The sequence below is a fragment of the Akebia trifoliata genome, chromosome 5, assembly GCF_017979445.1.
Source record: "Akebia trifoliata isolate Shusen 1 chromosome 5, ASM1797944v1, whole genome shotgun sequence".
NCBI lineage: Eukaryota > Viridiplantae > Streptophyta > Magnoliopsida > Ranunculales > Lardizabalaceae > Akebia > Akebia trifoliata.
Window position 1 is genome coordinate 24,930,244 of NC_141379.1, and position 69,544 is coordinate 24,999,787.

Below are 69,544 nucleotides of genomic sequence, written 5' to 3' on the forward strand. Positions count from 1 at the left end.
TTTTATACTCGATTGTAAATTTCATTTTTCGGGAACATTTGGTTCTATAGCCAAGTTGAGAACTATTTAATGTGTTCTATTAGAGAAAAGTTCAGATAATTTGGCATGAGGGTATTAAGATGTAGAGAGGTGTATACATAAGAAGATGCACAAGGAAAGAAGCTCCTACACTATATAGAAATGTTACATGGTGCAAAGTGAACGATCACCCAACACTTCATGCCATTTTATGGTGACTTTGGACTAAACTCATGCATACTTATAGCTAGATACAAAATGCTTACATGTATATTATTCTACTCGACGTAAAAGATATAACCCAATCATATTCCTTTCTATGATATTCAAGTCCTGTATATAAGTTCCTAATTAGGCACCACGAGGATTCATGATCAACGAAATAATAAGATTCTAACTGATAACACAATTTATCCAATCCACTGAAGAATTAAGGATTAATAAGATTTCATTTTCAAACAAGAGGTGTCCACATTTTATCCTTATATAAATGTCAAATTTCACTAAGATTCAGGCACATACAAAGGTCACAGATACACATGTGATGCTGATGCATATAGTTACAATGTGAAAAATATTAGAAAACAAAACAACAAATCAGAAAAAAAAAAAAGGACTAATAATGGAAGATCTGAAAGTTTAAATCACTATTGGTATGTACAATTAGACCACCAAAAGACCTGATTCAGCTGAGGGATATATTGGAAGCACATTGCTAACTTGAAAACCTGAAGCTCGCGAACCCTGAAAAATGAACACATTTGCTTGTTTAGTTAAGGCTTAATGAGTTCAAAAATCCAAAATCTTCTAAGCTTGAAGTGAACACCCATTAATTTGTCCTTAAATTATAGTAAGAAAATTCAAAAAAGGCATCTTCGCTATCTATGACTAACTTCCATTCATCAAACCTCCTAAAATTGTTATTTCTTGACCTAGAACTTCCTGAAATCCAATGCACCATACGGCAGCACCATCCTTTAAGCAAAGAAAATTCCCAATTTCAGTCAAGGCTTCTCTCTACGTAAATATAATCTACTTTTAGAAATATGGGAGAGTTAAAATTTTAAAAAGGGAGCAAGTTGAGCAACTCACAGCATAACCCTGTTGTAGAAGGTAGTCGTCCTCAGCAACTCACAACTCAACTCACAGCAAGTTGAGCAAGTCCAATATACCATGTTAGTTTAAATTCCTAGGTAGTTGTATTTTCCTTCTTTTGTTTTGATTTTAGACTCGGCTGATTTTCTCATCCACTAGGATTTTGTTTGTAATCCTTCTTTAGTTGTTTTTAATTAATTTTTGTATCTAGAAAAAAAAAATCATGAATTATTCAAAAAGCAACTAATATTTGGTATTTACTTCAATCTTCATACAATTGCTATCAACCAAATTAAACATTTGAGGTTCGAATGAATGTTGAATGAAATCCTATATATCCATAGAAGTGATTCGTCATATTTTGATTCCTATATATCCATACAAGTGGGTAAAATGTGCGATACAAGATGGGCCCTGTTTGGTTCACAGCATATAGTTTCTTGTTAAGGATTGCATGTAAAAAAGAACAACTAAACTAAAAATCAGAATTCTAACTTGAACAAAATTCAATTTCCAAGTACATTCGAAGCGTACCTACCACAAGAATTTCAACAGTGAATTCAGTGTAACAGAAAACTGAGAGCATGGCAGAGATACCAAAGACAACAAAGGAGAGAACAGTGGCGGGGCCAGCCACAAGATTGTAGTATCTGCAAGACGTAAAAGAAGAATAACTTAAATTTTAAATTAAGTAGTATTACAAGGAAAATTACACTAATTAGTAGATCTGTATATAGAAATGAATTCAAAGAATTGGATCAAAAGACATCCAACTCATAAATACCAACTGGCTACTCTCCCAAGTAGAAAATCACATAGATGTATACATCAAGTTTTCACCTCAAAAATCAACTATAGATCTCAACTTTCAGCAATTTTCAGCTAGAGGCATACATATGAAACTCATATAGAAAAGTAAACAATAATTAGTCAACCGCCATCAAAACTATGTTGTTTAAATGTTACAACCATATTGAAACATCCTTAAATCAAAAAACATATAATGTTCAAACTTTAAAAATACTAAAACTAAAAGTTAATATGGATCCATATCACCGTAAACTCAATCAACCAAATTGATAGCATCTGCAAAAAAAAAAAAATTGTAAGAAGGATATGCACAATAAAATATAACAACTGTATTATTTACCTTTAAGGGATAGTAACTAATCTTTTACGTAAATCAAGGCATCCACAACTTCAGGACTCAACGAAAAACGAGATTCAGTGATTATTCTACCACCACTATTGAATGCTGATTCTGATGTTACAGTAGATACTGAAACCACCAAGATGTCACGAGTCATCCTTGCAAGTGTAGGAAACTTTGGATCAATACTTTTTTACCAAAGTAATATATCAAAACTCTTTTCATCTTCGCCCAGTGGAAATAAACCTTCATCTAAATATTTATCCAACTCTTTCTTTTGAACTTGCTTTAAATTTTGATGACGTTTTTGGATAAATTTCTTGAATTCTTCTTGCATCCTTGACTTTCCAGTATTAGAACTTCCATCACCAACTGCATCCAAACTACAACCAATCGAACCACTAGCTAAATCAATACAAGAATCATCTGAAATGACATACTTGGAGTATAATTCATTCATTAATTTCTTCACTTTATTGATATGCATGTCAGCATCTTCCCCATAAATTCTAGAAAATACAAACTCAATGAACTCCATTTTACAACATGGATCAAAAATCACACCAATGCTCATCAACAAGTTGTTGGTACTCCAATATTTGTCAAATTTTTCAATCATTTTGAAGGCCATTTGATGCACATAATCATGCTCAGAGACAAGCCACTGAATGATGTTATCATAAACATCACATACATCTTTGAAATATAAGTTAGCCGTTGGATATTTGACTCCTGAGAAGTGAAGAGTAGTATCATAAAATACTCTCAAACAATCACAAATAACTCTCCCTACTTCCCATTCTTCTGAAAATGGTTAACATTTGTAATCAGGAGCCAACTTTACTAATCGTTCAAATGATGAACGTAGGGTTAAAACATTATCAAGCGTCAAATAGGTAAAATTCCATCTGTTTGGCACATCCTTGGACACTCCTTTTCCAGTCAACCTAGTATGGGCCAATGCACTTGCAAATTTTTGACCTCTAAATGCAGAAGATTTCACGAACTTTACACTTTCTCGAATCTTATTCAAAATTTCATCGATCTCTTTTAGCCCATCTTGAACAATTAAATTTAGAATGTGAACACTGCATTTTATATGAAATAAGTCACCATTAAGTGCTAACATCCCTTTGGAGCATAATCAATCTTTCAGATTTCTTGCCATTACATCATTATTAGATGCATTATCGACTATGATTGAAAATATCTTTTTATCAAGATTCCAATCTAATACTTTAGATTTGATAAATCCACTCAAAGCTTCCCCAGAATGTGAAACTTGAATTAATTCAAAAGATATGATTTTCTTATTCAATCTCCAATCAGTGTCTATGTAATGGCAAGTCAGGCAAGAATAATTGAGTTCTTGATGATTAGATGTCCATAGATCTATTATCAGATTATATCGAGAAGGTAGTTGATCAAGTAAGTCTTGTAACCCAATTTTTCTCTCGTTATAAACTTTCAGTAAATCAGCCCGTCTTGTATTTCTAGAATAGAACTTAACTATGGGATTAACGCCATTGACGAATAACTGAAAATACTCGTGCTCACCAACACTGAAGGAATCATCATGCTTCGTAATCATCTTCGCAAAATTCATTCTACTTTTTTCAGGATTATACTTCCAATTTGTCAATTTTGTGGGTTCTTTACTAGATTTTGTAACAGACAACAATTGTTGTTTGACATCTTTATTTGATCTTCTCATACATGTCTTTGTATGATTCATCAAATATGTAGTTCCTTTTGAACTAGAACAGTCAAATGCCCTCTTGCAATATACACAAATTACTTGAATGCTCCCATCCCCCAATTTCTTTTCATCAAATTCTAACCATATTTTTTACCTCCTTTTTCGACTTTTAGTTTCTAAGGATGTTTCATCTATAGTATCGGTTAATGGAACCATGTCATTTGTATGTTCATCATCATTACAATCATCACCAATCACAGAAGAAGGGGCAGATGCAACACTAGGAGTTGTATTAGCTAATGGATCAGATTGAGACATTTTCTTTATAACCTACAAAATACCAATAACATGTATATCCTACTTAACTATTTGGATTACTAATTGAATTATCAAACAAAAGATAATAATATTCAACAAAATGGACAAAAACTCAAAAATAAAATACCCCCACCCAATCATCTTCACAAAAAACTCAATTTTACTTATTAGGTGGCTTGTGGCTATCATCTCTAAATTATAAATTACTGTAATGGAACTTAACTGCTAGATTAATCCCAACTTTTTTGAACTCTTAAAGACTAAGAAAAATAAATAATTGGTGTTCTAATTTTTAAACATAAGCTTATTCCTACTAAATTATATATAAATTTTGCTCAAATGCCTCCCAGACCGAGATGACTCTCCAGAGTTGGTCTCGTCTGAGATTTAAAACCACACATCAAACAGACAAGACAATTAGGAATTTAAAAAACCCTTGTTCTCAATTGGGTGTGCTTGCATTGCCATGGAGCATTTCTCAATTGGGTTGGATTATGGGGCCACTTGTTCCCATTTGCTTTGCTTTTGTTACCTATTACAATGTTGTTCTCCTCTGACCCTATGATTGCTACCGTTCTCCAGACCCAATTAATGGAAGAAGAAACTATTTTAACTATATATACATGGATGCTGTGAGGGCATTTCTAGGTACAAAAATTACTTTTTCTTTTATTTTATCTGCCACACTAATTTTTATTTATTATACACCAATTCATGAATTCTATCGAACATTCAAACATCATATTAGGACACACACACACACACACACACACACACAAAAGATTCTAAACTAGAAATCAGATGGTCAAAGAAAAAATGGTACTATGACAATCTTCAATTTATTCTTCTCTTACTCATAAGTCATAACCAGTCCTCTTAGAGCTCTTAAACTTTGTCAAAAATGAATAAAAGAACAAACGAGAGACATTTTCAAAGATATTTTTAAGAACATTTCTAAGAACAAACTCAAAAAATCTATAACAAATTCAGGAATTAAAAAAAATGCAATTAAGTAGTAGAAATGCAGAATCCACAGATGAAGTTTATTTAAGAAGTAAAACACTAACCAGAATCCATAGACTATAATCGTTAAGAGCTTCTGAGAGAAAGAGACTCCGACGTCGATTCGGCCTGTCAATGGACGTCGATGCCGAAGGTGAGCCGCTGAGAAAGATTCTGACGGTAACTATTGTTATCGGTTGAAGACAATGAGGGCTGTCTGGTTGAAAACGATGAGGGTTGAAGGGGTTGAAGACAATGAGGGCTGTCAGATTGAAGATGATGATGGTCGAAGACGATGACGATGAGGGTCGAAGACGATGAGGGCTGTCGGCTACTGGAGGGCTGAGTTCTGTTTGACAGAACTTCTATAGTTCCACTTCTAACCTAAAATAAAAATTAAAATAAAATTTATTTATTAGTATTTTCGAATTGGATATTATTGAATTCGAATTCACCTATATCCGAAACGCTATCGGATATTGAAAACTATTCGAATCCGAATTCGATATTCGAAAATTTCGGATAATATCCGATTTTTCAAATTTGAATTCGGATTTTGGCTATCCATTAACAGGCCTAGCATCTGGGAATAGTAATGTGAAAATTTTGAACTTCGTACCGTGTCTAGTTCTTGAGGGGGTGAATAGGATAATTAATTTTTTTTTCAATTTATCTAATTTTAACTTAGATTGATAATTTGACTATGCGTTCTAAGTCATTCACCTAACCTCGATTTTGCACTTATGTCTCTAAGATGCATTTAATGAAAATACACTTAAAATTTAATCATGTCATTCAATGGCACATTCATATATGATTTACCTATTCGGCATTCATGGCATGACATTCAAAACATTCAAGTATAAATTGTAAAATTATAAAAGCATGCATGAGACATAAGACATTTAATGGATCGACAATGTCCTTACATCCATTCTCACGACAAATCTCTAGTTTGCAATGCAATAGTTGTTCACGTAAAATCTAAATATTTATAGCATGTCATACATAACATAATATTCATTCATAACATGCATTCATCTAAGTGTAAATTAATAGATGCATTTCCACAAACATGAGACTAGCATTTTATAGTGGTTCGACAACATGCCTACATCCACTCTCAAGGTTCCTACCTAGATACTTGTGGTTCACTATCAAAGAGGTTTATGATTCACCTCGAACCTTTTACATGAATTTTAATACTTAGGCTAAATTTTAAAATCTTAAGATTGAGATAACGCATCATCTCAAAATTGTAAGTTTTGTTCCTCGAAAACTTCTATTCTCATCAAGAATCTTTTCTAACAAGAGCTTGATTTTTTAAGACTAAACAAAGTAACCTCATACATAAATTTGAAAATGAAAATCCAAAATAACAAGGACTCACTCAATGCTTAATGTTGTCAATAGCGATCTTGAGTTCTTCGAGTCCTTGAGCTTACAAGTGTGTCTCGACGGTTGAAACTTTCAATTAAACTTTCATGTTCGTCGACTCCTTGTAATCACTCCTTCCATTTTCTCCCTTTACTCTTTGCTCCATGAATGTACCAATGTGTGTGCAAAGAAAAGATTTAATGGTGGAAGTGGAATCAAGCGAGAGGTCTACATAGGTTGAGGGTAAGCTCACCTAATGCTAAGCTCTCATGGAGGTTGCTTGGGTTGAGGGTGAAAAAATAAAAAAACCTAAGCTACAAAGGCTGGGGAGTCGCTGCCATTTGGAATTGGCACATCCACTACGACCTCACCATTCCTTGGAGTAGCCGGGTCGATAGAAAGATCACCTTCAGCATTAGTTGCACCTAAAACCACCATAAAAGGGGTCTCTTGGACGATAACTTGAACGGGAACAAGAAAGGCCTTGTTAGCAAATGTTTTCTCGACTTTGGCAACTCGAGCCTTGATTTTATTCAAAGTCTTCTCCCATCAAGCGTCCAAGGCATTGACCTCCTTTTGGACAATAGCAATGTGATCGACTAAAGTTTTTTTTTACCCCCCTTCTTCTCAACAATAATCCCCACTAGCCTAAACTGGGTTGAATCCCTTTCTTACTTCAGAATATAGGCCTCCTTGACAGCCTCTTCGACCCGAAGCTATTGATTCAACATCTCAAACTTCGAAGTCTCGATATCGATCTTGGACTGCTTCAACTGAGTCTAAAGGATATCTCTTTCCTTCAGCAACTTCAGACCGACTGCCTCAGTTTTTTCCTTCGTCATGAAGCATTGTCTCCAGATTGACCGAGCCTGGTGAATCCATGTTGAAGCTACAATAAGAGAATAATAAATAATTAGTAATTGCTTAGAGAAATGAAAACAGATAAATAATGAAAATTGGAAAAGAGCTTACCACCACCAAAGATCGAAAAACGTCATTAGTAAATCCCGTAAGGTTGTCAGAGCAGTTATACCCTGTGATGGCCAGATTTCTTGGGAGGCAGGCAACCTTCATCATCGCCCTCGTGATCCAAGAATTGTTGAAGGCAGAGTGATGGTCGGTGACTTTTAAGGTCACTGACCCTTGGGATCACAATCTAAGGGGTCTCAAAACCCCTTGAGCCCAACCCTTCACCAGAAGGGGAGCAGACGAAGAGGAAGCATAGGCCAGGGTCCCTTCCTTTTCCGTAGGAGGAGTAGCCTCTGTAGGGAGGGATGAGAATGAACCACCCTTCTTGAGCCACTTAAAGGGTCGTGACGACATCTCCTAGGTAACACCATCGGTGGTAGCAGTGGAAGAAGGGGTCGAACACGTCTTCTGAACATCCGACTCAATGTTGGAGTCATTAGTAGGAGCGCAGAATTTAATGAAGCCCATGTCGTCGAGGTCTTCTTCTTCCTTGCGAATTCATTGGAAAGGACTTAGAGATCTTCTTCTTACCGCCTCGTCAACCTCAATAGACAAAAAGTCAGTGGCCCTATTGTAAAAGGTGTGGTCAGCAAAAAGATTGGCGATAATAACTGAGTCCTAAACTCTTTTGTCGTTGCTCAGATCTAAAAGAAGTAATAGGAAAATAAATTAACAAAAAGATGCAAAATAATAAAAATAAAAAATAAACAGAGGTCGGGAAACTCACTAGATCGGTTGAAGGTGCTGAAGGAGAGAAAAGAACATTCATTCCCGATTGCACACTCTCATTCCCTAACTCTTTTGATCGAAAAAAAGAACCAATCCTTATCCGAGTTAGGTAGAACAAACATGGGGGTTTTCCCTTTCTTCTTTGTTAGGTAAAAGAAGCACTTCCTCCTAGGGCACCTCTTGAGGGTGAAGTGAGACAAAATATTTAACAAGCCGAGCTTTTCACCCTCATTTAGCCGAGCATTGATTTGCTCGACAGTGTGCATAAGTCGGTAGAAGTTGCCATTCATCTGACCTAGGGCCCTCCGATAATAATTAAGACCTCCCAAAGTAGTCGACTAAGCAAAACTCGGAGGTTAGCTTTAAATTGTCCCTAGAGTACCACGGTGGTATCTTGAGGAAAATATTGCGAAAAAGAGGACTCCTCAGTATAGGAAGTCCCAACTTCGTCAAGGATACCATAGGCATCCCTAATCACATCCATGGGAAGGCTAAAAAGGGAATAAGACTTCCCCTTAGTCATGGAGGAAGGAAAAGAAAAAATAGAAGAAAAGAGAAAGAGAAACCTCCAAATAAAATGTAATGCCCTTACCTAACATAGAATAACGATCGAGAAGGGACAGGAGTGTCATTCAACCTCTTTTCTAGCTTGGATGTAAACAAAGACGATAACCAATAAAGAAGCAAAAGAAAATAAGGAAGATAATGAAATGGATCGTGAAAGAAAAAAGGAATGGAAGGAGTTTAAGGGTATTTATAAACCCAAGGAGATCAAGATTCGTGATTCAAAATGAACGAATGGGATGGCGTAAGAGAACGAGCCAATAATGAGTAGCCTCCGCACTGAATGAATGCAACGGTTGAGGCGACCAGTACAAATACGCGTGCCAAAAAGTCAATCAAGTGAGGCCACATGGAAAAAATAATAAATGCACCAATGTCGGGTTTCGCATTCGGCGCAATCGCCAAATCACCACAGTAAATGCCTGTTATGGCATCGTTCGAAGTCTCGAGGACGAATCGGCAAGACAATTAAAGCCCACTAATAAAAAGAAGGCTGTCGCATGTAATAAATGATTATAACAGATCTCGAGGATTCGGATTAAATTCGAACTCCCAAAAGGGGTATTGTGGATAATCATTATAGTAATAACTCGAGATTATGATACGTGGCATGAATACAAATCAAATCCCAAGAATATGAAAAGATGTGTGTGGACATGGGATTTTCATCATTTTTTGAAACATCCCTCCACTTTGGGGTGTTTTGGAGTCGCCACCATTCACTTTCAGAAATGGGTGTGAATGGTCACCCGAATTTTTATTTTTTGAAAAATATATCATTTTGACATTTGATGACTCTCGTATGGATAGAGCACGTTTGGTCCAACCTTTGATTCAAGGTAATGGGGTCCATTTATAGAGTAGGGAAGGTGTTAGGCACCCTACTCCATCCACCCTAGGTGGTAACCTCGGATTCAGTCTTTTTTAAATAAAAAGAAAAAGAAAATCGAAAAGATTATATGTGTGCCCTTAAGTGTGAGGGGCTTTCGATATTGGTTCAAACCATTGAGGACACCCTTATTAAAAAGGGGCCCTTTGGTGATTTAAATCATTTTGATGTGTGCAAATGTGAAGAGAAAGGGGTGACTAGAAGAGGGGAGTTGAGGGATATTCTTTTGTCCAATCCACCTTGATCTATTATTGATCTTCTTTGATCTTCAAAGATGTGCTTCTTTTTCTTTTCTTGGTTTGCTTGAGAGAAAGTTAAGAGTAGTAAGGTGAGTTGAGGATTGAGAGTAGTGAGAAGAGAGTTATCTTTTTTTAAAGGATTTTTTATCAAATTTTCATTAGGGATTGAGAGTTAAAAATGAGGGGATTTTTATAGAATTTGAGAGTTATTTTGAGGGGTAGAATTGGGTGAAATGATGAGAAGTGGTAGAATGGTGTGGGGTTTAAGAGATGGGTATGTGTAAATTGACGAGGTTTGAAGGGTATTTATATAAGAAAGTTAAATATGTGAGTTTTGACCCAAATGGTTTGGATCCTACCCAACCCATTTGGGTGGAGTGTTTGGTGAGGTGAGATGATGGGTATTTAAGATGGTGGTTGTCATTAAGTGGTGTTTAGTTTAAGAGAATGGAGGATTTAAGGGGGTGGTTGATGATATTTTGGGAGGGTAAGGGAGATAATGTCATGTGTCAAAGTGGGTGGAAATAAAGGGTTGAGATGAGTTGATGGGAAAGGATGAGTGTTTGATTTGAGAGGATGGGTGTAGGTTTAGATTGTAGATGTAGGTTTTGTAGGGAATGATGAGGGTAGATTAGGGGAAGGTGATGGTTGGTTAGTAGGGAGCGATGGTAGTAGGTTAGGGGGAGGTGAAGGTTGTAAGTGTTTGATTTGAGAGAATTAATAGAATAGGTTAGGGGGAGGTGAAGGTTGTAAGTGTTTGATTTGAGAGAATTAATAGAATAGGTTAAGGGAGAGGGTAGGTTGGAGGTGTAGGTAGATGATATTTAGAGGTAATGGGATAGGTAATTGTTTAGAAAAGGTGATAGGAGTTGGTGGTTTGATGAGGGAGGTGAGATTGGGTGATGACATGTGTCATATTGGGTGATTGGTTGTGATGTTGGGGTTTGGTAATGTGTTGGGTGGGCTTGGGTTTGATTAGAATAAAAATGGGTTGAGAGATATAAAGGAGTAGGTAAGTTTTTGGTCCGTGGGCCACATAAGAAGCCTTGGGCCATTTATTGAAAAATGAATGACAAAATTCATTGGATTTTTGTAGGTTTAGACCTCGAAGCCCATTCTAATTTTTGCGATTTTTGGGGTGTTTTACGTCGAAGGCCCAATCAAATTTGGGTGTCTACAATGTGCAAGTATCCGAGTCCAAGAGATATACTCTAACGAATTTGAGAGATATCGAAGAGACAAATCTTGGGTCGGAACACATAATTAAAGAAATGGAGAGTAAAATCGAACCCCGAAATACACAAGATCAATGAAACATAAAACTAGAGATTTTCCTAGATTTAAGGAAGTCGTTACTAAATATAATTCCATAAATCTAGATCTAGGAAATACATTTCAACTAATATACCGAATTTTAAGAGAGACAATATCAAAGAAAATAAAAAAAAGATCATGGAGAAATATCTATAAGTTAGAAGGGAGCAACACATAAATGGTATGTTTTTCTAGGATAGAGGGGAAACTCTACACATTTTAATACTTATTTTTTGACTAGATCGTCAAAGAAGTTGTGTTGCAGCCCCCCTCTCAATAGCTCAGGACAATCAAAATCAATGTAAGAGTTACAAATTTCGAGGTAGTGTAAGAAATTGCATATACACCTAATATTACTTGTCTATTTTAGAAAAAGGAAAAAAAAAATGAGCCATTACAAGTCAAATGTTTTATAATAGATCTAATAGATTACTACTTAGTGGCAAACTGAGGTTCTTGGAGGATTGAAAATAATGGAAAATTTAGAGAAATGAAACATTTTCTTTCAAATAAAACGTATCATCTACAATCCTACCCTTATCTTAATCAAAAGAAATTGAAAATTAAAAAATATTAATTTAAGGAGAACATGTCAGTCCTATGTTTAAGGAAAATGTTGAAATGCCTTCATCGCGTACTATGTTCAACACTGAGATGATGTGGTGATACATAGAGATTTGTAGATTTCTTTATTCGTATCTCGATAAAAAAATTGTGGTTATTTGTTCACTATCACATCAATTTAGTTTGAACATAATGTCCACCGAAGGCAATGTAGGATGGCTCTATGTTTAAAGATACCCAAATCAATAATTAAACAAGAGCAACGCATCAAAATGAAGTAGGAAGGCTATAAAGACTGAGGTCAAGAAGGCATATCACCATTTTGAAACCATAGTAGTATCTCAATTATTCACAAATTCAAAGGGGGTTAGTATCTTTAAATTACAATCTTTTTGCACATTATTTGACCAACCTCAATTAGTCAATCACTTAAGACTTGGTCAAAGGGGTTAAGTCAGCAAATTTTATCATTCCTTGTGGGGACATTAAATATTTATAAAAATGAAGGGGTGAATCAAAATTAATCAAATAAAAAAAAAATTACAGACTGAAAAGAAGTTGGTTGAGGTTGATAGGTTTGAGACTCGGAAGTTGAAAACTCCGCCTACTTTCGATACACTCGAGAGGACACACATTCCTCTCTCTCTATGTATCTTTCTCTCTCTAAAACTAAATAAAATCCCTCCAATTCTTCTTCAGCAACTCCACATTCACAGATCCAAAATACCTAAAAATGTCGAATTTGCTCCACATTGGCACCTCCTTCATCCCTTCTTCTTCCTCATTAAACCTCCTCAGAAACTCTAATCCCTCTTCTCTCCCCCCAATTCGCAGAACCAATAAAACCCTAATTCAATCCAAGATCCGTGAAATCTTCATGCCTGCACTCAGCTCCACCATGACAGAAGGCAAGATCGTTTCATGGGTGAAATCTGAAGGAGACAAGCTCTCCAAAGGTGAGAGTGTCGTTGTTGTCGAATCTGATAAGGCCGACATGGATGTTGAAACCTTCTACGATGGTTACTTAGCTGCAATCATGGTGGAAGAAGGTGGCGTTGCTGCTGTTGGATCCGCAATTGCTCTCCTTGCTGAAACTGAGGATGAGATCACTGAAGCGAGATCCAAAGCTTCCGATTCTTCGAATTCTAGCTCTTCTGGTTCTTCTTCGGTTGAATCGGTTACAGAACCAAGCATAGAAACCCTAGAATCGAAACCACCACCACCACCAACACCTTCTGTTGTTTCTGCTTCTTCGGTTCATCCAGCTTCTGAAGGGGGGAAACGTGTCGTTGCATCGCCTTATGCGAAGAAACTCGCTAAGGAATTGAAGGTTGATTTGGGTTTGGTGGTGGGGAGTGGACCGATGGGGAGAATTGTTGCCAAAGATGTTGAGGCTGCTGCTGAAGCTGTTGTTTTGTCCAGCAGCACTGATACTGAGAGCCCAAAGAAACCTAGCGTCACTTCAGCCCCAGCCCCCGCCCCAAGCATTGGATTGGGTAGTGTTGTTCCGTTTACAACAATGCAGGGTGCGGTTAGTAGGAACATGGTTGAGAGCCTTACAGTGCCGACGTTTAGAGTTGGATATACAATTACTACTGATGCCCTCGACAATCTATACAAAAAGGTCAGATTTTTTCACTTGGATTTGATGGTCTCTTTAATGGGTAGTCATCAATTCTTAAATGAGTTTGTTGCAATTTCAGATTAAGTCGAAGGGAGTCACGATGACGGCATTGCTCGCAAAGGCAACTGCGCTGGCTTTGGTTAAACACCCAGTCGTGAATTCTAGTTGTAGAGACGGTAAGAGCTTTACATACAACAGTAGCATTAACATTGCAGTTGCTGTAGCTATCGATGGTGGGTTGATTACTCCAGTTCTTCAGGATGCTGACAAGGTTCTCGTTGCCCCTGTATTTCCACAAGATTTTGGTTGACTGTATGTAATTGTGAAAAGTTTGACTCATATTGAAATGTCTTGTATGGTTATCCTAGGTTGACATCTACTCATTATCGAGGAAATGGAAAGAATTAGTTGATAAGGCTCGGGCAAAGCAGCTGCAACCCCATGAATACAACACAGGTATTTTTCGTTGTATTCCTGCCCCATTTTAGCTGAAAATGATGTCTCCTTCTGTAATATACTATCTGGATTATCTGTTTTTTATCCAAGAAATTTGATGTTGTTTTCTTGCTTTAGGACTTTGCTTGAAACCCTATTTTATAAACTTTTAGTTTTTCACTTGCACCATGGAGGTAATTCTATCCTTGTATTCTTAATATTAGAATTTTGCTAAGTTATATAATTTTCCTTGGAAATAATATGGGGCCTTAGATCTATTAACTATTAATAGTACATTCAATATCTACATAACAAGTACACTCATTTATTTAAAGGAATTTCAGTCTTGAGCATTGTGTTAGGAACATGTTTAACTTGTGACCAGTATTGTGATTTTTTTTATTTTTTGATAGACAAGCAGGTTAATGGTTAGTTAGTTAGTAGGTGAATGTTGACTGTAAACCAACCAACTTAGCAAGCTGGCATCTTTCAAATCTTATTAGAAAATTTTAGTCTACCATTTTCTTGTTATGGTTATTGTTCATACTTATTTAATTTGTATGCATATCATAATTAAAGAAAAAGTAAAAAAATTCAAAACATGTCTATGACATGTTAGGATTTGCCAACCTTAATATTTGCAATTAGGCATAGTTGATGATGATATATGAGCAAGAATTCTGTATCATATATTTCATTATGCATAAAATAAATGCATTATGTGCTACCATTTACCATGCACAATGGTATCTAAATTACCAAGTCTAACATTTTATTCATACGACATCATAGTAATCCATTACATTATTCTTATTGTTTCCTTGCAATGATATTCTCTCTTATTGTAATTACTCTATTCATCAAATTGAAATGGTGTTTCAAAATATTAATCATACTATTTTGTTGAGTAAGCCACATTTGGTCTTGAGCTAATATATTTTTTAACAAATGGATGCATTACTTGCCCATATTGAAAAGGATGCCCCTTGTTGTATGTGTTTTTAGATGATGTAGTGAATGTTAATTAGAGTAGAGATGCAGTTAAAGTACAGGTATCGTGGAATATATTGGTAAATGATAACAAATGGTTTCAAAATAAGTTAAAGCATTTTGGAAGGGATCTTAGAACCCCAGACAAAGGGAGCTAGGAAATCTGAATTTGGGGAGGAATGGAAAGCTAGATAGAAGGAATTCACCGGGATCTATTCCTGTCCTTTTTCTCTGGTCTGTATCAAACATCCCACTTTAGGGTTCTATAAAAAGAAATCACAATGTTGATTTACACCTTCTATATCCTATTCTCCATGTATCTCATTGCTTCAGCAGCAAACAGAAAAGGAAGAATAGGAGCATATTATTTTAGAGGGTTATTTGTTATGATTTCATGTTTAGGTGAGAGTTGATTCATCCCTTTTCTCGGTATACTATTTTATTATTCAAAAAAGAGAGAGAGTTTTGGTCATCTGCAATTTAGACAGATGATAGCATTATTAGCAGGTTGATAGTTCTAACAAAGCGTGGATGTAAAATTGGGATATTGAGGGCATGTATGACTAAACTTTAAATTAGCATAAAACATGATTTTAAATGTAACTAAATAGAGGAATGGGATTTGTTCAGCCAACCCCAGATAGTTGGCGTAAGGCTTCAATGATGAATCAAGTCTCATGTTATGATGGACTTGTGTGATACTACATGTGGCTATAAACTTCCAGTTAACTTATTATTATTGTCTGCATAGCTTGGATCTGAGTTTATGGAGTCAGGTAGTTCTATAACTGACTTGTGTCCCTGCCTTTCCCTGCCTTTTAGTTTGTGGGGACTATTCTCTAGTGTCTGGCTTTCCATTCTATTCAGTATAAACTCATGCTTAAGTTGGATTCAGGATCAATCTTATTTGATGTTTGCTCCTGATGCATGCTTGTGGGTTTTGCAGGTACATTCACACTTTCAAACCTCGGTATGTTCGGCGTGGATCGATTTGATGCAATTCTGCCTCCTGGAACTGTAAGTGATCAAAATTTGGACTGCTACTTTTCAAGATCCCTGCAAGTCAAGTGCAAAAATTGGGGAACTGATTTTATTGAGTAGAAACCTTACTGTCCTATTTGGGTCGAATTGATATAGGGAGCAATCATGGCTGTTGGAGCGTCCGAGCCTTCCATAGTTGCTACGAAGGATGGTCGGATTGGTGTCAAAAGCCAAATGCAGGTAAGAATGATCTCACAATCACAACAATGTGGACATGGGAGAGAAGAGGCTACTTCGGTTATTTTCTTACTTGAAAAACTGCAATGTGAACTCTGCAGGTGAATGTTACAGCAGATCATCGTGTCATATATGGTGCTGATCTGGCTTCATTCCTTCAAACTCTTGCGAAGATTATTGAGGATCCCAAAGATCTGACCTTCTAATCTCTGTGATCAAATGTCAAGGGAACATCTTGAGTTTCCTAATGTTGAGATTACACCACCAGTCGATTCACCTGCTATGGTTGAATTTCTGATACCAATGTTCAACATTAATAAAGCACAACCGCATTTTTCATAGGGTTCAGGAACTAATTGCCAACTGTTCATTTTCAAGTTCTTGCAGGAACAGAGGAACTGTGTTTTGAAGAGCAATGAGTTGTTTAGTTCTATTTTTATTCTTCAAACATCTGTGGCATTTAAACTGGTTCTAATTTGTCTTTTCTGAGTGACTGGTTCATGGTTAAGTTGAATAAATTTGTTTCACTTTTTGTTAGATAGGAGCATAGAGATTTTGCTTTGACTCTCAGATTCAAGACAAACCTAAATAATACACCTAAAGCATATAGACATTAAGAGTGCAGAAAGTTAAGCCCTTATCTCTGCAACCACCGTACGTGGCAGCTCACTTTGTTGGTCTTTCACTCTGTTACCCCAACAAGCTTTTAATAGAATGAACATTTGGTTCATCAAGCTGGGTGTCGACCACGCTTGATGGGCCAGTCTCTTCCCTTTCTCTTTAAAAAAAATAGTTGACAAGGCTTGAAATTCTGGTCCAGATGAGTGAAGACTAATACTGATGGATTGAAATTCTGGTCCAAGGTAGCTCTACCGTGTCAAAATAAGCCATGTTGAATCTAATTTCCAGACCAATCTCCTTGTGAGAAGAAAATTTGACAAAAAGCAAGCGTTACAAAGGCCATTGTTTTGGGGATTTCGATTTCGCAAGTCACATATATCCCCCACTTAAAATGTCCAATTCTTGAACTTGAGCTTGATTTGGAGCCCGGAAACACCCTAACTGAAGCTTAGAGGGGAAGTCAGACTTGTCTGGTTTATCTATGGTTGTGTACTAAGAGCAAAACACGATACCATCCAAAAGAAATTCCCGACATAAATCCCAAACGTTGGGGATACTCATACTTTAGATCGTCAAAAGAAAAATAAAAAAAAAAACCACTTGCCCATTAGAATATTGACTTTCAATACTGCAAAACAAGTAAAATAATTGAGATGGCTTGAATATGTACAGCAAAGGCCAAGAATTACGTTGGCAACAGGAATCCTGTTTCTTGAGAGGATAGATGATGATGAGTATGAATCATGCAACAAAGGTAAAAGGAAAATCCTTTAAACATTTTTTCTTCTTTTTAGAAAGAATTAATCCTTCAAACATAGAGAGATTATGTTGGAAAATTGATGTTTATTTCAATCAATAATAATAATAGAAACCAAGATTGTTGTATATATCTATATCTACAATAAAGAGAGAGTGGCTCAAATATCTTTACATATACGGTGAATATGATAAAGACTAACCAACTCCTATTGGACTTATAACAGTCGAGAATAAGCAAAAAACCAGTCCTTGTTCAGAACTGATACTTTCTGAGCTTATATTGCATTATGCAACATCCTTAGCACATTCGTCATCTTTGGCCTCGCTTCGGGTGAGACATTAACACAACCCAGAGCAATCTTAAGGACTGACAGCATCTGACTTCGAAGCTCAAATGATGTATCACTAACACTAGGATCAAGAATCTGATCCCACATCTCCCGCTTAATTGAATTAGCCAATACCCATTTGGCCAACTCAGTCCCCTCACTTACTGCTGGCCTTCCAGTCAACAATTCCAGCAAGATTACGCCAAAGCTGTAAACGTTTCCTGGCATCGTCACTCTCATTGTGTATGCATACTCTGCAAACCATAAAAGAAATGAGCTTTTAGGTTTAGAGAATTGAAAAGTTAGTCTCTAGTTCATAATTCAAAGTTTCATTTTGTTCCATAATGTTTCGGCTGGAGCATTCAGCATTTTTTATATATTGAAAGGAAACATTGCTATATGTTCAGAACTTGGAATATATCGGACTGACACAAAACATTTCAAATCTAATGTTTATATACTAAATTAAGAATTAAACAAATTTTATAAAACTTCTAAGACTCATGTTAATTAAATAAAAATAACATTTTCAACATTATACATATACATCAAATGCACTGTTTTGAGGTACTATTTTTATTTTGGAATGTTCCGATATATTTCTAAGGTGTGTCCTGTTGAAAAAGTTTGATTTTTAATTCCAACTTTCATTATAAACACTTGAACAACAATTTTCTATATTTATAAATGACTAAAATTAATTTTTACTGATTTAAATCCTATGCTTCAGAATGTTTCGATACTACATTCAAAATGTTTCTGAATGTTTCATTTTTTTTTTAAACTTAACAAAGAAAGGAAACTTTAAACCTCCAAGTATATCCATAACTCAAAAATAAGAGCTTTTGTCGTAAAACAGGTTTAGATTGATTCACCTGGAGGAAAGTACCCAACAGAACCAGCAACCGTCGAAAGGTTCCCAGTGCTCTTAGTAGGATCGATCACCTTACAAAGTTCCATATCACCAATCAGAGGCTCCTTAAGGGACTTAAGTACGATGCTTTTAGTTGAAAGGTCGAGGAGGAGAACTGGCCCAGTGTTGCATCCATGAAGATAAGCGAGTCCCTGAGCTACTCCAACAGCTATACTATAACGGCTTGTCCAATCCAACGCAGTTCCCAAGCTTCCATGAAGACCATCGAAGAGAGTACCCTTTTCGGCATACTCGTAGAAGATATAAGCATTATCGACAGTCAAAATATAGGCCAACGGGATCATAATGTTTGAGTTACTCAGCCTACCTAAGACCTCTAGCTCTTGTCCGAACCTCTCATGGCTTCCGAGTTGGAAAATCTTGTCACTCCAATTAAGCTTCTTAACATAATAATATGTTCCACAAGGCATGACAGCCTTGTAATAGGTTGAAAACTTGCTCTTGAAGATGATGTTGGTTGGTTTACTAACCGCTTCCATTGCCGTGTCGAAATCGATACACGATTTGTGGATGCTATTTGTAGTTATAAGATGCCCATTGATAACTTGAGGGACAGAGATTTGCTCTTCTATAAGTAGGTTCTCAACGTTAACCCGATAAAATCTTCTCGAAACCATTAAGAAAATCCCTCCTACAATCATAACAGCAAGAACCGCACCCGCAACCGCAATAAGAATTTCCATGGTGACTGAATTTCTCTTCTTTGATGAAGTAGGAGTATGAGAGATTGTTGTGTTGATGAGATCCTTATTTCCGGAGGTTTGAACGTCGACAAATTTTTTGAACGTCGGGAGAATTCCGGAGAGGCTATTATTCGAAAGCCACAAGTGTGTTAGGCTTCCCATTTGAGTCAGAAAAGTCGGGACCTTGCCTGTAAATCTATTGTTTGAGAGATCTAAAACCTCTAATTCCGACAGCCCACTGAGGGTAACTGGGATTGGTCCATCAAAGCAGTTGTAACTGAGGTTGAGTGCAATCTGCAAGCGAAGTGGCATCCTTGGAATCCAACCGCTTAGATTGTTTTTTCCGAGTTGGAGTTCCAAGAGCAAGTTCAAGTTACTAATCGAATCGGGTATTGAACCATTGAGTTTATTGTCTTGCAGATTGAGGTTCGTAAGCTTCTGTAAACTTGAAATCGAAGATGGGATTGAACCCGTAAGCGAATTGAGGCTGATATTCAGTGTAGACAAGTTCACTAACTGCGAAATTTGATCAGGAATTTCTCCAGTGAGACTGTTGGATTGGAGTTTCATAACTTGAAGCTGTCGAAGATTGACCAATTCTTTAGGCAACGAACCAGTAAGCTTGTTTTGAGCGAGATTTAACAGAGCCAAACTCTGGCAATTTCCCAATTCCACGGGAATTTGGCCGCTCAAGCTATTGTTATCGAGCTCAAAATAAGTCAATTTTAAGAGTGTTCCGACGGCTGCAGAGGGGATTGTTCCATTGAGTCGGTTGTTTCCCAACCTCAACCGAAACAAACTTGGAGACATGTTAGTGGGGATTGGTCCTTCAAGTGAATTGTTAGTTAAATCAACAGACTGCAAATTTCGAGGTGATAGAAGATCATCGGGGATCAACCCACTAAGACTATTGTAACTAAGATCCAAAATCCTCACATATTGTGTAAGTCCTTTAGGAATGGTACCCGAAAATTTGTTTTCATACGCGGCAAGTCGGATCAAGGTCTTGATCCTAGACAGACTGTCAGGGATTCCTCCATTTAGAGAATTGGAAGAAAGGAGGAGTGTTTCTAACTTTGAAAGGTCTCCTATAAGATTGGGAACAGGCCCGAAAAGTCGATTATTACTAAGATCGATCAGAGTTAGATTTCGATTACCCATGAGTTTTTCAGGAATTTGACCCTCAAACATATTCTTAGAGAGCTGCAATTCCTCCAAAACTATGGATTTACCGAAGTTGAGAGGAACAGACCCACTGAAGCTATTGGAACTTAGGTTCAAGCTTCTGATTCCAACCAACCCATCAAATTGTAAATCAATATTTCCCCACAAAGAATTCCCAGACAAGTCCAAAGACTCTAACCCAACAAAACCATGAAAAGTAGGCAAAGGACCAGACAACCTGTTTCTACTAAAATTCAACATTTTTAACCCTCTAATCCCACCACAATCAGTGATGAACCCATCAGGAATGGATGTAAGAAGATTATTAGAGAGATCAAGAGACTCTAATGAATTAATCTGACACAAATCTTTGATGGAATCAGAGGCAGAGATGCCAAACCCAGAGAGAGAAAGATGGGTTATGGAGTTGTTGTTGGGTGTGCAAGTTACTCCTTTCCATGAACATATGTTTGGGACTGTGGTGTTCCAAGTGTTGTTCTTCACAAGTGTGGAAAATTTGATAATGGTGTTTCTTTGGTTTGGACTGAGTTGAGACAAGACCAAAGGAGTGAAGAACATGAACATGAACATGATCAAGAAGGTGAGGGAGGAACCATGTACATACCTGCTCATTTTAGAATTTTGGAGCTTATCCTACGCCCTTCTTTTAAATCTTTTTTTTTTTTTTTTTTTTTTAAATTCCTGACAAGAAGAAGGTTAGAAAGAAGAAGAAGAAGAAGAGCTTTGGCAAGTGAAGGGAAGAGTCGTTTGTGGGTTTTAAGAGATGGGGTGTGGGGTCTTAGAGTTTGTGAACTTGTGTTTTGGGTGGGAGTTGGTGTTGTTGACTGGGCCAAAGACTTTGACTGACACATACACACACTAATTCTTCCTCTCCTTCTCCTACTTCTTTGACTTTGACTGTCTGCATTAACCCCCTCTGCACTCTTAAAATATATAAATTTGAGTGTTTAAAATATACCCCTGCATTTTTTGTTATTATTAGAGATACAACCTTGTCTTATCAAACTGTTGATATCACCCTGGACCTAGATCTTCTTAGGGAGTCTACCATAAATGACCTAAATACCCTCATTTTTAATCTCTAGTTGAAAACCCCTTGATTCTCTTGAAACTAGCCATCTTCAACTTTATGCTAAAAGGCTTTTTACCCATGCTTCTAGCCTTCAGATTTTATCCTCTTCATACATAAAAAACGAGATAAATTTCTTGGAGAATTAGAAAGAAGATTTTTTGGGTAGAAAAATATAGACTTTCTACAAGGCATTAAAGATGATGGATGGAAGACTAATAGTTTTCTTAAAGATTAATAGCTTCAAAATGAAAGATTTTGAGGGTGAACTTGTCTTTAATCTTAAAATTCCATATCATTCAACCTTCAAACCTCAAGAACAAAATAAGATTTTTGGAGGAGAATGATGGTTTCTCAAGATTTTTGAAAAATGTTCCAAAATAAAACATTGAAGAAGTTGAATTAGTTGGAAATAGTTTACTCTAAAAGTTAGTTAACAGCTTGAAGAAATATTTTCTACCAGAAAAATCAAGGGGTTTTGATTGAAAGTCAAAGATAAAGGGCATTTAAGTAATTTATTTAATCTCTCAAAGAAGATCGAGGTCAAAAGAAGCTCGTCATCATCACTTTGAAAATACAGGGTGTATCTCTAATATTTACCAAAGTCTTAGGGAGCTTGTTCGAAATCTCCCTAAAAGAAAAATGAAAATTCTTCTTCGTAGGACCCACCAAGACCTTTAGAAGTCTTTGTGTGCATGGTTCCTCGTCTTTGCTGAGAAAAACGTTTAAAGTTTTGGGCCCACACAAAATAAGGTCTTTGTCCAGTATGATTGACTTTGGAGCTTATGATCTTTTTATCCAATAAGTATCATAATATGGAAATTCTCCATAAGAAGACTCGTGTCAACTTCTCATTGGTTAAGGTGAAACTTGGGTAGTGTGCATCTTATTATTATTCAATATTGGAACGACACGTATATCTTTGCCGAGCAACGATAGGTCTATACATAATGCATAAATTGCTGATTAGGACCACCTAAAAAACCCCAAATGCCAACTTTTTTAGATGGACGAAGTTACCCTTAGTTTTGGCCTCATTTACTAGGCAATGGAATGTGAGATCTAGGGCCTTGTTTGGGAATGTTGTTAGATGCCTATTCACTAATTCCTTCCCCAAATATTTTGACACCCAGAAAGATCGAAATTAGGGAAAATTACTTAAAGGACCCTTGTGGAATGGTTTCTTTCTAAATAATTTCTAAGTTTTGCACGATTCCTTAATAGGACATTTAGTAATTTTTTTTCTTTCTAAATGGTCTCTCATATTGTTGAGTTCATAAATTTTACCGTCGAACTTGATGTTATTTTATTTAGTATTGAGTTTAAAAATTTTACTATCGAACTCACCATTATTTATTGTCGAGTTCACTAATTATTAAATAAAAAGTGGTGAACTAGACAATGGTAAAATCCACTCATTTTCATTTTTTGAGTTTTTTCGACTAAAATACATGGAAAAATCTATTAAAAACTTGAGATAACAACTTGTTTAGATGATTTCAACCCAAAAGAACCATTTTTGATTGATTTTCATCCAAAAACTAAGAGAAAAAAGTGAAAAACACCTAGTTTTTTTTACATACATCTTCAAAATATTGGGAAAAAAAAAAATTTCCTTAAAAATAGCTTCTTCTTTCTTAAATCCTTTATGACAAAAAGTTTCCAAAACTTGATTGAGATGTCAAAAATCTAATTTTTAGATGAAAATGATGGGTTTGAATAGTTAGGGTATTCAATCATGAGAAATGTGAGAGATGAGGTCCGGGGACCATTTAGAAAGAAAAAATTTACTAAACGTCTTGTCAAGCAACTGCTGAAAACTTACGAACTATTTAGAAAGGTGCCCTTCCGTAAGGGTCCTTTAAATAATTTCCCCAAGAAATTATATATTACCTCAGGTTTATCATTTTTCCTCATTCAAAATAATTAATAATTGTGCCCTATTTATTTGATTTAAGAGTCATGCCCCTCCCTTTCTATATAATTCGGTGTTTAAAGAAAATTTCAAAATTATTTCCATTGTGAATAAAGATAATTACGATTTTAATATTTAATCTATTCCCATGATTCTTAATCTTGGCATTGCAATGAAATGTTTGTAAATTTTTTTTATGAGAATTCCACTATAGTAGTCGAAAACAATTATTTTTGTCGTTGGAACCCCAAGCAATTGTTTGAAGTAAAGAAAAATTCTCAAAAAATCTAGATTTTGGCTAAACCAAAGAACTCTCTCGATTTTAATGAAAAACAATATGTCAAAGGTAGGTTCGAATGAGTTTAACTTTCTTTCTTTTCTCTTTTTTTATTTTTTATTTTTTTAAGAAATAATCGATAATATATTATGACATACTATAGTATTATATAACTCTACGAATATGAGGTGTGATGCTACCATATCATAGATTGTGGCTTCATTTCCTTACTATAATAAACCCATTACAGTCGATGATACAAAGAGCAAATGATTTTAACATTCATTAAAAAAAATTGATGATACAATATAATAGCATGTGCTAAAGTAGTGTACTAATACAAGGAATATTATATCATAAATTGTCTCTTCGATATCTTCATGATAGTAACGAAGCATTATCATATCATAATATGTCGCTACCATATCATAACAAGACACTTCAATATGGTAGTCATTACTACAATAATGCAACGATTTGTTATAATATTATAGACACCTCATTCCAGCATTAGAATATCTTTGAAACCTCTAGCATAGCAAAATTAATCTACTTTCAGAATCATTGGAGACTCCTAAAGCAACCCAACAATGCCAATACCCTTCTTATGAAGTTGTTTCTTTACATTAGGGCATTGGATTCACTAATAAATGATCATTACATTATATTAGCAATCGCTCAATTATCGAAGCTATCCGCCACCATGCAGTTAACAACTTAAGCAATGTTGACCTTATTTTGTTGTTTCTTCTTTGCATAGAAATCATCCTTTCATTAATCAAGTGATTACTCCTTTATTAAAACAATCATTTTAGTATAGATGTGATTTGGTTGTATGTATTCACTAACTTATGCAAAATGACTCAATCTTTTGATATTGTTTATTATATAAAAGAGCACATTTTACTATGAAATGGAACTTTCAAAAAAAAATTAGGAACAATTGAGAACAAAGAAAAGAGAAGCAAAATCCACTCATATATAAAAAACACACATATTTTTATGTGGTTCCCTCAAGATTGAGGTACATCCACGAATCACATCAATTACATTATGAAAAGAAAACTCACAATTACAAATTACAACCTTTCATCAAAGAAAGATAAATATATATCTCATGAAAACATAACTAGGATTTTACATAATACTAGTAAAATTATGAAAATATCCTTAAAAAAATTTCTTTATCAACAATACCTCCTTATTGACCAATACCATCAAACTCCACAAACCACAATAAGGGATCCTTGTATTATGAAAACGCGTATTGAAAAAATGCATTATTTAGCTTGGCACCCTGTTTGATAACAAAAGTACAATAATTTTTTCAAAGATGTACTTTTGTATTGACTCCACATCACAATGTCCACATTTAACATAAAAATCAGTCGATACAATTAAATAGGTGGGTACTTACAAGTTGTTTAATTATGGTCATATTGCTAATATATGCTAAATTTAAGATGACTTACTTCAACAAATGACTTATTTCTCTTCTACGACACATATTGTGTTCTAAACTATATTTGATGGGCCCCAATAGTAAAATAAAATAAAAATGTAATTGTATGCACAAATTAAGAAAAAATATAATAAAAATTATACGTAACATCAAAATTAAATTAAAAACTACAATTTTATTTTAATAAAATAATTATAAAATAACAATAATACATCATAACAATCTGCAAATGATCCACTTATCCTTTCTTCTACAAGTGCACTTATTTTCAAAATTTTATTGTCTATATTAATATTATCTACCTCATTAACTCATATAAATGAATTGTGCAGTTTTGCAATAAAGAAGCGTCGACTTTAGTATTTGTAGACCAGTAATTTACAACTATTTTATTAAATGACATAATTTATTGTCCAACCATGATGAGCACCTATAAGATATCTTGCCATTAGTCGTATTTATCGTATTTTGTGTTTATTGTTACAGTCAACTACGCGAACAACACGGAAATGTATCATATTTCGTTAAAAGTACTGTCATTGGCACATCGATGACATTTAAATTTAGACAAATTAGAACACACAACATTGAATTGGAATTTAAATTAAACAAATAAACATATATAAATGCATCAAAAATACTAGTTTCTGATCTAATCAACACGTTCAAGTAGCAATGACAACTAATAGTTTGTTGGTCTATCATGTTTCTTAAGTATCTTGTTCATAAGTATTTTTCTTAGCTTTCAATCATTTAACTTTACTCTCTCTCTCTCTCTCTCTCTCTCCAAATATTAGTATTGCATAATTATAATGTAATCATCATTATCTACACGGTGTATTCTCTTCTTCAATGTAGTCTTTAGCACCATGTCAACACATTCCTATGCTAAGGTTTCTTTTCTGATAAAATTATGTAGTGTTGTACTTGCAATGACAACATCCCATTGTGTAGGTAATCCGTGTACAAGCATTTGTTTCAAGTCAGGCAATCATGCCTTCAAACAATCAAAATGTCCCTCAATAACAATGCGCGGTAAAAAATGCAAATGATTGGATGATTCTTTCATCTTCTTGTAATTATTATGAAACATCTTGGATATGGTAATGTATGATCCAACATATTGTTGAGAACTATTAATTAGTGGGTATCGAGTGCCAATCACATTATATTTGCCTATATACCATAACATATTCAAATAAAAATAACGCATCTTAATAACTAACAATAAATTGCATTAAAATTTTCATATACAACTTTAAAGGTGGGTGTGAAAATTTTGGTGAAGGGTTGTTGACTGTCTCAATTGCTACATTGAGTTATTTGCCGTCCCCTCCCAACAAGCATACATTTGTCTAAAAATCATATGTAATATTGGTCATGTAGTTGTTACATTCTAGGTTAACCCTTCTCTTCCTCGATACAAGACTTGTTTATATAATGTGATAAATGGGTCAATATGTTTGCATTATGTAGATTTCCAAACTGCATGAATGTTTCACATAGTGCGTATTGTTCGAAGAATCCTAATATTGAAGGAAAACGGGTAGAAAAGAAAAAGTGGGGAATTGGAAAGTAGGCAATTGAACGACTATTTTGCAAAAATAAAAAGTATTTAATTGGAATTCGTCAAACACTCTATTTTTATAAAATGGACCCAAACAATGGGCACTTCTTCCTTATTATAGAATGGATCAATTATATAATCTATATCCCACACACAAAACAATGGTCTTCACCACATAAAATGGTAAAATTGAATGATTATTTTGGATTATAATGTGCACATAATCAAGAATAGACAATCAAGAAGGCAATCAAAGTCATGGTTATCAAATGAACCCCCTAACGATTTGTGGCCATGTGGCAGAGCAGATCTCAAGAAAAGATGTCCGAGTCCATTCTCAATTATCTATAAACGGAGACAATTTTCATTGAGTCTAAGATCAAATAACAGACCAATATAGAAATATGAAAAAAATAATTCTTGATGGAAGTTACCCTTTTCATGCACCAATGAAATAGTATTTTTGATAAACACCGTAGGTGTATTCATGTTCATTCATTAAGACAAGAAAAATTAAAGAGTCATTGCCGTATTGAATGGGTCCATTTTTTTTATTAGTGTGAATTGTCCAAGATTCAAGTTGACTAGTCTGGTATTTAGAAAATATTTTTCAAATTTATAAAAATGATTGAGGCAAACTAATTTTGTGTTCTGGTGTAAATACTAATTTTTATTAATTTAAATGTTCATTATCTATATAAAATATAGACTTTTGAACCAAAAATATATTAATCCACCTTATAATGAGGGGAAAAAAACTTATAAATACTTAATAAATATAATATTAAATAAATTTAAAATGATTTAAATGATTTTAAAACTATATAACACTCTTTAATGTTTGCCCGGTGGCATATTCATTTCGAGCTGGAAACTTGCCAAGAGACAAAACAGGTTGGAGAAACATTTTTCCTTAATAAATAATAATAATAATAATAATAATATTTAGAGTTTTTAGAAACATGCCCTTATTAAATTGGTGATATTAGATTTAACAGCTTTTTAAAACACAAGATTAAGTTTACCCTTTGACCGTAATTGAATTTTCTTGACGATCTAACGGTAAAATTTTAATTTTTTTTCCTTCAAATTTTGATTCAGTAAGTTAAGTATTTGAAGAACATTTTGAAAATTAAAAAAAAAAAAAAAAATTCTCAATGTTGAGTTACAATCAAGGGGGTAAATCTAATATCACCAATTTAATAGGAGTATTTATAAAATAATAATAATAATATAATATAATTATAATAATAGAATATTCCATCTATCAATCAAGTTTACAGCTGAGGAGTCTTCCGGGTAGGAACCTTTGGTGGTTGGTTTGGGCCCACTTGCATAATACACGACATGGATGTGCCAATGCGTGTCGGTGGTGTTCTCAATCCTTATTCAAATGTTTGATAATAATATGGTTCAATAGCTTCTGATAAATATATTAATTATATTATATATTATTTTATAATTTCTACTTTTTCATAATAGATCAATCGTATATACATGCAAAATACAAGATTTATGATCTTAAATACGATTTGATATGATGTGGACCCTTAGATTGGATTTTGTATCCAAATTTTGTCATATTCGACATAAACTGGATCCAACAAGAGCCCAATCCAGTAATTTTTGTCAGAGTGGGTCCTTGATCGTGAAATGTGTTAAAAGTGATCTAGAGTTGTTTGATATTATCTTACATCCTAGAGCACAGAATCATCACACTTCTTATCTATATCTCCTCTCCTAGGTGGTGGATACAGCGTCCTCAGACAATAAAGCGAGATACGCGCACTACACGGCTGGAGCTTTATTTCACACGTAATTCTGTAGTAGTGGTATTTCGTACGTGGCAAGTTTCTATTGGACTAAAAAACATACTATCTGCTTTATTGGCTTTCTTGGGACTCAAGATAAAACTTCACCCAATGAAAGTTGAACTCAAAGGAAGAGTAGGTTTAACTATATAACTCCGCTAGTATAGGATCATTTTTCTTTTTCAGATAAATATACTTTCTCCTGCAACTCGTCCTCTCTGTAGCGCCGTTAGATCTTAAAAAAGCACTTTTTCGAGGCGAACTTTCGATATAGACCGTAGATTTGATTTTCTTTGTGTTCTCAGAAGAAAACAACAATGGTGGAGGAAGAAGAAGTATAGAATCGTCTTTCCATGGATCTAGCGCAACAGTGACGGTCAAGATTTTGTGACTTCCGTTGACTGTTAGGGTTTCATCAGTAATGGCGACGACTGAGGATACTCAAAGTTGGATGCTTTCTTACAAGGGCATGTCTTCAGATAACATCAAAGGTTTGATTTTGGCACTCTCGTCAAGCATCTTCATTGGTGCTAGCTTCATTGTCAAGAAGAAAGGATTGAAGAAGGCTGGGGCTTCTGGAACTAGGGCAGGTAAAAACAATTTTTAATATTTTTTTAGGGTTTTTCGATGAGTTTATGGAACTGTAATTTGTGTAGATAATATGTTTGTAAATTGTAATTTGAATTTGCCCATATGAAGATCGAACGGAAATGTTGGAATTAATGGGTTTCTGATCCAATAAATTTTTTTAATAGTTTGATTGTTGCGATTTGCTTATTAAACAGGAAAGTAAGAAGATTTGGATAATTCTACTAATTAGTTAAATTTATGTTTTTTCTGTGTGGACTTGGTTGGTAGGATTTTCCCAATCTTAGGGTTTTTCATTAGTCGTTAGTTACTTAGATCGGCATTGTAATCCGTACAGCAAATGTGTTTGTTAATTTTGCTTTCTCGAGCTCACGTTGCAACTTTCAGTAATTTGAATTTTCCCGTGCGAGGATCGAACGCAAATGTTGGAGATTTGATTGTTAGTCGTTTGCTGAAACCCCCCCCCCCCCCCCCCCAAAACAAAAACAAAAAAAAAAAAAAAAAAAAAAAAAAATTTGGAAATTTGATTGTTAATGGTTTGTAAATTTTGCTTCCTTGAGTTGTCATTGCCACTTTCAGTAATTTGAATTTGCCCATATGATGATTGAACACAAATGTTGGAAATTTGATTGTTAATGCTTTGATTTTGGTGATTTACTTACCATGAAGAGAAGTAGGAAGGTTTGGTTAATTCTACTGGCTAGTTAAATTTACCTTTTCTGTGTGGACGTGATTGGTAGGTCAATTTTGACTATTGCAGTAGTGGAGAGGCAGTCAAAGTAATCTCTCATTCACTAATAATTGGAGTAGATCTGTTTGCTATTGGTAACATGGTTGGAAGCATTGTTGGCTGAGACCTTTTGTTCCCGTAAGGTATCAAGTATTGTACTAGAAAATTGATTCAAATGTCTGAAAACTTAAATCTATCTTGTAAAGACTTCTATTATTTCAATAAGAAACATATTTTCTTTTTTTAATCATATCTTCGTATCTTTTTTCCAATGGATTGCTTTGTCTTGTTCCGACTTTCTCAGCTCAATGAGTACAATGAGTATATCTGTAGGTTAGATAATGCTACTAGGTTAGCTAGCTCATAGTTTTAACTATTAAGTATGTGTAGTACTTTCATACATTTTAGGTTAAATTCCTGCTAATGCACATGGATTTACTCGAAAACGTTATTAATTTTTATTTTTTTCATTCATGGGTTAATGTTGGTGAGTGGTGACTACTGCTTCTAATGTATCATGGTTCCTTCTTGATTCATTTTTTACTGTTAGTTTACATTATTTCCAAAATGTTCTTAAGTTTCCATATTCCATGATGCATTCATTACATGCTTCTATGCTTGTCTTTTCTTCCAAAATCTGGTTTTTGTCATGAGGCTCAGGATCTCATTGGAAATACACCCATTGATTTTATTTATTACTTTTTTGGCAGGAGTTGGAGGATATTCTTACTTGTGTGAGCCACTTTGGTGGGCAGGCATGATAACAAGTGAGTTTTCTTAAAATCTTTGTTCAATGGATTGCAAATTAGACTGGACATGTGATTTTGTATTATATTCATGCTAGAAGTTGAGTTCTTCAAAAAAAAAACTTGAAGTGCTTTAGTAGGAATGGAGGATGGAACAAGAATTCATTCTCTTCATGAGAAACTGTAATGTTTGCAGTATTGGTGTCGCTTGCATGTCTTTGTTTACCCAGTATCATTATCTCGTAATTGTAAATTATAGAATCTAGAATCTCACTGAAGTGGGAAAAATATCTAATTGAAAGTATTAGTTGCTATATTTGGCTATGCAACATGGACAAAAAGTTGCATGGGTCATAAACAGGATATCCCAAATGGTTTGAGACATGCAATAACAAGTAAACATCAAGCATTTTGACATGAAGCTTCAAGTATCTTTATGGATTTGGCTGCGATTTTGTTTCCTTGTCTTTAATGATTATTATATTGATTTTTTGGGCATTATTAAATGTCACCTGTCAAAATCCAACTTCTTTGAACATTTTTACTAATACTTTTTCATTTGTATTTATTTTGAGTTATTTTTCTTTGTCTTTAAATTATTATATATTTTTAATCAGTAAAATGGATTTTATTAGGAAAAGTCGAAGAAAGGTATCTTATTAGGAAAGCCAAAAGCAAGTTATTTATTAGTTTTTTATGATAAAAAAAACATGAAGAGAATACATGGCATATATTTAGAGATGGATCTAGTGGTCATTTCCCTACAACATAGATCCTTTAATGACAATGAAAATTTGGTCTTGGTCAAAAGCGTTCTATCTTTAGTCATAAATGAAAACCTATCTTTACTCAAGAGCTAGGAATTTAGTAGTTGATAAAAAAAAGCGTAAAAAGAGGTGTTCATTTAGTTTTATAGCAATTTCTTTTTTCTTATATTATATTATTCACTCTAATAATGTTAGTTCTCTCATTCCATTCTCTCAAGATCATGGTGAATGGAATTCAAAGGAATAGAAATCAGATATATGACAATGGAATGAGCCTGATTATATGTTCGTATGTTATTAGAATAGATATCTTTACTTTTTTTTTTTTGGTGCCATATTCTGAGTTGAATATTGTATTTCACATGCATAGGCACATTCCATCTTTGTTCCTCCTTTTCTAGCCTAACACATATACACAAGTTATCTAGGCAAAGTTACGTTGCATTGATTCAATTATGAGTGTCATAATCTGCATTACTGTTTAGCTTCTGGTTCAGCAAACCCTTTGATACCATCACCATCATCTAAGCCTTGTCCTTACTTCTTGGGGCCAATTTCATGATTCCTGTTCCACCATTGCATTGTATCCAGGGACATATCCTCTAGTGATAGCGTATAAAACAATTTTGTTTAGATTATTGTGAGGTTATATAATTGGATATCTGATTAGTTGTAATAGTATTATATAACAATAAACAGCATGTATGTGGATATGACGATCTAGTGTTATTCAAAAAGGTAGAACTCATTATCTATGATAGATGCTATTATATTGTGCAAAGAAAGAAAAGCACAAGTAAATACAGAACTTTCTCGCTTAAATCTGATGTTGCGTCTGATTCTGACATGTGGTATCATAGCTACTTCACCGGTTAGCGGATCCCTGCCATGTAGATGCAAAGTAATGGGTATCTTACAGATTATCTTCTAAGATGCACTCTAGTTACTCGTATATTTGATCTCAATTTCATATTTTACATGGTTCTCTCCATTATTTTTCTCCAACTTAAGAGAGAGGGGGGATGTATATATATAGGGTAGCATTCGGGGGACAATGTTAAGGAGACAAAATTTGTCCTATATGGCTTAAAAGTTTCGGATTGGGCTGATTTTTTGTAAGGGTGATCTCTATGGTGAGGATATCATCCTCATAAAAAATCAGCCTGATCTGACACTTCTAACCCCATCAAAAGTGGTTTACAAATTAACGGTAAAAATTGATGGTCCACAATTCTAGACTACTTTTGATGGGGTTAAAAGTTTCAGATTGGACTGATTTTTTGTGAGGATGATTTCTATGGTGAGGAGATCATCCTCACAAAAAATCAGCCCAATCCAAAACATTTAGGCCATATAGGACAAATTTTGTCTTCCAATGTTGTCCCCCCCCCCCAACACACATGAGTTCACCCGTGCCTACGGCGCGGGCATCCTCTCTCAGGTTAAGGGGGTAAAAGCGAAAAAAATGAAGTTGGAGTAGGTGGTAGTAATTTTAACACGACTCGAAAATGACAAAGAATTAGTGGGTTTGGGTCAAGCCTAATTGAGTTTGGAGTATTATTGTAAAATTTTAAGGTTAAAGGGGTAAAAGATGAAAAATAATAAAGTGGATTAAAGGGGTAAAAGAGGAAATATAGTAAAGTTATAAGGGGTGAAGTATAAAAGAAATAAAGTGGATCCCATAAAATTATAGCTTAATGGGAGGGTTAAGGGCATAAAAGTGAAAAAAATAAAGTTAGAAGGGTATTATTATTAAAGAATTTTGAAGCTAAAGGGTAATAAATGAAAAACAATAAAATAAGTTAAAAGGGGTAAAAGAGGAAATATAATAAAGTTAGAGGAGTGAAAATAAAGTTGATGGGGTAAGTTGAAGTGGATCCCACACAAAGCTTTGTATGACAACTGTTCCAACTCAGTTGTGTTTTATTATATATAGGGTCATGTTCGGTAGTCAACGCTTTGTCCTATATGTGTTAGAAGTTTCGGATTGGGCTGATTTTTTTGTAAGGATGATCTCTCTGGTGAGGAGGTCATCCTCACAAAAAATCAGCCCATTCCAAAACTTTTAATCCATATAGGACAAAACGTTGGCTCCCTAAGCGTTGGCTGTCGAACGTTATCCTTATATATATATGAGGTTAGAAGTTTCGAAATGGGCTGATTTTTGGTGAGGATGATCTCCTCATCATAGAGATCATCCTCACCAAAAATCAGCTCATTCCGAAACTTCTAATCTCATCAAAAGTGATTTACAAAAAGCCGTTGTCACCATTGTTGTCCCTTGAACCGTCCCGAGATATATATACTAGAGTTCACTCGTGCCTATGGCACAAGCATCCTTTCTTGGTTAAGGGGGTAAAAGCAAAAAAAAATAAAAATAAAGTTAGAGTAGGTGGTAGCAATTTTAACACAACCCGTGAACATGACTCAAAAACGACATGAAATTAGTGAGTTTGGGTCAAGCCTAATTGAGTTTGGTGTATTATTGGAAAATTTTAAGGTTAAAGGGGTAAAAGATGGAAAAATAATAAAGTGGGTTAAAGGGGTAAAAGAGGAAATATAGTGAAGTTATAGGGAGTGAAGTGTAAAAGAATTAAAGTGGGTCCCACAAAATTATAGCTTGATAGGAGGGTTAAGGGCATAGAAGTGAAAAAAATAAATTAAACTTGGAATGATATTATTAAAGAATTTTGAGGTTAAAGGGGTAAAAGATGAAAAACAATAAAATAGGTTAAAAGGGGTAAAAGAGGAAATATAGTAAAGTTAGAGTAAAAATAAAGTTGAGGGGGTATAGTGGGTCCCACACAAAGGTTTGTGTCTCACAACTGTACCGACTCAATTGTGTTATATATATATATATACTATATGTTTTATTATTGGGAATGTTGGTCGGCTATGAGTTGCATGCAATCAATGGTACCTTCACAAGATGTGAATTCTAATGAGGTGAATGCCACTGTCACAGTGATTGTCGGGGAAATTGCTAATTTTGTGGCTTATGCATTTGCGCCAGCTATTCTGGTCACTCCTCTTGGTGCACTCAGCATTATTATCAGGCATGAGACTAAGTCATATCTCATCTTTTATTTTTTGTTTTCTCCAATATTCAGCGCTAACAACCAGCTTGTATTGCAGTGCTGTACTTGCACATATTATTTTACGAGAGAAGCTGCACATTTTTGGTATTCTCGGTTGTGCTTTGTGTGTTGTAGGGTCAACAACAATTGTTTTACATGCCCCGCAAGAACAGGAGATTGAATCTGTCACGGAAGTATGGGACCTTGCAACCGAGCCAGGTATTTGTTTTCAATATATAGGAAAACAAGCACTTTCTTTTTGTCCAGCCAAAATTTTATTTTTGACATGATTCAAACTTCATATTTGATACGACATTTCACATTTTCTCGTTTGATAAGGTTTTAAACATAATAAGCTTAATGGTTTCACATGTTTTCTGCAGCTTTTCTTTTATATGCAGCCTTGGTTATAGCAGCGGTTTTCATTCTTATAATCCATTTTATACCACAATATGGCCAGACAAATATAATGGTCTATATTGGGATTTGTTCGCTTGTAGGTTCTCTTTCGGTACGTACTAGATAGGTGACTACTTTGTTGATGTGCTGCTCGTTTCCTGTATGGTTTGCAAACAATTCTTTCTATTGTAATGCATTTATGTATCTGACAGGTCATGAGTGTCAAAGCACTCGGAATAGCTATGAAGTTAACATTTTCGGGAACGAATCAGTTAATATATCCCCAAACATGGGCTTTCGCCCTAGTTGTGATTACTTGTGTGCTTACGCAAATGAACTATTTAAACAAGGTAATGGGATTTCTGGTTATTTTTCTCATCCAAACAAGTATAATATTATATTTTGATCATTTAGTTTTACCTACGATTCCAGGATGTTTGTGGTGGTGGTTTTTTTCAAGATTTTGAACATTGTGAATGTTCCATAAGTTTTATTTGCAGTGTGAATGATAAAATTGAGTGCATAACTAAGATTATATAGTTACTTACCAAAAGATAATTGTATATAACCACCACATTTATGAACTCAAATTGGATTGATCATGTGGCTACAACTAAGTGGCCATTTGGATGATCCGAAAAAGTGTTTTTAAAGGCGTACGCCTTGAAATGCACCTCAAGCCAAGCCTCACTAAAAAAGCCCCGAGGCGCTAGGGAAACAAGTAAAAATATCTGGGGTGTATGTCTTCGACCAAAAGATGTACGCCTCGCATGTTAATTTTGTTTTTTGATAAGTAAAACTCATTTTATTGAAAAAAAAAAAGAAACAAAAGAAAGAATAGAGGGAGGTCGAGGTAACCAGCCCAAAGTACAGCTAGAAAGAGAACAACACACAAAAACAATAAGACACCAAATCACAAAGAGAGCTACCCCCCAACCAAATTACAAATCCCATCTTATGAGTAAGTCTTCAAAAAAGATGCCCTTAAATTCTTTAAACAACTTGCTCCAAAAAAACAACATTCGTTGCCAAGATCGAAATGTGAAGTTCCTGAGTGGATAGCTCTTTCCCTTAAAAAATTGGACTATTTCTTTCCTTCCTAAGGCCTCAACAAACCGCAAACCGTAGCAGGCCCCAAAGGATTCATTTTGACTTCAAATGGGCAGCCCCAGGCCAACCAAGACTCAAAAAGCGCACATACTGTAGAATGAAAGCAACCCATCAAACCAAACAAAAATGTAAAGTGCGACCAAATCTGCTGCACGAAAGAGCAGTGGAGGAGAACGTGGTTAATGATTCTTCATTAGCCTTACATAAATAGCAAAAGTTTGGGGTAGAGAATCCTCTCCTAATAATGTCGGTAGCCTTCTAAGAGTGACTGACCAAACAAAGACTGAGATCTTAGAATAGTGATCTTATATTACTATCAATGTTGGGGATTATAACTTGGAACATATATATATATATATATATATATATTGGGAATGCTAACGTCCAATACTTTATGGGGATGTTAGCATTGTCCAAAACTTTTTTTTTTTCAATAATATCCCTCCTCGTTTTGTCTTTTAATGAAAAAGACAAGGTTATGTTAGTCTTTTACACAGTAAATGCTTGTTTACATAATAAATGCTATGAACATTTAAGTATTTTGAATTAAAAGTCTTTGTTGTAGTAAATGCTTTAGCAATCAATGCCAACATAATAAATGCATTTATGAATGACATAATAAATGTACTTATTGTATAAAAGACTCATACCCTTGTCTTTTTCACTAAAAAACAAAACAAGGAAGGGTATAATTGGAAAAAAAAAAGTGTTGGACAATGCTAACGTCCCCATGAGGTCTTTGATGAGTAGAAGCAATTAATTCATAAATGAAGGGAAATGCCTCCTTTCCCGAGCGTTCCAAGGGTAAGTGAAGACAGAGGAGGATGGCTAAACTTAGCAATGCTCTGAAACCAGACCACATATAAGGTTGGGATCTGTTTACTCCTAAGAATGACTCATGAAAAAAACACATGATCCCAACCTTTTAAACACAAAATCCAATGGTTGAGATTTATGAGTATCTTGATGACACAAATCTCGGAGATACTTATCCAAAGGATAAATCTTAACCATAGGATTTTGCATTTAAAGGATTGGGATCATGTGTTTTTTTCATAAGTCATTCTTAGGAGTTGAGGGATATATTTTAGTTAAAAATTTTATGCACGTGAGGGCTGAGCTTTACATCTTAGGCTTTGAGGTGTAAGCCTCGAGACACTAACTAGCCAAGCAGTTCACCTTACCCCCTAACATCTAAAAACATTTGTCCCAACTACTTGGTGTAGCTTTCCATTGCCACTTGTCACCAACTTTGTGACCTTACTTCAAGCTGATTGGAAAATGAGCCCAAAGGGGAGAAGAAACAAATGTTGGGAGGAGTCTCTCAGCACTTTTCATATATCGACACTTGCCTTTTATTTTATTTTGTGTTATTTAGTGTTGTTCTTGGCTACACGGGTCCAAAACTTATGTGCTAGCGTCTGGTAACAATCACTTACAACCTTGTCCTCGTCAATGGGATACTGTGGTTGTGCAACTTAGACACTAGAAATGTGGTCCACATTTTACAACTTTGTCCTCGTCAACTGTCCTATTCTGTAAAGAGGTGGTGTACATTGTAAAAGGGATTATTTTTGCAGTAATCTTTGTTTCTCTCCCTTTCAATGGGGAAACTATGGCCTTCGTCGTGCTTACATTGAAAATAAAACAGGGTGACAGTACAATAAAGCATCAATAGGCCTTTTGAGCATCTTGGACCTATGAGATTTTTTTTTTTTTTCTTTTTTCAAAACTTTATTTTAATATTCGTTTTTTTGTAGTTTTTACCTTAATCCTTTCTGGGATTTTTTGGCCTTATTTTGGCAGTCCATGGCATATCAGCTGATGCATATTGGTATTATCAGTCGTGTCATCCAGAGGCCAACATTGTCACTACTTAAACCTTGCGTTCTTCTCAGCACCATCATCTGTGTTATTCTCAGTTTTTGCACATATTGTTTCTTGCTTGCTTAGTTGATAAAGTCTTTGGGTGATGATACCATAGACCTGGGTTCAAATCCCACCAGCTTACTGAACTCATTAAAAACAGGTTTATGTATAAAAAAAAAAAACAAAAAAAACTGCTCCATAAGGCATATAGACAATCTTATTGCTGTCTTCTAAACTGTAAATACTTACTATGAGCAGTATGCATTGCCGCTTTGGTCACATGGCACTTTTCCGAGGCAGCCTCAACCCTAAATCTTCCATCCTTAATGGGTAATAGATTTGAGATGATGTATATGGTCACATTGGTGTATCTGTTGCCCATATATCTCAACCACCCCTAATCTCTAGTCTCTACTCATATTGATTGTAGTGGGTTGTTGGTGACTGGAATTCTATTTCTAGTCAACCTTTTAAGGTTTAATCGTATGGTTATTGATTTCACAATTTCATTCCTTTGACCATTATGCATCTTCATATTTGAGTTTTCTGAACTACAATTAAGTTTAATTTTTTGCCTGACCCAAAAAGAGGTTTAATTTTCATTTTCAATTACAGGCCCTTGATACATTCAACACAGCTGTTGTATCACCCATATACTACGTGATGTTTACATCGTTAACCATTTTGGCCAGTGTGATCATGTTTAAGGTAACACCTTCTGCTGTTTAAGTATATTAACAATCACTATTGCTTGATTAGCTCTGATTTGATATTTGTATTGTGTTAAGAAGATAAAATGCTCCAATTCTTATGCTTGTGTGCAAAAAATGGCAAGAAACTAGGAATAACTTGGTAGATGTATATTCAAGGCAACCAACAACTTAACGAAGTGTCAACATGCGTCCTAGTTATTCATGATTATAAGGTACACTCAATCAATTTTAAGCAAGATATAATGAACCTAGGCCTAGCCTCTCCCATGTGTAGTGCATGTGTGTACTCGAGCTAATCCCCTAATACAGAAGTCCTAGGAGTATCCTCAATTTACTAAGGTACTCACCCGTTCACTGAAGAGGACGCAAGAAATTTTGGTAGGAAACTTGTATCACTTACACCTTGAGCTTCTCTAAGCTTGGTTGCAAATGAGGACCCTTCCCTCTTATTTATACTTGGGGGGGTGGAAGGGATGGCTGGGATTGCTCCACATGGAGATGATCCAACTACCGTGGAACTCTGAAGAATATTTCACAAATCTCTTTTACTCTAGAACCATTCTGGGAATTCTCTAGACTCATTCTACAACTTTCCTACCATATACAATATGATTTGTTATATATATAAGAACCCTCTAGATTCTTCCAGATAATACTCCAACGTTCTCGTGCCTTTCATGCTTTCCTAGATGTCAACTTCTTATAAAAAACTAGTGGAAAGGATATCAAATCAACTTAATTTTCTTTTGAATCAGCTTTTAGTGAGGGCGTCTTGTACTCGAAGGTTGTCGAAAGGACTGCTTCAAAGGTGAGTAAAGGATTCAGAATATACTTTTTTTTTTTTTTATAAATATAAACTTAATGAGAAAAAAAGGAAAAGATTCAAAAGGTCAGTCATGTTTGGTCGAGGCGCCAACCACAACTAAGTACCATACAACATATCCCAATTATAATCCCCAAGTAATTGCAAAAGGTAAAAACTTCCTCAAAGTTTCCTTTCTCCCCGAAAACAAGTTAAAATCCCAACATAGAAAGAGGGAAGAAATCATAATAGGTTGGACCCAACAAACTCTAAAAAGCTTAAAAAAGTGAGCCCAAATGATTGAGGAAAAACTGCAATGTAATAATATATGGTCCACCAATTTAGCAGCCGCCTTGCGCTAAAAGCAAAAGTTTGGAGTCACTAAACCCCTTTGAATCAGAAGGTCTAGCATGGGAAGTCTTTTAAGCGCGGCTAGCCTAGTAAAGAAACGAACCTTGGAAGGGGGTTTTGGAACCCCAAATGAAATCAGCCAGGAAGGGAGCATGTGAACTAACTGGGTTAACCATCGCTGAGGCAAATGATTTGACAGAGAAGATCTTACTTTTAGTGAGGGTCCACTCCCTTTCGTTGTCTCTCGTGCAATCCCATCGAGCCTCATCAAATTCAGTCGTAAGGTCTATTACATCCGGAAACTCTCAATCATTGAAAGCCCTCCTAAATCCCAAGTCCTACACAGATTAATTTCCTTCAAGGTTCAAGAATGTAGCACAAGACAATCTCTTTTTTGATGAGAGGTTATATAGGCAAGGGAATTGAAGACAAAGAGTCGAGTGCCCACACCACCAATCGTCCCAAAACCTCATACTCTCACCCTTCACCACCCTAAACTTCACCCACTTCCTCAATTCATTCCCAACCTTCATGATCCCTTTCCAAACACTACATCCGTAGGAGCTCTTGACTTCCATGCTCTCCCACCCATTTTTATTCTCCCCATATTAGGCTTTAATAACGCTTTTCCACAAACTAGAACTCTCGACTCCAAACGTCCACAACCACTCACCTAATAAAGCCTTATTCGCTACCCTAAAGCCCCCAATTCTGAGACCCCCATTCTTCTTCGGCTCACCAATCAACCTCCAATTCACAAGGTGGATCTTCTTATCCCCGTTTCTATCATTCCACAAGAAATTCCTTGCAATTTTATTCAATTTATCCTCCACTCCCCTAGGAATCGAAAACAAGAATAGATGGTAGACTGGTATGCTAGACAACGTGCTCTTTACCAAGGTAAGCTTGCCACCCTTTATCAACACATTTAGGATGTTTTTAATTATAATAAAATTCGCCCAAAACCAAGCCTGAAACTCGTAAATAGGTGGGCTTTGGGTTTTAGTCTTCAGGTCGGTCGGATATTGTTTATGGCCCGATCTATTCAGACTAACCTAGGCCAGCCCGACCTGGCCCATTTTATACCCCTATCAGATGAGTTCAAAGTGTTATTTTTGAGGATCTTGTGTTTAAATGGGACCTAATGTATTTGGATCCTATTTAATTTGTGCTTTGATGGTTTGCACCTAGGCAGATCTTCTCAATCTCCTCCTTCAGCCAAATTACACTTGAAAAACTTACTACACAAATCCTTTTAAATTAATTTCATTCAATTATATTATTACAATTTCTCAAATAAATTTTAACTCGTCAAAAACAAAACAAAATTATATCATTACAATTACCTAATTCCACATTTTACCTTGATGCTATTGTTGAATGTGAGAAACAAAAGGTATGAATAATAGTTATTGAGAAAGGAACAGTTTCCCATCATCATTTCCATTTTTAATGTATTAAAGTTGACATTCAAAGCATATACTCTTACTGTTTGCCTATAATGTGGAAAATGCCCGTTGGTTAACTAGGACATTTAATTTCATGTTCTTTGTCCATTGGTGCAATTCCCTATTGTCTTGCTTGGTTGCTCTTATCAATGTGACCTCCCTCTCTCTCTCTCTTCACCCTCAATCATATTTGTTCCCTCGCTTCTATCATTTGGGATTCCAAAATATAATCCAAAGTGGCTATTTTTGTTTTGTTAGTGGTCCTTCCTTGACAACATCCTCATAGTAGATTGCTTAATTGCTCATAAAAGAAATGTCATTGATTTTTTTCTATCTGAGTTTAATGATTGAATTGATTAAGCATCTTCTAATCCATTCACTAGGCTTGTGTGGGGCAATTGTCAATTAAATTCGACGCTTGTTTGGTTATGCTATCCTCTATTGTGAAGCTTCCATCATTCACATTTTGTTGGGGTCTTGTGGAAGAAAGGGTGTTTGAAGGGAAGGAGGTGGATACACATGTCATCATTATTTTGGACATTCAAGCAGATTTATTCCTTTTGTCCAATGCAGTGGACTTTTGTTTGAAGATCTAATTTTCATATATACATATAGGTGGAAGTTAAGATTAACTAATTAGTTCCATTTTTTTTAGTTTTCTTTTATTCGATATTTGTTTTATTTTGTTCGATGCTTTCTTATGTATAGCTTAGGCTGGTTGTCTTGACCACATAAAATATTGTACATCCTTCACTATTTCAATAAAAAAATTAGTATACCAAACACAATTTTTTTCCTCGGTTCATTTTCATATTTGCTTCATTTATGTTCACATAAAAAAATGGAGTAATTTCTTATGTTGGTGGATCACATAACAATTTGCTAAATCTGGATTATCGTGGTGAATTTATTTGGAGAGTTTATGCTTATTTTGTTTCTTGTTGGTCCTCTTGGAGGAATGCTTCTATTCTCTTTAGAATCCTTTGTTTATTTAAAAAAAAAAAATAACATTTCTTTGCAAAAGAATGGATGAACTCTTCTCACGATTTTGCGTTCCTGTCTTCAGTTTGCCTAGTTATTGTTAGATTCTTTAGTTACCCAGTCTGAGAGCTGGCTTAGATGTTTGAACTTTTCACTTCATAAGCTTGTATCAGTCATTGTCTAATGGTTTTAGTACAAGTATTATTGTACAAAGCAACACATGACCCTAGTATTTCTGGGAAACTTAGGTTTGAGGGTGTTACAAAGGCATATATGCAGCAGTAATGATGTCTCATAATGTGCATACTCAAATATGTTTTTACTCAGAATAATTTTGTAAATGATTTTTCTTTGTGAACGCGAATACCAATATATCTGAAGACCTCTTATCCAAAACAGTTATGTATAGGGATGACTTTTGGTTGATTAAGATGTTTCGAATCTATTCTTGGAATACCATTTTATTTCTTTCATTATACCTGTTTTTCAATCCATGGTTTCTTGAATATTGATTAAGTTATACACTTTTGAGACAGGATTGGGATCGGCAAAATCCAACTCAGATTGTTACAGAGATGTGTGGGTTTGTGACGATCCTCTCTGGGACATTTCTTCTACACAAAACAAAAGATATGGTGGATGGTATGTTTACCTATGCTTCACTTTTTAACATTCTGCATTATTACTTAGTGTAACGATGCATCAACCATACTGTACAGGTACGTTCATGCGCCTTTCTAAGCACACCGATGAAGAGGAAGGCTTTGTTCCCGAAGGGATCCCTCTTAAATGCCAGGAATCCTAGCGATCACCATAGTGTATTTTTTTATTCATCTTATACCTTTGTCACCAACTTTCACACTTTTTTTTTTCCGGGTGGGAAGGACCTTACTGCATCAAGTATTTTGAGTGATCCCATCATATTCCTTTTGGATACGATACAGAAAGAAAGCGGGGAGAATTTTTTGTATTAATGGGAACAACCTCTTGTGGCAGCTGCTCTGTGTCTCCTCCCCACGAAACATTCGCAATTGTAATTCCGAGTTCATTGGTTATATATATTGTATCTTAAGTGTTCAATTTTCTGACTTCTTCATTCACACTCAATGGGCATAGAATAGAACTAGTTTATTCATCATCATTATACCTCATGATTCATTTTATTTATTTTTTTTTTTAGGAAGAAATACTTTCACGATGAGAATTGATGTTGAAAATGGTGTTTTGGTGTACGATGTTTACACATTCTTTTGTTAAATTGTTGATGATTCCAGTTGCTTTAAATTTGATGAATGTTTCTCTGGGCTAAAATGTTAAGGTCCTGTTTCGATTGGTTATGGACTTCTGCTTCCAAGAATTGCGGAAAACTTAGCTGATGGAAATAGTAGAGGAAACGTTGGGCAAATTTTTGTTGGGTAACCATGCTTAAGAATCATTTTTGGGTGTAGAATGTGGGCTTATTGTTTGGTAAAAGCAGCTTTTGGAAGTTGGATCTAGTTGTGATGATTATAATAGCCCTTAAATAATAGGGTAAATTACTCAATACCTTGTGGGAGGGGTTTATTTCTAAATGGTCCCTAACTTTTGAGCGGTGTTGAGACAGTCCATTTAGTGAATTTTTTATATCTAAAATTTCCATTTTTGAGTACTCAAACTACCCCTCTCATATTCATCACAAACATGAATTTTTTTATTGGCAATTGCAATTATTTTAGACAATTTGGACGATGGATGACAAATGGAGAATGATATACTTCTAATTTTGAACATTTAAATGTATTTTTTTGATCTATTTTGATGATTTGTAACAAACAATGATGAGTGAAGTGGGGATTCTAAATTTTTTTGAGGGTTTTTGAATATTTGTTTTGCAATTATAATAGTCACTCTGGGTATTTCGAGAAGATTCATCTAGTGTGGAAGTAAAAAAAAAAAGAAAGAAGAAATCTGGAGCATGTTTGCAATGTCAAGTTCAACTTTTATTTTTATTGTTGAGATCAATCATTTTACTGTTAGAGAGTTAAAACGTTTTTCATTCTCGAGTTCAACATTTTGCATTTTTAACAAAACATGTTGAACTTAACACTTCAAATGTGATTCAAATTTTTTCGTTTTTTTTATTTCGACATTGGATGGATTTTCTCAAAATACTCAAAATTCATATATTATAATTGTGAAAATGGTAATTAAGTCAAGCATTACAACGAATTTTTCAAAAAAAAATAAAAATAACAATTTTATTTGTCATTTTTTTCTTTACTACAAATTATCAAAATTGATGTTCAAAATTGGGATTATATCATTCTCCCCTTGTCATTCAACATAAAAAATATTTTTTTTGTCAAAAATAATTATAATCACAGTTGAAAAACTGTAGTACATGGTTGAGGGATCATTTTTTGTTACCTTAGTGTTGGAAATGGATGGTTACCGAAACTCTTAAATTTAAAATTAAAATTCAATCCTGAAAATTAATTAATTAATTAATATATATATATATTTTTTAAGTTCTTAGTATTTTGTCCTTTATGACGTGGATGTCCACTCTACTCTAGGGTTTGCTGCGCAACAAACTTCATAAGCCATACTTAGCATGGTGTTGTCAGAAGTCGAGTTCTGTAATAAAAATGCAACAGTTGAGTAAAAATAAAAATGCGTATGTTTTTTCTCTGTCGCTTTCTTTGGTTGATTCTTCAAAGATTCCAGCAACCTTTGGACAACCCAGTTGCCTATTAGGACTTAGGAATCAGGGAAAAAACTTTAAAGCGGGAAGGCTGCTTCAAAATTTCGAAGAAATCCTCTCCATTGAATTACACGTGGCCTTTTCAAGTAGATAATCCAAATTTTGACCGAAATGTAGAGCCGTGGCTTGGAACAAAGAGGGTTGCTTCAAAATTTTGAAGCGTCAAAGTCGGACTCAGGCCTTAGAGATTGCAAATTTGAACGTTAGGGTTTCACTTTCACAGCTTCTTCTCACTCTCTTCTCTCCATCTTTGCTAGGACAGGGCAGACGTTCGAATCGCATTCCTTCTTCAACCCTTCTCTTTTCTTCTAATTCCAGGTATGTCCTCAAACCTTCTCTTCCCTTTCTTCTTCTTCTGGCCTCCCTTATTTCAATCTAACAAACAACAGTGAATGAGCATTTGTGTTGAACTTTTTGTTATTTGATGGGTTTTTCATTTTTGGGTCCAAAATTGCAGATTTGATGGGTGTGATTGTTGTATACAATACTTCATCTCTTTGCATAATTGAAACCCATCATCGCAATCAATACTCATCAACGTCTAGACAAATTACCTGTTCTTTTAAAGGAAATCGAAGATTGGTTGTTAGTATGGCCTCGGCAACGCCTCTAGAACATGTCGAAGAGGTTGAGAAACGGTTGACAGGCGATGCATTTATCCGTCCCCACCTCAGGAAATTGTCTCCTTATCAACCCATTCTTCCTTTTGAGGTAGTTCCATCCTACCCAATTGGATATATATATTTATATTTGTTTGTTTGAAGAAACTAGGATTCATGTTGGCGACACGAAATTGTTGGGAATAACTTGTATGATAGTGATAAGGATTGGATATAATTGCATCTTCTTGTATTGAAGATGCCAACTTGGTTACTTGGTAAAGTCAAAGAATTATACCACAAACCTGGGATCAAAATCCCACCTTCACACTAAAAACAATTTTTTTTTCTTTTGGAGAACAATTGAGTTAGTGGTTAGACTAAGCCTTTTTCTTTCTTCTTTTTGTTGGGTAAGTAAGCTAGACTTCAACCCACAACCTCGAAGTTGCATTGCAATATGTCAACCAACTAGCAAACCAAAAAGGTTTAATTCTCTAAAAGTTTTATTTTATTTTATTAGATATTTATAATTATTGATTAGCAAACGGGTTAGTGGTTAGTAATGAGTAGATGAAGGCAGTTTTTGAACCAAATTCGTGGTATCTACACTCACAGACTTTAACCAACTTAGCAAGCAGGCACCTTCAAAATAGGTCTTCATACTTAAACCTATCAAAAAAAGAACATAAACTTGCATCTTCCGTCATTGATAAATTTTCCATATTATCTTCTACATTAACTATATACATGTGAGATTTTGTTCGATAACTATCGCGCTACATATTGTTTTTTGGGGTTACTGATGGGGGTGGTGATCCCCGAAAGAAAGGGAAGTGAGGGTGCATATGGCGATGAACGGCACAAGGGTTTGTTTGCATGCAAGATAAGTTCGACTATTGAGATCTTGGATATAAACATCCCCTTGTGGCTGATTGAAAGAATCATTCATCTTTGAGTGACTGTTTTATGTTTCATTTTAGTGAAATTGGTTCCTTAATACAGGTTCTGTCTACTCGTCTTGGAAGGAAACCCGATGACATCATCAAACTAGATGCAAACGAAAACCCTTATGGTCCACCTCCAGAGGCAAGTCACCCATCTTCCTTCTCTTTCTCTATTTTAGGGGTTCCGAGGGAAGTCAAATTGTTGATATTTAAAGATATAGTGTCAAATTTGTTATTGTTGAGTTGTCATTATTGAAGATGTTTTGGACTTGGTTTCCACTTAGCAACAAAAAGCTGTTTGTTTGAGAAGTACTTCTATTCTGATTACATATTCCAGATTGTTTATAGGTGCTTGCAGCGTTGGGGGCTTTGAAATTCCCATATGTCTACCCAGATCCTGAGACCCGCCGATTGCGTGCCGCACTTGCTGAAGATTCGGGCATCGAGTCTGACTATATTCTTGCTGGATGTGGTGCAGATGAGCTCATTGATTTAATCATGCGGTTAGATATCAGACTTCTTAGGATCAATTTCTGACATTTTTCCCATCCAATGTGCAATATATATATTGATAAACTTCTGGTGCGCAGCATAGTTTACTAACTTCAACAAATTTCTTTTCCTTTTTTTTCCTATCTGTTTGATTACTACAACAGGTGCGTACTTGATCCTGGTGAAAAGATTGTAGACTGCCCTCCAACATTTACAATGTACGAATTCGATGCAGCAGTGAATGGGGCATTGGTCATCAAGGGTACAAATAAAGCGTTCTTGTTTTAGTTTTTTTTCCTTTTCACTCTCTTTTGAAGTGCTTTTTGCATTTTTCTTGAATTTGTGTACTGAGATGTATTGTCCAATGTTATATTCTTGATTGTTTTCCAATGTCATCCTACTCTGCAGTACCAAGGAAGCCGGATTTTAGCTTGAATGTAGAACACATAGCCGAAGCCATTGAGCAAGAGAAACCAAAATGCATATTCCTTACTTCTCCCAACAATCCAGATGGGAGGTACATTCTCAGTAGGGTGTGTTCTCAGTGCATTATTTGAGAGGCGTGGACCTAAGGTTCATCATCTTCATGTGTCTCATTCTCATACTTCTCCATGGCTCACCACCCGTTACACAATCAATTGGTGGATCATTTATTAATGAGGCATAATCCACTAAAGTAGAGTGTCTATTTGATTTTAAATTTCTTTTCTAGGGTAAAACTTGAATTATTGAAAAAAATTAGTTAATAGTTGAGAAGTCCTTTTTTTTAATAAGTAGATCAATTGTATTAATACCAAAAGACCGGTTGAGATAACCAGCCACAATAAATCAAGATACAAACATCACAAAATTAATTTACACAACTAATTATCGCACAAAGAATCCTACCTAAATACAAAATCATTAAAGAACACCCCTTTGAAATCCAGCTCCAATTTACTCCAAAAGAACATGCAACCTAGCACCTCCATAATTATGTCTTGAAACTCCAACCCTTTCTCATTGAAAACTCTTCAATTTGTTTCTTGCCAAATTACCCAGCACACAGCAAAATGTGTAATGGACCATAGGTACCTCTTCTTACTGGTGAACACATTATAGTTCCAAAGTTGGAATTGAGACAAGTGCCAACTAATTGATTTTTCTGGATAGATTATCAGTTTGCCTATTCATCGTATGGGAGCAGGCCCAGTAGGGATGATTGATCCTACCACATAACTCAGGTGCATCATGCAAAATTCGGGGGTTTTGGTGATAATGTTTCGTAATGCGGAGGTGTACTGCAAGGCACTTCGGTGCCATTAACTGTAACACATAAGCCTTGAGCGTTGTGTCTTGGAACTCTTACTAGCATGCAACTAAACAAATACTATAAGTTAAAAAAATTATAATAATGAAATTAAATAATATAACAAATTTAATCAAAAATATTTTTAGAAAAAATCATCTTAACATGCGGGGAAAGAGATGTTTTCTTGTTGCTTCTGAACTTGAACCTTATCTTTAAAACTAAATTAGATGGAACGAAAACAAAATCAGAATAGGAGGAAAGGAAGTAAGTTTAGATTTTTGAGGTTTGGCTGCCTAAAAACTATTACCACAGTATTCATGTGAGATGTCTGCTTGTGACATGAGACAGTTGAAAAGGCATGACATGTACCACTTTTATATATGCTTAGTGAATGTGGAAGTCATCATGTACCTCACAAAATTCTGAGCCTCAGCAATTTTGGAGAAGCGTCACTTTGAGGGATAAGTGTCAAATTCTTTTTAGAATGTTGAGACTTTCAACACTATTTTTTGAACTTAGACATCTTATGGCATGATAGAATGTAGTGACCTTTTTGTCGATTTAATTGCTATGTTACTCATTTATTTATTTATTATCTCACAGTATAATCAATGATGAGGATCTCTTGAAGATTCTTAATCTTCCCATATTGGTTGTGTTGGATGAAGCATACATTGAATTCTCGGGAATGGAATCTAGGATGGCATGGGTAAAGAAGCATGAGAACTTGATTGTCCTTCGGACATTTAGCAAAAGAGCTGGTAGGTCCAGGATTTCTGGCTTCTAATTAGTTTGGAGAGTGATTTTCTTTTCCTTTGAATTTTTTTTTTCTTATAACGAAAATATTTATTGAAAGGAGGACAAGGAGTCTTCGACGAGAATGCTAAATACCATTATTATTTTAATTCTCAGCTCAATTTATTAAGTAACCTGTTATTTGCTGATGGCACTGTCGACCTGGTTTTCAGATTGATTGTATGTAAAAGATGTAATAATACCTGTTTTTTTCCTCCTGATGTTTTGAAAGTGATATGTAGAGAATATGTTTCTTCTCCTGTGCCCATGCTTTTGTTTAAAATGATTAGAAGTTGTGAAAATGATGACGACTACTAAGTTAAGAGTGTGTTTGTTGTACTCCTGAGACAGACTAAAGTTAACTCCTGGAGTTCAGAGTTCTGCTCGTAAGAGTCCAACTACAGCGTTTGGATGACCTACTCCCACTAAAATTATATGTTCCCATGAAAAACACATGTATCAATAAACAAAGTCCCTTGATTGATATAGTTCCCACAAATAACTTATTGGGAAATATGATGTCATCTTTTATATTTTTCCTAGCTTTCTATTATTCTCTGTTTTCTCTTATTCTCTATGTTAGGGCATTTATGTCCATTCACCTTGTTTGTTATAAATACATTAACAAGTCTGTCATACCCATCACAAGATGAACATATGGGTCTTACATATGTTTCCAATCACAGTATATGGATCCTAAACATATCCTCAATTATTGTATGTTGGAAAGTAACATACTTTGGGGTAATAGCTATGATTTGTTTTTGGGAGTAAGTAATATCAACAGAGTGTACCGAGAAGAAACATTCAGAACAGCAACATACAGTCCGAAAAATAAATCAAAATTGCATATTTATTAACATAGAAGCCTCCTGTCTCTGGACACATCATATATTGCGATAGTTTTACAGTTCGAGGTAATTTTGAAACAGGTTTAGCTGGACTCCGTGTGGGTTATGGAGCATTTCCTCTGAGCATTATCGAGTATCTTTGGAGAGCCAAACAACCTTATAATGTGTCAGTTGCTGCCGAAGTTTCTGCATGTGCAGCATTGCAGAATCCCACCTATCTGGAGGTATTTTCTACTCTTATGATTGTATAGCATTCTCCCACACTAAGTTCACAATCCAAAATTTTCAAGCTAAGGATCGTTTTCACTTGAACATGATTTCTAATACTTGTCAGCAATCTCCACAGAAGGTGAAAGAGGCTTTGGTACATGAAAGGGAAAGACTATTTATGCTTCTGAAGGAAGTGCCATTTTTGAACCCATATCCAAGTTATTCTAATTTCATTCTTTGTGGAGTTACATCCGGGAAGGATCCTAAGAAGCTAAAGGTACATGATTTTTTTCTTAAAGCAAGTGTTTTAGTGGGTCTTTGTATTTTTGGTTCTGCCTTCTTTTTTTCTTTTCTTTTTACCATAATGCCTTTTTTATATTAGAACATATAACTATCATGCTCGTCCATGACTCTGTGGGTAGTTTGTTAGCAGTTACATTAGTTTGTTTAGTATTCTCTATCATTTATTGTGGACTTTCTAAATGTAGTCTTATGATTGTCTAACCCTAGATCTGTAAATGTCTCGGTCCTGGGACTACGAGCCAGAGAACAGCAAATTCAATATCCAAATAAAATAAACAAGGAAACGATAGATAACCTGATTTCAAGATTTACTTATAAAAAAACAGTGAAATTCAGCCCAAATGGCTCCTATGTTATGGCATTAGATCAGTATTAGCTCAACAAGAGGCAAAAAAAAATAAAAAATGACAAGGCTAGTAAGACATAGGTATACCGTGAAAATGAATAAACCGAAGTGTTGGCAAGTCCTAGCACTGGAACCGTGGAGAGGAGGTTGTTTTAGTTACCTAGATCCTAAAGAAGCTTTTCCCAATTTGTGGAGAGGATTGGAGGTCATTCAATCCAATCCGTCGTCCTTGGCTGTAGTTCTGGGATCTTCAGTGACGGCCTTAAGATGGTAAAATTCTTTTAACTTTTAAATTTGAACTAGTGGATCTCTGAAGATCCTCTTTTCAATGGTATGAGAGGCCTTAATCAGTCTTGGGTCAATGGGCCCAAGCAGCAGTCAACCTTTTAAGAATTGCTAGTTTTACATGCATTTTGGTTAACTCCAGGCGAGTTAATTGATGTTTAAGCTTCTATTTGCAATTCTGCTCAAAGGAAGATTCACAAAAAGAGACATTCTTTCAGTTGGCATAGGAAGATTTGTTTGGGAAACTCAAAACCCCAATTCATTATGTTGTTTTTCCAGTACATTAGTATGAGAAAACATGGGAATAAATTGCATTTTCCTTCCTTCATTTGGTGTGAAACTTTGGAGAGAAAACTCTTCACAGAGCACACAGAAAGATGGTGCAGGGAGATTTCTCCATCAAGGAGCTTTGCCAGATCCATGGAAGCACTTTTGTGGTTCTGGATTCAGCACTTCTGCTCCAATAGAAATGAGTGGTTTGTTACAGAACATTAGGGATTGACCCGTGGATGTCTCCATTGGCTTTGGAATTTTATAGGTAGAGAGTAGAGAGCTTTCCTTCTTGTCAACAATCGTCAGATTTGGAATCCGGGTCTGTTTTGAGTTATCCATGGCCATAGTAACCTATTCAGGGTTCCAGAATAACCCAATAAGTTGGTGAGGGAAAAAAAATTCAAGAAAATCGAAAAAAAATAGTTATATGGTTAGGAGTCTGTAATAATTCCTCCCAAGTGGTGTAGTCTTTTATATTATCAAATCCCATTTTAAACTATAAAAGTCGATAGCCAAACTCCATATTGATATCATTCGTAAATCCTCAAAAAGAAGTAGCATGTCCACAACACATTCAATGTTTAAATTGTTCAAAATATAAAAAATATTACAATTATGAATTCAAGTAAGGATTTATCAATCAATCAAGACCATCAAATTCAATGTCATCCTCATTCTCTGATACTTGATCAGTAAAATTCTCATTGACAATCATCTTCATCTTCTCTTACCACTGCATATTTAGGATATCCAGGAAGGTTGAAATTGCATCTTAGCTGTTTGGTTCTGAAACTCACAAAATGCATGTTCATTCGGACAAACATCATCTGACTAGAACTGATGCCTTATCGAGCATGTTATCCCATTTTTAAATTGGTTTATTCTGCAGCAGCAAATGCTAGTCACAATATGGGTTTCAACGAAGCAGATTTAATCATTAGTAAAGCCGAAGTTAACAGAGGTACTATTGTGAAACGGTTAAAATCGTGCACTCCATGTTTTTCCTTCGGATTTCAGGAGAAATATTGAGACATGCCTTGACATTTGATCCTGTCATGTGCACAAGGTGTTGTTTGTGCCGTGAAATGTCACCCTAGCTTACATAGCCACACAATTCACAAACAATGGCAGCCTTCTTAGTAGGTGTACGATAATGCATGTATCGAGTCATTAGATATGGCATTAGAGAAGAAGCCTCTAAAGAAGAACACATGATGTTTATGTTAATTTAAATAACTCAAAAAATAAAATACCTAGTGAAAAGCTAAAAGTGGAGAAGATGAAGCGAGGAACCAAGAATTTGAGTATAGGACGAAGTTCTTATTTGAAATTTGAGTGCTTGAATCTCACTTCTTTAGATGTTTGAATTGTTGATAATATGTAGGAGAAGAATTGAAAAAAGAGATAGTGAGAGTAGACTATGTGAAAGAAAGGGTATAGAATGTTATAGGAATATGGGGGGTAGGAAGGGGATATTTATAGGTGAAGAGGGACTGAAACTTTAAAAATAAAATAAAATAAAGAAAGAAAAAACAATGCTCCAACTGTCAAAATTTTGACAGTTGAGTACGCTGTGCAATGTCATAATAGCCCAACAACTAGTTTATGGCATATGTGATCGCATTTGACAACCATGGTGGATACATCATTTTATTTGTTTGCCTTATTCATGCCTTGTCAGGGTTAGTTTGTCTTATTCATGCCATGTCAGAGCCATATCTTTGGGTCTCTTGGTAACACCACTCTTATATGTTGTGCGAGTCTAAGGAAATCTCCCTCTTAATATGCCTTTTGTTGTACTTACTGCACTTGTATGTGGGGATATTTGCATGCTTTTTTTTTTTTTTTTTTCAAATTTCATGTCACAATTGTGGACACCAACTCGCTGACTTTCAATTGGTGGTCCTGTGTGTACACATTGTAAAGAAGCCAACCTGATGGGTGGGCGTGGAAAGTTTCCTCGCTGCTTATTATTTTCTTTAAAAACTTTTGGAGTTCAATTGGTTCATGCAAAACTATTTCAGGATGACCTTGCGGGCATGGGTGTGATGATTCGACACTACAACAACAAAGAACTGAAGGGTTACGTTCGAGTTTCTGTCGGGAAGCCTGAGCACACAGATGTCCTAATGAAGTGTCTCAAAATCTTGAGTTAATTTGTTTCCAGTTCAGATCAGCAATGCTGTCGGGAGATAATGTGAAAACTGGTGAAGAAAGAGGCTTTACTCTTCTTCCTCAAAATGAATTTTGGACAAATGATTTGGCCCCCATTTTTCACTGTATGTGGAAGTATTTAAGATTGTTGTTGACTGAATCTAGTTCTGCAGCTAAGCCTTCTAGTGGTAGAATGATTTACTCATTTTTATGATCCAGAATTTATTTTAAAGAAAGTAAGGTAAGAAATAACGAACTCTTTGTTTTGAAACCTGTCATCATCTCGGTCCTGTTCCAGTAATATGGGGACTGTTGAATGAAGTTTCTTTCTTCATTCAATTTTGTCTTAAGTCAATATCTTCTGTTAATGTGTTCATATTCGCTTCTGTTAACTCATTATAATAGGGGTAGGGACTGGATAGGATTAGACCCAAATTTGGTATTTGGTCCATTTTTTTTTATCCGATGTCTTCTGCATTGGATTGAAGATATAGGTTTTGATAGGGACCTAATTTAATGAGGATATATACATTTTGATAACTTAACGATCAGTTTTAGATCAATCTAGTTCAGATCCATATGATAAAATTCATTTTCTTATTAAATAGGATTTGGATTCGAGTTAGATCCAAATATTAAGATCCGATAAGGACTCAGGTGCCATAAGTATTATATGATTGGTTTCTCAATAGATCCATTGACTGCCCAACCTCAATATCTACCATTGTTCCAAAGAATGAGCTCAATGGAAGTGCTTTAGGTGAACGTAACCTTTAGTGGAGAGTAAGAAGTGCTTTTGGGAAACGTTTCCTTCCAATTTTTGGATAATTAAATGATAAGTTATTTTTTAAGTCAATATTTTAGTCATTATTACTTTAAAAAAAATGCATTATTATCTTTCGAAAAGGTAGTAATTTTAATTTTCATGAGACTCGATACATTTCTGAAAATGGGAAGTTGATCTGAGCAGCTTTTTGTTTCTTGTTCGGTCCTTTTTAAACCTCAACGTTTGGTAGGATGTGATTCTCAAGTTTTTATTTTTATTTTTTACGAAATGTCCTAAATGTAATTTGGAATGTCTAAATGAAGGAAGCACTCTTCCAACACTTACCCATCAAAAAGAAAAATCCAACAAAAAACCTATATATGATAAAGAAAAAAGAAAATAAAAGAAATTACAAGAAATTGATGATTTTAAGTGTATTGTTGGCATAATTATCGTGTATGTGAAAACTTGATCAGAATGGACCAAATTGATACGTGTGCAAATGGTTGGTTGGTTGCCCCCTTGAAAACATTGCAATCAGTTGTTAAAAATTTGCAAAATTATGACCATATGGGTGTTCCTGCTTTTGTTGGGGATTCATTTGGGAGAGTTGAGTTTGCACTGCAATCAAGGCTTCAAGCCACCAAATAAGTACAAGTTTGGCGAAGATTGGCTCTATTAACAAGACAAAGTAGATCCAATAAAAGCTAATACATGTCCGTCTAAGATTTTCTCCTGACCAAAGTATTGTCTCAGATTTACCGAATTGGTTGGTGGTTTTGATCTTATAGACCAATGATCCAAACCATGTAAGTCATGGTTGACACATAAGTTTGATTGCAAACATTTGTTCCCAAACACCTTTCTTACATAGTTTGAGTGCATAGTATAACTTTATAGGACTAAAAACAATACGAATATATGGGTTAAACATCATTCTAACACAAAAAGTACTTCTGGCAGTACTTCATAAAATTTGGTTCCCAAATGAACATCCTTCAAAAATTACTTCAGCTCCAACTCTCTGCTGACCTGAAATTGCTTGATGAAGATTATCAATATTCAATAGGCAATAGGCAATCATGACAGAAAAAGGCATGAGAAGGAAAATCTTGAGATCAAAAGATCAGGGCCTCTCAAGCCATCGCTGTATAATTTCAATGAGAACCGGCAATGTATTTGTCCTCGTATTGAGAGCAAAAAAAAATTATTTCCTTCAAGAGTAACTAAATAAGGAGTTTAAGACAGATTTGAGCAAAATCTGATAGGCTGGAGATTTTATAAACCAGTTATGTTTAGTTACATTTGGCTAAGTGTAGGCTTGTGGGAACCACCCACATCAACGTGTGGCGCATAGATCTCTTACATGAAATAAAAAATAAAAAATTGATGACAACTGGTAATCGTAACCATCTGATTTATCCCATTCGGTCTGTATTCAGAAGGTGGAGGCAGCCCTTCAATCCATTACCACCATTGTACTTTTCTAGGTTAGCAAAGGAATCCATTGGATCTTTAGGTTATGAAACTAGTAGGAGCTTCTTTCTTTCTTTCTCTTTTTCCTCACAACTGTGTGCTGGTAAAGAATCTGCTAATAGTAGAGGTGACATTTGTATCGGATTTTGGTGCAGAAATCATATCTAGGGATTTGGCTCCTTAACATGCCTACAGAAGAAAACAAGAATCTAGCCATTTACTTCCTGACATATAAACTACTACAAAATGATCTCACCATCATGTTCAAAGATGTCTTACTTGGGATTTTGTTTCAGGAGTCCAGAGACAGAAGCACAATGCGTTGAGTTGTAGTTGCATTTCTCGCAGCATGATTGCAGCAGCTCAATGAATTTCAAGCACCTACACATTTGCAAACACCAAAAGTATGTTATCTAATGGTGCCAAGTTTGTACAAAGAAGATTTTTTTTCATCACAATTCCTTTTAACTACAGAAAAAAAAAAATGCTAATTTGACGGGACCAAACTTCACTACTATTGTTTAATATCCTTCAAAACATATTAGGCACTCATCTGTATGAATCTATGTTACCTGGTTCTTCGGTTCACTTGGTTCGAATTCAGGTTCGTAATTCGTGGTTCGTCACTTTAGAACCAACCCGGTTCGTTAGAATAGGTAGAGATAACTTGTAACTTAGTTTGCTAGTTGGCTTGGTTAATTTTTTTTTTAAATTGAGTTTTTTCAATTACAGGTTGAGGCATTTGATCAAATTTTCATTAGCCAATTAGAGAAGACCAAGGTCAAAGGAGAATGGCATCATTTTAAAACAATTTAGGGGTAGTGAAAATATTATAAAAACATGAAGAATTTGATAAAATCAGCATTTAATGTTGACTGCTACGGTTCGCTAGTCTTGCCAACTGAAGACATAGGTGTATGTCAAAAAATAAAAAGTTGATTGGTACAGTTCGTTTGGTTCGTAGTATTTTAAGAACCCAGCGTGAATTGAACCCTGAACTGGTATGAAACGAACTGGTTCATGGTTCGGTACAACATCAACGAATTAGGTAACACAGGGTACATATCAGATAAAAATTTCCACAATGAAAGTTTCATTCTAGAAGTAATGAAATACTTCTATAAATTTTAAGGAGGTGGTTGTAAATGATGGGTTGACATAGATGGAAGTCCTTCAAGTGATTTCATGTATATTTTAGTACTCAATCCAAGAATACCATCCAGGACAGAGACCAATACCTAAACAATAGAAGGTGACTTTTTTTTTTATGTTAAGTATAATTTGATTAAGAAAGAAAAAAAGAGAATGGGAGGTCAAGGTAGCCCCCCTACATGTGAAACAAAAAACCACAAAAGAAACCAAAAGGGAGGAGACCCAGGGGGGGGGGGCAGAAAAAAAAAAACCACAAACACCAAACCAACCCCCCATCCATACATAACAAAGCAACTCCCATTTGAATACAAAATCCTCAAAAAGACCCCTTCAAAGTCCTTACTCCATAGAAACAAAAAACCAAAAATGTCCTAAATCACTTCATCGGGAGACCTCTCCTCTCCCCGAAAAAAAAAAAAAAACCACAAACACCAAACCAACCCCCCATCCATACATAACAAAGCAACTCCCATTTGAATACAAAATCCTCCAAAAAGACCCCTTCAAAGTCCTTACTCCATAGAAACAAAAAACCAAAAATGTCCTAAATCACTTCATCGGGAGGCCTCTCTTCTCCCCGAAGGTGACTTGGATCGTGGAACTTTGTAAACCAAACTAATTTGATTTGAGTGTGACATTTAGTCATGGAAGTAACTAATTGTTGAATTACAAATTATCATAAATAATAGCAAAATTAAGTCGCTTATGTTCAGTGAAGTTATGGTGTTATAAATACAAAACCAGGTCATATACCCCCCATTCTAGTAGATCAAGGGAACTATGGAAGAGGGATAGAGATGCAGTTAAAGAATTGGTGTGTTTACCCTATAGAGCATTGTCCTTGAAGTCAAGTGCAGGCCCCACAAAAAGTCAAAGGACAAGTAATATTCCCCTCTAATAATTAAATTACAGGCTGATCTCAAAACCCAAGTCATGCATGCTTCAGCTGAACAGATTGGTGCCCAAGCAATATCAATAAGCTTTCTATCAAAATCATTTTAACACTTTTTGACCCATAAGGATACGACTATAATTATAGTGACAAGGTTAGACTATATCACAAAGAGTTGTACAACGGCATGCCTACTAAAACTCCCGGAGTCTAGGCAACACAATCAGTGTGAAGCGCAAGTTATGGAGGCAGAATCATAGGGCCCCTTACCTTTGTTGATTCTGCTGTATGATTCCTGTTGAAAAATCATAGAATGACAAACCACGAGGAAAGGATGGTTGGATGGCTCTGTGATAATCATCGGCTTACCCTGCACAAGGACGCCTTGTTTATGAAGGTTGTGTGGCTTTCTAACCTATGCTGACTAAGCCATGTGGCTAGTGGGTTGCACAGTCATTCACAGTTTTTTTTTCATGTGGGTTGGTCGGTCGAGATGACCAACCAAAACAAAAGATCAACTATCACACAAGGAGTCCCATCTCTACACAAACTCCTCGAAAAATACCCCTTTAAAGTCAGGATAGAGTTTACACCAAAACAATAACAGCCCTATAACATTTAACACGGTATCTCTAGTAGAAGAAACAACGCCTTTGAAAATCCTCTTGTTCCTTTCCAACCACAGACCCCAGGTCATGGCAAATGGAAGTAAGTTCCAAAGGATTTTCTTTTTTCCTGAAAACAAGGTAGAATCACATCCCTCAAAGATAGACAATATTGAATTTGGGTTGACCCAATACACTCTGAAAAGCTGCAGAAAATGGGATCAAATGAGGCAGGAATAATCACAATGGAGTAATATATGGTCAACCGATTCTCCATTTGAATAACACAGAAAACAACAATGAAGGGGTCAGAAAACCTCTTTTGATTAGGAAGTCAAGAGTTAGTAATCTGTTATGAGAAGCCGCTCAAGTAAAAAAGCGAACCTTTGAGGGAGCTTTTGAACCCCAAATGACAATCATGAACAGATTTAAGTCTTAATCTAATGAATTTAGGTGAACTGAAATACAATTCTTGTCCCATGTACAAATTTGGACTTCCCATGATTTAACTGTTGTTCATTAAGATTTTTTTTTCTTTAGAACCTTTTGAGGAATAACTTTTTTTTTTTTTCAATAATTTACATGTATATATTGAAAGCATACTTTGTACTTCAAAGACTGTAAAAAAGACATGTTTGCTACTTTGAATTGCTAGTTTTAAATCATCAATGTTATCATGCAATAGACAATTATATAATTTTCATCTATAGATTAGGCCTTCACACAAGAAGGGGCATTCTTATCACTTGGATATGTCAGAATCATAGTCACAAAATTCTCTGAATTTTTCCAAAAAACGTAAAATCCTCCGAATAAGGGACCAGTTGATTAAATCAGCGAATCAATGATTTATCGATCAATCATGGAATTTAGCAATATTTTTACCCTTCATCTTGAAAATTTTATTTTCTTCAACATTCAAATTTCAAGAACATTTAGGGTTCTTGGGGAGGTTGAAAATGATGGGTTTTGGAAAGAAATATCATTCATTTATTCCACATTTTTTTATGAAAGTTTCTCGAATTAAAGCTAATTGAAGCCTCAACGAATAGTTGCTGTATCCAAACTTTGTTATTGTAGTCAGAGTAAGATATGTTAGGTTTGACTAGTGAAGCCAAAACTGTTGAATCGGAGATAATTAAAACATAATGTAAATGTAATCGATGAGATAAATAAACAAAGAGGGTAGCCTCAATGGTCTCATTATGATCAACAGTTAGTTCAGAACAAAATAATTTATACCTGAAAATCTAATAATTATGATTGATGGATGGATGGATGGATACCTTTGAGGATTGAAATTGTTCTTGGTGAGACAAGCTTGAATATCACAGGCTTCCTTCTTGCACGCTTCCTTGCTTTGTTTCTTCCCCATCCTTCACGCTATCAAATTCCTTCCCAATTTCTCAAAACCCTTTATACTAAAAGTCTATATAGGTTGATTCTTTGACACGTGGTGGCTGAGGTGGCAATCTAATACGGACGTCCGTATCGGAAAGTTTAAGGTTATATGAGAATACCAATGTTTAGGTAAGAACTTGAATCAAACTATTTGCAATATTCGAATGGTGTATTTTAATCTTCAATTAGGATGTGATAAATTATTTAAGGTGTAATACATAAAAGTTGGAGTGCTAATAGTAGTTCTCTAAATCAACAATTAATTGAAGAGTCGTGATAATAATAACTCACCCACGTGGCATACTCAATCCACTCTCTTGAAGTAGGGTGTGCTAGAACCATAAATTTCCTTTCATTAGCATGCACAACTGCACAGACTTATCAAGATGTGCGGTTGTATATCCTAAGACATAAAGTCTATGGTTCTGACACTCCGCACATTAGAAGAGTCAATTGAGTATGTCACGGGGAGTTATATTATCACCACTCTTAATTGAAAGAGTTGTGATAATCTAACTACCCACACGGCATACTCAATCGACTCTTTTGATGTGGAGAGACGTTTTAGCCCAAGAAAACTCTTATTTACTTATGTGACAGCCTCGTCAAATTTCACCATGTCAGCCACAATTAAAAAAAAATGTAGTAGATTTAAAATACCCGTTTTTCTCTTTCATTTCAAATCTAAAATCCATTTCGTCTCTCATTTATCTTCTTCCCCATTCATTTTTGTCTAGCTCGTCAGACATTAATCAACCTCCTGAGCACATGTTCTAGTGTTCTTCTTGACCATTCAGATTCAGATCTGAATATTTAGTGGCAAAAAAAGAAAAAAAAACTCTTGCTCGATGGATTTCTCTACGCCAAATGACGCACAACAAAACGTACTATTGGTAACTCAAGCTTTTTTATGTTTGTTTGTTTAGTTTAGTTAGATGCACAGTTGTGTGCATTCCTCTTATTTGGGATCATTTAATCAATGGTGGAGACAATAGCTTTAAGTTCATAACAATCTAATTGGTTGGGTGAAACTAATTTTTGTCAGAGGATAGCTCAGTTGTGCACATTCTTCTTATTTGAGATCATTTAGTCCATTGATTCTGAAACTGAAACTGAATTTAGATCACTTTAATGTCCTTGTATTCAGGATAACAACTTCTATATTAAATATTTTTATTAAATTTATTACTTGAGTATTGCCTTAATGCCCTAGTTTCCTGCTTATGTGGTTAATGATGGGTTTATGAAATGTGATTTGTTTGTTTGTTGAGCTTTAAAAAATATAAAAATTGAGATGAGTAATTTGTGTTTTTACCTGCTTGTCTAGTTGTCTTGTGTTCTTGTAGATTTTTTTTTTGTGATTCTATCATATATATTTTTTCTTTTAATTGTTCTGGTATTAACACGACTAGAGAAAGATGTTAATGATATAAAGAAAAGTAATCATCAAAATCCTGTGCTTCTTTGTTCCATGGAGTTTCGTGGATACATAAGCCAGACATAGTCTAGTAACAAGTTGCCCCAAATTAATGTCAATGCTTTCTGGGATAGCTTGGCATGGTCATCATCATTATTGATAATACCTGCTCCGAACTACTTACGTAGAACAATACAAATCCTATTTTGCCATTCAATTCTATCTTAATTTGTATATTCATTATAGTATTTAGACTTTTCAAACTTACTGCTTCCATCATTTCTTTTTATTAATAACAAAACACTTCTCTAATTTAAACTTTCATTTGTTTTCTTGGAATATAGGATGTGGAAGGGTTATCGTTGAGCGATAAAGGGAAAGAAAAAAAAATGCGTTAGAAGAAATTCCAGACAATTTGGGTGAAGATATAAAGCTAGAAAAGTGATGACGCCTACAATTATTACAAAACCTATGCCCAAAATATAGGATTTGACATTAAATATAGAAGCACGTGACGTAATAAAGACACCAAATAAGTGATAAGATGCACGATAAGTTGCAGTAAAGAGGGTAAATGTGATTTTCCAATTGATTGTACAAATTCAACATAAGTTTCTGATTGGTCATTTTTTGGTTCTTCCTTCTTTTCCTTGGCCGTTCGACGCTACTTTCTCTTAGCTTCTACAACAGAATGGGTAGAAGAATCTACAAAGGAGCCAAAGTTATATTAAAAAAATTGTAGTAGAAAAAGCAAGTATTACCAAAAGTCAAAGGTGTGGGTGGCTTACCACCTGGGTCAAACTCCCAGTCCCTAGAGATGATCAAAGAGTCCTTATACCACCCTTTGTTAGTGCTAAGAAGGGAATGCATTAGAGTGACAGCTGCATTCTTGGAAGACAGAGAGTAGTACCCAGATCGCTAAAGAATGGCCTTTAGGTTGTACTTGGAGAGGAAATGATTGGGGATGATCCCCAATTCCTCTACCTTCTCCTCCAAGCGGTAGAAGTTGCTTGACATCTAGCCTGGGGTCCTATTGATTTTGCTTAGTACTCTTTGATGAAGGGAGAGAGGGAGAAGCTTAGGCCAACCTTAATCTGGCTGGCGTAAACTAAAATTTCCCCCAACAACATTCTCCAGGGTTGTTAGGGTTTTTGCAAACCCTAATAGACATAAAGGTGGGGATCAAGAAATCCTTACGAAGTCGAGCAATGTTAAAAGCCATTAAAGAGCTAGAAATTAAAGATGAGTAAAAAGTAAAATGGGGAGTAGAAAATTACCTCTGAACGAGAAAGGTAAAAAATGACTGAAGGTTTAGGAGACTTCAGAGGCACCAGAAAATGAATTCGCAAAGGTAAAGAATAATAGAAAGGGAAAGTAATGGGGGTCCCTTATTTATAATAAGGCAAGGAGGAGGACGTACGCTTGCAGAAGATAACCTCTTCAATCCTAACCGTCGCAGCCCTTGGATTTAATGACGGTATTAATGGGACACGTGTCCAGCTGTAGATGAGAGACGATTCGTTTCAACTGATTAAAAGGAATTGAAACGATGTTACATTTAATGTGTTCAGACGTTAACGACAGAAGTAATGATGGGAGATAATGATAACCAATTAGGAGAGAGATATGTGTCTCAAGAAGATTGTGAGACTTCGCATCTCCTCGAGAGGGAGTAAATGTAGAGGGTAATATTAGTACGTTATCTACATTGTACACGTGTCCTAGTAGAATAAGTGGTACTTGGAGCGAGCCATTAAAACCAATCCTGCTCAGTAGTAAGGAATACCAAATTAGTAACGCCTGGTCTGATTGATAGGGCAAGAAAACTTGAACGTAGACCTGGCCTGCTTGATAGGGCAGGCCTGGTCCAAATATCTACATAATTTTGGATTACACATGTCAAGTCCAGAGAATCTTTGACTCAATCTCAAATATTCAAATTCCATTTAAGATCCTTGCAATCAAGGGATTCACCATAATTGAATCTCGATTAAAGGGGAAACCCTATTTTGAACGAAGAACCTATAAATAGATGAATCGATGGAGGAGAAAAGATCTTTTAATCAAGAGGATAAAAGCTGAAACTGTTTTTCTTTAATACGGTTATCTCTGCAACTCTAACTTGGGCATCAGAGGATTATTAGTAGGTACCACACCAGTGCTTACAAGAGGAACCGAGGGGCTACTTCAGATCAGTAGGGCTGGGTCAATCAAGGTAAAACTCGATTTTGCCTCTACAATCATCATCACCATCATTATCATCTTCATCACCATTATTTCGTCATTTTCGTAATCATAAAAATTACTAGCTTTCAAAGAAAGTAGTTTTTAAATCATTTCCTATTAGACTATAAGAAAAGACTATAAAAAGGTGTATGTCACCAATTTGAAAACATAGGGTGGCTCAAATATTTACTAGAATGTGGAGCTATAGTCATGAAAAAAGAGGGGGGTTGGACCAAAATTTTGGAATGTGCTCCTTCAAAGTTTTTGTCCATTGAGACTTCTTCATCGATAAGTCTTTGGCCCACCTATTGGTGGATCATCATATAAAAAATGGCAAAATTATTCACTGAACCTTGACGAAGGTTTTTTTAAAATAAACCCTAACCAGTAGGTAATAATTTGATAGTCCAATTAGTAAAAAAAAATTATTCTTAATGGTTCTCACCCCCTTTCACTGTTGGGATTGACAATTTAAATTTTCGAGAATGACAATTCAAATTGTTGAGCTCAACAATTATAAACTGTCAATCTCAACGTTTGAACATGAATCATTGAGATAGATGATTCAAATCATCAAGATCAATGATGCAAATGGCTGTTCTCAAGGATCTTAATGTTCAATCTCCAATAGGATGAGGGGCAATGAGAAAGAGAGATTGTAAGAAAAACTTCTTAATAAACCCTATGAGAGGAATGTGTTTCAAAATGTATCTTGAGTTTGGGATTCATATCTTAACTCAGTAAAAAAATTCATTTTAATGTCCCCTTACCCCGATAAACATAGTGAATGTAAGTCGTTGACATCAACAATTCAAATTATCAATCTTGACACTTTGATTATTGATCTCGATAATTAAAGTTCAAATGCCTAGATTGATTATTTACTATCTTTTGATTTCAATGCTTGTACAAGATTATTTTGACGATTGTGGAAGAGGTAGAACTCAATGATTTGAATTGTCAATCTCTACAATTTGAATCATTAATCTCACCATTTGAAAATTGAAAGGGGGCATTACAAAAAAAAAAAAAAAAGGAGGATTACTAAATGGATCAAGAAGTCCCTCCGGCGGTGTGCATTTAATAATTTTCTCAATATCAAGGTTCAGTTAGAAAGAAGGCAGGGTCCACTAAATAATTCTCCCTAAAAAAATCAGCCCAACGAATATTTTTAAGAATAATGATTTTCAAATATTTTTAAGAATAGAGTTGAATCTCTAAGTTTTAACCGTTGTATTTGAATGTTAAACTAGACCAGACCTTCCACACCCCATAATAAACAAGGGGTAGAAAAATTAGAGTTTCAACTCTAACAAACCATGCTCAAATCCAGGGGCTAAAATTACTCTATACAACTAATCGGTCAGACCAGAAAGCTAAATTGTGGGCAAAAAGTGGGCTGTGGATACTGGATTTGAAATAGTGTCCCGGCTTGGCAGTTTTAATTCACTAACTCTCTCTCTGCGGAAGACAAACCAAAGATATCTCTAACCTTACCTGGAAGAAAGAGAAAAGCAACTGGAAGAGAGAAGATATCCCAAGCCTACCTTTCTTCCTCTTCTCGACTTCTAACCCAACAAAATCTTCTCCTCTCTCTCTCTCTCTCTCTCTCTCTCTCTCTCTCTGTCTCGGCTCTCAACACCACCATGGACGAAGCCGAGGAGTTTCTGGACTGGGAAGTGCTCCAAAATTCCGAAACAGGTGTTGTTATTTCGTCCGATTCTTTGAGGGATTTCGGGGAATAGAAGGAGATTCGGAAGGCGTGGTAAGGTCTGATTACTTCTCTCTCGATTCTGAGAATCAATTCGTGAGTAAAGGTGCAGAACCTGATGATCTTTCTTCTGAGGAGGGTTCTGCTGATTCAGATAACCCTAGCTGGATCGAACCTCGTTCCGAGTCTAGGTATGAAAATCTCGCCAGAAACGAAGTGGTTGCAAAGGATTTTCACTTAAGCGTAAGAATTCTGGCGTGTTTTGGTCGGATTCGAGTAGCGATGGGTCTGTTTCCCAAAAAGTTAGGGACTTTGAAGGGAATCACGATTTGGGTTGTGGAGATGATGTTAAAAGAGGATTGGGTTTTGAGGGAATTGGAGAAACTGAAATTTTTGAGGTGAAAAGTACAAATTTCGGTGAGTTTCAGCCTGATTTGGGCAGGGGCACGTCTGTTCAGGTGAAATTTGGGGGAATTGAAGGAGAAAATAATTCAGATTTGGGCGAAGATAGGTCGGAGATTGGAGAATCTACTGGGTTTGTTGAGAGAGATGCTGAGGAAAACCCTGAAGAGGATAAGGGAAATGTTTCGGCCGCAGATTTGAAATCAACCGAGGGGGAGAAGAGAGGGATGATTTGGTGGAAGCTTCCTTTGGAAATTTTGAAATTCTGTGTTTTTAGGGTTAGCCCTGTTTGGACAATCTCCATTGCTGCAATGGTGATGGGTTTTGTTATTCTGAAGAAGAGATTGCTTAAGACAAGGGGAAAGAGCCAGAGCATTCCACTTAAGATCGCCTTTGAGGGAAAGGTAAGTTTTTGCCAACAGCTTTTACCGTCTTTGCAATTATCTTGGTAGCATACTAGTAGAATTTTCAATTCTTAGAGCTATATTTGGTTGAACTTAATTCACATCATCAGAATTTTATGACTTGAAATATTTTTTTTTCTCAAGGTCTTGTTTTTTATCATTTGTGAAATGTGAAATGTGAAATTTGTCGTTTTTATTGCTAGTTTTGTTTGAACTTTATTCATCTTATTGGAATTCTATGACTAGAAATGTCTTGTCTCAAGATCTTGGTTTTTAGTTATTTGCTTTATTTGGTACGTATGGAATTCTTCATGCTTGATTGAAGAAATTTTGCTTGGTTTCAAAAAATTTGGGTTTTTTTTTTTTTTCCTTCTTCTAAATCTGTGGTAGCAACTCATCCATTGATAGCAATATTGGCTTCAAACAATCTATCAAAAAAAATATTGGCTTCAAACAAGTTTGGTTTTTAAAACTGAGAAGTTTTCCCTTGATTGGTTATAATTTATAAGTGTAGAAATGTCATTTGACAATATTTTCCTTGTATGGCAAAGGCAATTGTGAAAACTTTCTCACATGACTAGCTCCCCTCGGTCACCAACCCAGATCTTTGGGATAAGGCTTTGATGGTGATGGATAGCCATTTGGAAGGGTGCCACGTGAAAGAAAAATGCTTGATGTTGAATAGGCAACCATTTGAGTACTGTTTCACTAGCCAATTAGGAGAAAAAGGATAAGAGAGGTCAAGGAAGATGAAACCAAATAGAAAGTTGCCCTTTGGGAAAGAGCTAAGAATACACCTATCCAGCTCCACTTCAAAAGAGAAGAATACCACCACCCTTTTAAGCCATATATTGTCAAATTTACTTCGCGCTGCTGCTATATCATATGTAACAGGTACACAAACAAGTATATTGGTGTCCGAAGCTATAGAGGGTGTCGGACACACTAACCCCTAAGATCTGGTTCACCTAAACAATGTATACTTTATTTATTTATTGATAGGGTTTAGTGTTATGGCTGGGTTTGGATCCCAGGTCTGTTGTATAAATATATAGACATTACTATTGGAAAATAGTAGTCTATTTGGTAGTCTAATTCTATTATTTCTATTTAAGGCCATTTATGTCCATTCACTCATTTATTATTATAAATATTTGCCAAGCTCTAATTAGAGACTTGGCAATTTACTTTCTACAATTCTTCTTGGTATTAGAGCCTTAAGGATCCATTCCCTCCCCCCCCCCCCATTATCACAGTGGCACACTTTCAATGTTCGAGGTTCACCGACAGAATTTGAAGATATAGCTCATTGAAGTTTCAAGTATGTCTAACAAGTTACAAAGCCTTCCTAAAATATTAGATTGTAAAGTTTTAGTCTCCCTTATGGCAATATTTGTTTACACAAACTAGGAAATAAGTTGGAAGGATTTCTTAGCCACAATCTAGTCTAAAGCACATATTCAATATGAGATTGCGAAGCTCCTTCACGAGGTCGAGTATGTGGCTTCGCTACCAATTCTCCACAACTTATCTTGTAATGTGGGAACCATCTTTTATTTCTTCAACTTACAATCCACAACAAGCACAGTGGGGAGATGTTGGAGGGTGGATTCTGTCTCAAGAGCTGAATTGAGGTCTTGCTGGATAACAGGAAGGCAATGCCAGCTGCAATTCCCCTGAGAGTCACAATAAAGGAAACATTTTCATTACACTTAACAAAACTAAGTCAATGTACTTCCTACATCCAAACTTGGGTCAATTCCAAATTATATGTTTGATGGCCTCAAACCTTTATTGCATTCCTCAATTAGTTTATGATTTGTCATTTATTTGTTTAAGTGTTGACTTGATTGTAATACATTGCTTTAATAGTTTTTTTTTTTTTTTTCTTTTTTTTAAACAATAATCACGAAAAATAGTCATAAACTTCCGTCACAACATCCATGATTTTTTCTATTGAAAAAAAAAAAAACTATTAAAGCAATGTATTACAATCAAATCAACACTTAAACGAATAAATGAAAAATCATAAATATACGAACCCCCCTCCTGGGTTTCATCTTCAAGGGAGTATTTTAGGAAGGTATGTCGCCTTCTCAAATTTCTGTATGGCTTGAAACAATCCCCGCGAGTCTGGTTTCAACGATTTTCAGAGGTTATTTTATCTTTGAAATTCACTAGATGCCATTCAGATCATACTTGCTTTGTTCATCGAGGATGGGATAGTCATTGTGCCATTGTTTTATTATTTGATATTATCTTGACAGGAGATGATATATAGATGATGATGATATTGGGTCGTGCCTGAAGTTAAGGACTTAGGTCCTCTCAAGTACTTCTTGGGGATAGCAGTAGCTCATTTTCTATGCAAATACACATTGGATCTTCTTGAAGACACTGGTATGCTTGGTTGTCGTCCTGCCTCTTCTCTTATGGATCAGAATCATTGACAGGAGATGATGCACAGTAGATTGACAGGGTGAAGATGATATTGGGTCGTGCCTTTGAGGTTAAGGACTTGAGTCCTCTCAAGTACTTCCTGGGGATAACAGTAGCTCACTTTCTATATCAGTGCAAATACACATTGGATCTTCTTCAAGACACTAGTATGCTTGGTTGTCGTCCTGCCTCTTCTCTTATGGATCAGAATCATTGACTTTATGTCGAATCTGGTGATCTATTATCTGATCCTTCTTCCTATCAGAGACTTGTAGGTCGTCCAATTTATTTAACTAATACTAGACCAGATTTGACCTTTGTGGCTAGTATAGTCAGTCAATTTATGCATGCTCCACGTACATTACATTTTAATGCCGTTCACCGTATTCTTCGCTACTTGAAGTCACATCTTGGCCTTGGATTTTTCTACTCAATCACATCTGTCATGTTTCACTGATATTAACTATGCGGGCTCTCTTATAGATAGGAGATTTATCTCTGGTTTCTGTACTTTCCATAGTAGTAACCTTATCTCGTGGAAAAATAAGAAACAGAGTGTGGTTCTCGTTCTTCTACTGAAGTTAAGTATCGTGCTATGACTCTTGGCACGTGTGAGCTTCTTTGGCTTCAATCTTTGCTGATAGAGTTAAGATTTCCTACTTCTGGTTCTTCCTCGTTCTGCGACAACAAGTCTGCTATCATGCTTGCTTCTAACTCAGTTCTTCATAAACGAACTAAGCATATAGAAGTTGATGTTCATTTTCTCAAGTAAAAAATTTGATCTGGTATTCTTCAACAGTCTTTGTATTTTCTTCAGATCAGCTTGCCAACATGCTTATGAAGTTTGTTGGTCCTTCCATCTCTAACTCTCATCTTATCAAGCTGGACTTAGTTGATATATTTGCTCCAGCTTGAGGAGGAGTATTGGAAAATAATAGTCTATTTGATAGTCTAATTTTATTATTTCTATGTAAGAGCAT

General features: G+C 35.4%; 5 protein-coding genes across 5 annotated transcripts; 3 read left to right on the forward strand and 2 right to left on the reverse strand.

The window, feature by feature from the left end:
• The first annotated feature begins 12,510 nt into the window (after positions 1–12,510).
• EMB3003 (2-oxoacid dehydrogenases acyltransferase family protein) lies at positions 12,511–16,731 on the forward strand. Its single transcript, XM_086443149.1, has 6 exons — positions 12,511–13,551; positions 13,631–13,822; positions 13,920–14,007; positions 15,923–15,993; positions 16,114–16,197; positions 16,296–16,731. Exons 1-6 carry the CDS (start codon positions 12,661–12,663, stop codon positions 16,398–16,400), a joined length of 1,431 nt encoding a protein of 476 aa, XP_086299275.1. The 5' UTR covers positions 12,511–12,660; the 3' UTR covers positions 16,401–16,731.
• Positions 16,732–17,570: 839 nt separating this feature from the next.
• LOC147401752 (uncharacterized) lies at positions 17,571–21,404 on the reverse strand. Its single transcript, XM_086443148.1, has 2 exons — positions 18,779–21,404; positions 17,571–18,157 (listed from the first exon to the last, which is right to left on the reverse strand). The coding sequence occupies exons 1-2, from the start codon at positions 21,315–21,317 to the stop codon at positions 17,850–17,852; spliced, it is 2,847 nt and encodes a 948-aa protein (XP_086299274.1). The 5' UTR covers positions 21,318–21,404; the 3' UTR covers positions 17,571–17,849.
• Positions 21,405–28,941: 7,537 nt separating this feature from the next.
• LOC147401753 (putative magnesium transporter NIPA4) lies at positions 28,942–43,467 on the forward strand. The gene is made up of 9 exons (XM_086443151.1): positions 28,942–29,396; positions 30,835–30,891; positions 34,603–34,693; positions 34,773–34,933; positions 35,098–35,225; positions 35,326–35,463; positions 38,708–38,800; positions 42,924–43,029; positions 43,107–43,467. The coding sequence occupies exons 1-9, from the start codon at positions 29,228–29,230 to the stop codon at positions 43,190–43,192; spliced, it is 1,029 nt and encodes a 342-aa protein (XP_086299277.1). The 5' UTR covers positions 28,942–29,227; the 3' UTR covers positions 43,193–43,467.
• Positions 43,468–45,243: 1,776 nt separating this feature from the next.
• On the forward strand, positions 45,244–53,946 carry LOC147401754 (histidinol-phosphate aminotransferase, chloroplastic-like). The gene is made up of 10 exons (XM_086443150.1): positions 45,244–45,448; positions 45,588–45,841; positions 46,732–46,815; positions 47,022–47,176; positions 47,330–47,427; positions 47,574–47,682; positions 49,060–49,217; positions 50,184–50,326; positions 50,449–50,589; positions 53,544–53,946. Exons 2-10 carry the CDS (start codon positions 45,593–45,595, stop codon positions 53,673–53,675), a joined length of 1,269 nt encoding a protein of 422 aa, XP_086299276.1. The 5' UTR covers positions 45,244–45,448; positions 45,588–45,592; the 3' UTR covers positions 53,676–53,946.
• Positions 53,947–56,190: 2,244 nt separating this feature from the next.
• On the reverse strand, positions 56,191–60,076 carry LOC147401755 (Cox19 family protein (CHCH motif)). Its single transcript, XM_086443152.1, has 2 exons — positions 59,851–60,076; positions 56,191–56,296 (listed from the first exon to the last, which is right to left on the reverse strand). Exons 1-2 carry the CDS (start codon positions 59,937–59,939, stop codon positions 56,191–56,193), a joined length of 195 nt encoding a protein of 64 aa, XP_086299278.1. The 5' UTR covers positions 59,940–60,076.
• Between the last annotated feature and the right edge of the window lie 9,468 nt (positions 60,077–69,544).

Excerpts from the sequence above, each read along its gene's own strand:
- EMB3003 (XM_086443149.1), top strand. The coding sequence starts at position 12,661 with ATGTCGAATTTGCTCCACATTGGCACCTCCTTCATCCCTTCTTCTTCC. Across the intron at positions 13,823-13,919 it reads TTCTTCAGGATGCTGACAAG|GTTGACATCTACTCATTATC; the intron begins GTTCTCGTTGCC and ends TGGTTATCCTAG. Across the intron at positions 14,008-15,922 it reads ACCCCATGAATACAACACAG|GTACATTCACACTTTCAAAC; the intron begins GTATTTTTCGTT and ends TGGGTTTTGCAG.
- LOC147401754 (XM_086443150.1), top strand. The coding sequence starts at position 45,593 with ATGGGTGTGATTGTTGTATACAATACTTCATCTCTTTGCATAATTGAA. Across the intron at positions 45,842-46,731 it reads AACCCATTCTTCCTTTTGAG|GTTCTGTCTACTCGTCTTGG; the intron begins GTAGTTCCATCC and ends TCCTTAATACAG. Across the intron at positions 50,327-50,448 it reads AGAATCCCACCTATCTGGAG|AAGGTGAAAGAGGCTTTGGT; the intron begins GTATTTTCTACT and ends CAATCTCCACAG.
- LOC147401752 (XM_086443148.1), bottom strand. The coding sequence starts at position 21,317 with ATGAGCAGGTATGTACATGGTTCCTCCCTCACCTTCTTGATCATGTTC. Across the intron at positions 18,158-18,778 it reads TGTTGGGTACTTTCCTCCAG|AGTATGCATACACAATGAGA; the intron begins GTGAATCAATCT and ends TATGGTTTGCAG.
- LOC147401755 (XM_086443152.1), bottom strand. The coding sequence starts at position 59,939 with ATGGGGAAGAAACAAAGCAAGGAAGCGTGCAAGAAGGAAGCCTGTGAT. Across the intron at positions 56,297-59,850 it reads AACAATTTCAATCCTCAAAG|GTGCTTGAAATTCATTGAGC; the intron begins GTATCCATCCAT and ends GCAAATGTGTAG.
- LOC147401753 (XM_086443151.1), top strand. The coding sequence starts at position 29,228 with ATGGCGACGACTGAGGATACTCAAAGTTGGATGCTTTCTTACAAGGGC. Across the intron at positions 35,226-35,325 it reads CGCTTGTAGGTTCTCTTTCG|GTCATGAGTGTCAAAGCACT; the intron begins GTACGTACTAGA and ends TGTATCTGACAG. Across the intron at positions 35,464-38,707 it reads AAATGAACTATTTAAACAAG|GCCCTTGATACATTCAACAC; the intron begins GTAATGGGATTT and ends TTTCAATTACAG.